At 34.2% G+C, this 65,026-nt stretch overlaps 5 protein-coding genes and 1 pseudogene across 5 annotated transcripts; 5 read left to right on the top strand and 1 right to left on the bottom strand.

The window, feature by feature from the left end:
- Nucleotides 1–11,181: 11,181 nt before the first annotated feature.
- LOC146944325 (uncharacterized) lies at nt 11,182–11,643 on the top strand. Its single transcript, XM_085747936.1, has 2 exons — nt 11,182–11,260; nt 11,345–11,643. The coding sequence occupies exons 1-2, from the start codon at nt 11,182–11,184 to the stop codon at nt 11,641–11,643; spliced, it is 378 nt and encodes a 125-aa protein (XP_085604062.1).
- Nucleotides 11,644–12,818: 1,175 nt separating this feature from the next.
- On the top strand, nt 12,819–13,592 carry LOC146944326 (uncharacterized). The gene has a single exon (XM_085747938.1). It carries the CDS (start codon nt 12,819–12,821, stop codon nt 13,590–13,592), a length of 774 nt encoding a protein of 257 aa, XP_085604064.1.
- A 4-nt stretch (nt 13,593–13,596) lies between these two features.
- On the top strand, nt 13,597–14,427 carry LOC146944327 (uncharacterized). The gene is made up of 2 exons (XM_085747939.1): nt 13,597–14,049; nt 14,416–14,427. The coding sequence occupies exons 1-2, from the start codon at nt 13,597–13,599 to the stop codon at nt 14,425–14,427; spliced, it is 465 nt and encodes a 154-aa protein (XP_085604065.1).
- A 3-nt stretch (nt 14,428–14,430) lies between these two features.
- On the top strand, nt 14,431–14,763 carry LOC146944328 (uncharacterized). The gene has a single exon (XM_085747940.1). The coding sequence runs from the start codon at nt 14,431–14,433 to the stop codon at nt 14,761–14,763; it is 333 nt and encodes a 110-aa protein (XP_085604066.1).
- Nucleotides 14,764–26,675: 11,912 nt separating this feature from the next.
- LOC146944329 (uncharacterized) lies at nt 26,676–29,585 on the bottom strand (annotated as a pseudogene).
- Nucleotides 29,586–44,660: 15,075 nt separating this feature from the next.
- LOC146944330 (choice-of-anchor C domain protein, putative (Protein of unknown function, DUF642)) lies at nt 44,661–51,019 on the top strand. Its single transcript, XM_085742721.1, has 3 exons — nt 44,661–44,844; nt 48,816–49,313; nt 50,243–51,019. The coding sequence occupies exons 1-3, from the start codon at nt 44,754–44,756 to the stop codon at nt 50,833–50,835; spliced, it is 1,182 nt and encodes a 393-aa protein (XP_085598847.1). The 5' UTR covers nt 44,661–44,753; the 3' UTR covers nt 50,836–51,019.
- Nucleotides 51,020–65,026: the final 14,007 nt, after the last annotated feature.

Here is a 65,026-nt window from a genome sequence, read left to right on the forward strand (position 1 = left end):
TGTGAAGGATGGCGGTAGAGATGGGTGAGCTTGGTGGAGGGAGTTGGTCCGCATTCGGGATGGGGTTGAGATGGAGATGGGGTGTTGGTTTGAGGATAATATTTGGAGGAAAGGTGGAAAACGGGGTTGATTCCTTTTTCTGGACCGATCCTTGGTTGGGGGAGATTCCTTTGAGCATTAGATTTCTGAGACTGTTTAAGTTGTCAGTGAATCGGTGGATGACGGTTGCTGACATGTTTTCTTTAGGTTGGGGAGAGGGATGGAAGTTTGTTGTTGGCGTGGGAGGAGGAGCTGGTAGAGGAGTGTAAGGTGATTCATCTGATCAGTGGTTGTGGCATATTGATCTGTAAAAGAAAAAGGCACGTATCAACTGTTGACTTCTACGACTCAACACATCAATACTTATAGATCAGAGATGCTTTGGCATAAGGAAGTTCCGGTGAAAGTTTCTTTATTAGCTTGACGTCTCTTCCAAAATAGGTTACCTACGAAGGATAATCTATTTAGAAGGGGAGTCATTCCTCAAGAGTCTCAGCTTTACGTGAGTGGTTGTGGGGAGATAGAAACAACAAATCATTTGTTTTCCAAGTGCAATTATTTTAATTCTATTTGGCATCTTGTCCTTAATTGGATTGGTATTTCTATTGTGGAACCGTATGATATCTTGGATGATTTTGTTTAGTGTTTAGTTTTGTTATTTATCAGATAATACTAGGAGACGACGATCCATTTTGCAGTTAATTTGGTTTTTGAGTATCTGGATTTTTTATTTTTTTTTGAAGGAAGCATTTAGGTTATTTCGAAGGAAAGAGATAGTAAAATATTCATAAATTAGGTGGATAGTATACATAATCTCATTAGATAAAATCAAGGTGTTGTCATTTTGATGGTTGAATGCAAGATTAGTTAATATTGGTTTCAACCACCCGTTATGATAGCCACGAGTTATAATATAGGTTTTTTTTTTTTTCTCTTAAAAAAAACATTGGTTTTAGTTATCGTACGTTTTACTTGTCGATATAACTTGTTTACCGTTAATCTACGAGCGATTCTTTATCCACCCCTTTCTGGAACGAGTTACACATTTGTAAAAATATATTTTTTTCTGAAAAAAGTTACACATTTGCAAAAAGAAAACTTTGATCTGATGTCACTTCTAAATTTCGATGTAATATGTAACCAAAAAAATAAATTTCGATGTAATATTAACTACTCATTTTATCCTTAATTATAAAACTACATTTTCATATTTGTCTGCCCTTTTTTATATATGTGTAACTAAGAGATATAATACTCCCTCCGTTTTAAAATGAGTGTCGTTTTAGATGTTTACACACATATTAAGAAATGTAATGATTAAAAGAAAGAGAATGATTATTTTACCAAATTATCCTTATTAACCATTGGTTGGTTTTAAAAGTAATACTTTGGAAGTAGTGTGCTGAGTATTAATTGGAGGGTACAATTGAAAAGAAAAAGTTATTATTGCATTGGAAACTGAAAGTGACATTTATTTTGAAACGAATTTTTTTGGCTAAAGCGACACTCATTTTGAAACGGATGGAGTATTAACTAAGTGGTTTAGGTAGAGAAGTTAAGGAATTGAGTGACAATAAGAAGGTGATGATTCTACACCGACCTCCTAACATATTAACATTGCCATTCAAAGCAATAAGTGTGTGATAACAATGGATAGTTAGCTTGAATTAGATTAAATATATCAAATTTAAGACAATTGAACTTTTTATAAATGATGGGGATTTTTCTCATCTCCATTTTCCCCAACCAAACACTAAATAAGTTATGGATGATTGAACTTTTTACCTATTTATTTTTACAATAACATTTTACTAATTGATCAAACAGAAAATTAAAGGTGAATATATATATATAATTATTTGATGCTATTCGAAAACTTAATATTAAAGGTCAACTACTAACCTTGGGTAGTAAAGTTAAACTCAACCCAATTCCTTGATACACCCCCCGGGAGAAAGAAAAAAAATCGACCCATCAAATTATTGGACTAGTAGTCTAGTACACGCCCTACTTCTTCCTGTTGGAACAAATTTGAAAGCAATGTTGCCATCATGTAAGGCTATTCTTGACGCATTAGAGTTGTCTGTTTCCATTGTTGTGATTTCAGTGGAGATATTAGAGTTTTTGGTGGACAATGTGTTAGATTTAATTGGATATGTTAATTAGAATCATTTTACTGTTGTTTAAGGTGGTTATAAGTTAGTTATCATTAATTAGAAGTTAGTTATATTTGTTATCTTATATCACTATATAATTAAGGTGAACTTTACACTTATTAACTTCTTCCTACTATCAATTCCAAAATCATTTTTTCTTTTTATTGGGCTATATTCTCAACAGAATGCAACCCCATTTGAGGTTGTGTTGGCGGACGATTCTCTATAACATCAAATATTGCAACCGATATTTAAAACTCGAACCAAAAATTTCATCAATCGTCTTCAATAGATAGTGATCTTAAAGAAGGATTAAATTGCTAGGATGAATAATCTCCCATGCCACTTGAAGTGGACAGGGTTCATCTTGCCTTTCTTCTTCATATTAATGATGGCTAGAGGCAATAGCCACTATTCCAATTTTAGCACAGCATATATTGTTGCTCGATCAACATAATCTCTTATCATGATTCGTGACTGATACATTATGATAATCAACTCTAACCAGATCTCATCATAATGGAAGAGTTGAAAAACATGATTTCTTCCACTCTGCACAATGAGGAATCACCCTGTCCTCATTCAGTCCGGTAAATCAATCACAAAAATATTTGAAAGTAAGTATTCATCATGTGCACCTAGCCAACCAATCCACTTGGTATTTTTGATAGTGGTACGTAATAAACTAGTGGCTACTGGCTATTACCATGTCAGTACAATATTCGACCTGAGCTAGGATCAATTCATTCTTGTCAAGCATGCGTGTTTAACTTTGTTGATCAATCAACCAACATGAGTGTGCTATTAAAGTTTTGTTTTCCCGCACGGAATGACCTTTAAAAGCATATTATTTCAGCATGTGTTACTCAGTTTTTATACCATGTCTAACTCATCTTTACAAAATTGACACGAGGAGTGACGGATCTAGGAATACATTTCAAGTGTGGCTAAATAAGTAACAACCGAAATAATGATCGACTTTTAATATTTTATACTTTAGCCACTGAATTTTCAGTCACTATTTATGTCGCTAAATATATTAGAGACTGATTTTTACTTTAGCGACTGAATTTTTAGTCGATCAATTTTCATATCTTAGCGACTGAAAATTTGGTCGCTAAAAAAATACACATGGCCATGAGCTAAATTTGGTTGTTTTTTCAATACAACCCTTCACATCCAACACTTTTAGGTTTGGTATGTTACTCTATTGATAGACTTTAATACCATATATATTAAAATTTTATATTAGATTTAACTCATTATTACAAAACCGACTTTTTAGATTAGGGGTTAGGGTGCATCTCTTTGTAAACTCTAGTTAGACCTTTTTTCTTTTGTACAAAATCTCTAGCTAGATGCCTAGATCTTATCTTTAATATATGTAAGGCTTAGTTTTTCTTATATTTAATTTGGGCATTTTTCATACGAAATGCTTCAGACCTTGCATTTTTTCTTCTTAAACTTTTGTCTTTCTCATTAATTTATTAACTTCTAGAATCATTGTCCAACCAGAAATATATTTTTTTAGTGGCATCAAACTAAAGCTTTTCATGTTATAATTTGTTTTCTACGTCCTTCCCCACGAATCAGAAAGGGACTCATTCACATCATGGCCATGATCTTGAAGTGGACTGCAAAATGACTAATTGTGCATGAGAAATTGGTACGTACGAGGAAAAATCAAAAGACAAAGACACCACTCACTTGAGGAGATAGCACTAATATCAATATGTTACTTAGAGATTTGTTAAATTGGTTTAAGCTAGTTAGAAGTTAGTTATGATTACTGGAAGTTTTTTATGTTAACTATCATGGCATCACTAGATAAGAGTAGTGCCGGCAATACTCTATTTTCAACACTCGCTACCTTATTGGTTTAAATTAAGGTGGGTCTTATACTTTGGAAATGAGTTCCACTTAAAGTGGTGGGACGTATATTAATTTCATCAAATAAGAGAGTGAGTGTTAGAGATAATGTTTAAAAGAGAGTATTCATAGCATTCCTCCACTAGATAAAGGTGTATCATATTCTTCATTCTATTATATCTAAATAATTTATCTTTCTCTCAATTTATTTTCTATTAGTTGAATTGAACCATGTTTCTCAACATAATCCATTCGGTCTTATATATAAGCTCTCTTTACTTTTTTTTTTTCCACATTTTTTAAGAAAAGTTGTTAGTGCAATTAATGTGTCTATTTTGTATGTTGATATTATCAAATTGTTCTTTGTTTGTATGCACATTAAATTTAACTTTTCATATTTCAAGACAAGTTAGTAGTATTAATTAGAGGTATGTTTAGGGGAAAAAATGCTTATTAATTAGAGGTATGTTTAGGGGGAAAAAATGCATCTAGTGATTTGAAAAAGATTTTATATTTAAGGACAAATTTTTAGTCAAATGGATATTGATATATAGAGACGGAGGGAGTACACAAGAACTTTTAAGCCGGTTTCAAAGGATCTTTTAAGTCAGCTTTAGATGTAATCTAAACCGTCTTGACTCCTAACATTGAATGTGAGAACCATCTCAGTTGGTTTTACGCCCGGTCTTAAAAGGCTTAAATATGGTTTTGGTCCCTGCAAAATAGGTCAGTTTTGGTTTTAGTCCCTGCAAATTTTTTTTATAGCTTTTGGTCCCTGTAAAAATAGGTCAGTTTTGGTTTTAGTCCCTGCAAATTTTTTTTATAGCTTTTGGTCACTGCAAAAATAGACCAGTTTTAGTTTTAGTCCCTGCAAATTTTTTTTATAGTTTTTGGTCCATGCAAATCTTTTATAATTTTTTTTTTTGTATTAAAAAATTCTGGAAAATTGAAAAATTAATATAAAAATTAAAAAAATTCTGGAAAAATTAAAAATTATTAAAAAATTGAAAAAAATATTAAAAAATTCTGGAAAATCGAAAAATTAATAAAAAAATTTTAAAAAATTAAAAATTAATAAAAAAATTTAAAAAATATTAAAAAATTCTGGAAAATTGAAAAAATAATAAAAATGAAAAAATTGAAAAAACGGAAAAAATTTAAAAAATCTGGAAAAATTAATAAAAATAAAAAATGATTAAAAAAATAAAATAATCTAATAAAATGAAAAATAATGAAAAATTCTGGAAAATAAAAAATATTCTGATTAGTATATATGTCGAAATTTCAAAATTCTGGAAAAAATGTATTTTTCGAAATTTTGATTAGTATATATGTCGAGCTTAGGTTTTTTTAGTGTATTTTTTCCCTTATTCTCGGTTTATAAATACACAAAAATTCCCGAAATTTTTTTGAGAAATACTAATGAAAATTTCAAAAACTTCGAAAAATTTTCATTAAAATTTCATTTTTCCAGAATTTCATTTTTATTTTTGAAAATTTAAAATTTCAAAAATTTCATTTTCCAGAATTTTAATTTTTTTAGAAAATTTTCGAAATTTTGTTTTTTTCAGAATTTTTTATTTTTTCCAGATTTTTTCCGTTTTTTTCAATTTTTTTCATTTTTCAATTTTTCAGAATTTTTTTATATTTTTTATTTTTTTTCAGATTATTTTTATTGATTTTTCATTTTTCCAGAATTTTTAAATATTTTTCATTAATTTTTAATTTTTCCAGAATTTTTAATTTTTTTTATTAATTTTTCGATTTTCCAGAATTTTTTTAATTTTTTTTTCAATTTTTTATTAATTTTAAATTTTTCCAGAATTTTTTAATTTTTTTATTAATTTTTCAATTTTCCAGAATTTTTTAAATTTTTTTATTAATTTTTCGATTTTCCAGAATTTTTTAATATTTTTTCAATTTTTTATTAATTTTTAATTTTTCCAGAATTTTTTTATTAACTTTTTTAATTTTTTTTTTAAAAAAAACTATTAAAAAAATTATAAAAGATTTGCAGGGACTAAAACCAAAACTGGCCTATTTTTGCAGGGACCAAAAGCTATAAAAAAATTTTGCAGGGACTAAAACCAAAACTGACCTATTTTTGCAGGGACCAAAAGCTATAAAAAAATTTTGCAGGGACTAAAACCAAAACTGGCCTATTTTGCAGGGACCAAAACCATATTTAAGCCGTCTTAAAAATGTAATGTTTAAGTAGGTTGTTTCCTAACCTATGAGCAAAATTAAATTAAAAACATTCACAAAATTACATCATCAATCGTTTAACTCTTATTTCAGTTTGATGTCGGTTGATAAAAATGTTGGTAAAAATATCTTATTTTCCTCTCATCTGATAATCATCCATTGACAAAAATCTCTAGTTGATTGATCTCAACTATTTCTTAAATAAAGTTGATAGATGCTTCTCGGTTATTCTTAACTACTTCACCATATACACATATACTGCATCGATATCACATTACAGATATGTTTCTCTTATAGCTATTGACCATGTTACTAAATAGGTTGATATGACCTATTATTAATAAATTGATTATAGCTCCTTAATAAATTGTAAAGGAGAACAAATATATTTGGAAGTTTCAAACCGATCTAACATGAGCAGGGTTGTCCCTGTGAAACTGGAGGCTCGGCTCTCATAGTAAAAATAGGTCCCTAATAAAAAAAACACACACACAATTTTTTCGAAAGATTAATCTTCTATTTAAATTGAAAATAAGACTCGTATAATGATTATTAGCCACCGAAATCAAAATTAGCAATTATTTTTACAAAAGACGTGTTTTTTAACTTAGAAATAGAAACATAAAGCATGTTTATTTTTCTTTTTTGAGTGGGGTGGGGATATTGAGCAATAATCTTTTTCTTGAGGCCCATCATCACTTTGGAAGGCCTAACTCGGTAGAGCTCTTTGCACTCTCTAAGGAACGGCCCTGAACATGAGTGGCACAAACAAAACCCGTAGTGTCTATCGTAAGACATGAACACTTTGAACCGAAAATGTACATATATGCATGAATCTGTGAAAATATTTAAGACAAACATAAAAAATAAAAAAATAAAAAAAAAACGTTTGGACTTGTACCATGATTCATACTACCTCCGTCCCTAATTATAAGACCCTTTTGAGATTTTTTTTTGTCCCTTTTTATAAGACCCCTTTGATATTTCCAACTACATTAATTATTTCTTTACATACATGCCCCTCTTTATTATACATCTTTTTTTTCAATCAGCAATAAATAACATGTTGAAAACATAAACCAACCTTCTCTCTTCAAGGATAAAATTGTAAAAACAATAGTAATTACAAACATATTTAATACAAATATCCACTATCTTAATTCCCGTTATTTTTTCAAAAGGGCCCTATAATTAGGGACGGAGGTAGTAAGACATTCCCCACTGACAAGTTACATAAACATGCAGATATACACATTTAACCCATGAACAATAAATACATGCTTGAACAACCAATAAATACATGCTTGAACAACGAGAGATGTATATGACCATTTCATATACTGACTATAAACGTGTTCAACGGAAGAAAAAAAAAAGGAAAAAAAAAAAGAGGAAGAGAAAACAATAGAGTGAAAACATACATACACACTACTGCTACTGAGCGTCGTATACTGGGTGAAGTCGAGAAACATGGGAGAAAGGATAAATATACATAAAAGTATCAATAGTTTTTAAAACATATGTAACACCTTTTAAGACGATTCTTTCTAAGAACCGGTTTAAAAAATATTTTTAAATTGGTTATTCAAACAGCCAGAATAAAGTGTATGTTTGAAATCAGATTTATAAACGTTCAACTTAAAATGTTGAGTGCTTTCAACCTTATTGCAAAATTGTTACCGCGTGCTTTACAAGAATGAGTTACGTTCAGTACAAAATTCAATTGGTATTAAAGTCTATCTATATGTTAGATTGCGTATAATATGCACAAAGCCTAATAGTATGAGTGTAACGGTGTTTATTGAAAAAAATTCATAATCTAATATTGAAAAGAGACAAGATTAAAGTCGTCTATAAAGAAATACATCCCCACAACTTAGAAGTCAATTTTATGTTAGAGGAAGTCTTACATGGTCACAAGCATTTCGGCACATCACTTAGGTATACACACACAAAAATGCATATCAGACTACTAAAAAAATCAAAAATTAGCGAGTGAAAATTTAGAGAGGAGAAACATAAAATTACTCTTTAATTCGGTCACTTAATTCTGCGACAAGGAAATTAGTGACGAATTTCACTTTTTTATCACTAATTTCTCTCTCTAATTTTGCTTTTTCTAGGAGTATCAATTAATTATTTAAAAATACGTATTATTTAATTATTTTCTCTTTCTACATTTTCTCAAATGTGTGTATCTAAATAGAGTTTCAAAATAGTTTTGACAAACCAAGTATTTCTTTCTTTGTGCTAATGAGTTATACTCAAATCTAAAGCGAAGAATTAGGCTTATGTAGGAAATCACTAACATCAATTAGTAGCCACTTTTTTGGATATGCAAGATCCAATGATATTTACAACTCCCATCTATCTCACAATCTCTTTAATTTATGTGCTCATGTGTTAATCCTTTCCCTAGAGGCTATAATTCAATCTTTCACTCAAGTGTCTCAAAATGTTGGTATCAAGTACGACCAGCAATAAACGTGCACAATATGCTTAAAAAGTATACGACTTGTTCATAAGATAATGGTCATTATAATTCAGTTTTTGCTCAATTCAACAAATCCTCCTATAGTGCTGCATTAGACAAATTCCGGTTTATTAGCTTCTGAAATTTGTGGCAATTGCGCATGATATGATCATGCATATATTTTTAATGCTTTCATGAGTTTATATTTGAATTATAAAAGCAAGGATATCAATATGTCCAAAGACGTGCATGCAGTATATGTTATCTTTAGTGGAAGCAGTTACAAATGCAAATTAAACCTTTTGATGGAATGGAAGTAAAGTAACCCCGTGTCATTATTTCATTATCGACTGAGATGTATGATATTAACATGGTGTTTTTTTAAGCAATCTTAATAGAATACATATAGTATTAAGTGATATTTTCTTTAGTTTTTTGGTAGAGCATTAAGTGATGAGTTGTTTGGTCCATTAAAGAAAATACTCGTGTATGTTTAGAGGATTTTCATTCATCATTTATTTTCAAAGCTTTCCACCAGCACTATATTTCCCTTGCTCTAGCGTATGGGTGGCTCGAGGGTTAGAGGAGAGCCAACTGCATCTTATGTTGAAGATACCACCTGTGTGTGTATATAGAGAGAGATCAGTGTGTATATAGAGAGAGATCAATTTCACAATTTCTCATATAAATTTAAAACTATTCGATACTAATAAACTTTTGACTTAAATGCAATTTTGATATATTTATTTTGGGCAAACCGCAATTATAGTATCTCTTTTTAAATTGCGCAATTTTAGTCCGGCGTTTTGAAAAATTTGACAAATTCATGATTCTGACCATCTAATTTGATGTTGTAGCAATAACAGCGTTGCTATTCATCCTGAGCACAATTATCCCGATATCATCCCAATAACAGTTATAGCCAATTAAATTGCTCCAAGCCCGGAAAACAAGGGAAATCATGAGGTGTAATCAAGGCCATTCCTACGAATCCGGATGCTAGGCTCTATAAGTGAAAAGAGGCCCGTAATAAAATAAAAATATATTTTTTTAAAGAACAATGTTCTATTTAAATTTTTTTAAAAGATAAATACAAGTCCCTATTGAATCTGTGTTGAGAATCTGTAGTAGCCTGGTCGGAAATTGAATCGGGGAAAAAGAAAAGGGAAGTCCGATGGAAGAGTGGTGGTGATGTAATGCGTCGTATGAGTATCAGAAGAGAGAAAGAGAATAAGGAGAATAAGGAAAGAAACACGGTGGTATCAAGAGTTCTCATAAGCAATTTTTTTAGTGGGGTAGTGCTTAGTAGTACTACTGGAATTTTGCTCTCCACCCAGCACATTTTGCTCGCACCCTGCAGCCATGCCAAAATTGCCCTTGCGCATGTTAAGTAACGATGCGCAAGTTAACTCACGCACAGGGGCGGACCTGGACTCCCAATATTGGTGAGGCACAACTTTTTATCAAATAATTAAATATCGAGCATGGGTTAACTACCGCTTGCAACCAGCATCAGATAACTTGAATCAGGGTTATTAGAGTAAATTTTGGGTGTAAATGAGCAATTTTCAAAGTGAGAAGATAAATTTTCAATAACATATGCAAATATGAGGCCCAAGCCCATAACAACAAACAATAACAGAGTGGTTGTGCTGCTGGAACCTCCCATACAACAAGAAAAGGAACTAAAACACCAGAACCAGCAATAACAGCCGCAGCTGGTCATACACCAAAAGCCACAGCACCCAAGCTGCCAACACACACCATACACACCTGCTGCAATAACAGCTTTCTTACTTGAAGGTTCCATGATTTCTGCAAGTGATTTCTTCTTCTTTTCTACTAGTACTTTGCTTGTGATTGAGGGATTTAGTTTCAGTTTATTGTTTCAATTCATTGTCTACATATATTAAAAAAAAAATCAGCTTGGTTTGGTGTAGCACTTGCCACACCAGGACCTGTTCAGGTCCGCCCCTGCTCACGCAGTGTTCCTGTTTTCGTACAAAACCCATCAGTCCGAACTCCAACCACCATTTTCTTTCCCTCCACCTTCAGAAACCCAAAAAGTGTGATTTTTTAGGTCAAAATCATCATCCCAAATCATTGCAAATCGTCAGGAAGCAAGTTTCTACGCTCATCAAGCACCAAATATCACGTATTGTATCATCAAAACTCATCTTATTTTGCTGGTTTTTGTGCTTGGTTCGTCTGGTTTTCGTATGCTATAGGGCAAGGTGCGCAAGTTAACTTGCGCAAGTTAACTTGGCTGCGCGACTTAACTGTCGCAAGTGTTAAAGTGTTGCGTGACTTAAGTCACGTCACTGTGCAGTCATGTTTTTTGAATTTTTTGCGCCACTTTTGTTCTTGGTTAGCTTGTTCCGCAAGTAATTTATTTATTCTTCCTTTGTAATTTTTTTTATTCAATAGATATATAGGGAGATGGTTGACAAAGTCGCGGATGCTGAAGTTGAACCGAAACGGGCCAAAAAAGAAGGTTCCGGTGAAGGTTCCGGCGAAGGTTCCAGTGATGTCAAACCAACCTTTAATTTGAAACCATTTAAAGTCCAAATTCCAATTCAAGCTTGAATTGGTAAAATTGAAGAACCTAAACCGGTACCTACCGGTGTTATTTGTGAAGCTCGTGACACCGCCTCATTTTTTACAACAAATGCAAGATGGAGAGAGCAAGAAGAGTTACTTACTTGGGTTCGCGGACAAGGGGTAAAGGCCGGATTTGGTGTTTGTATAGATAAATCCGTTATAAAAAGGTCGTACTTGACGATGCAATGTGAAAGGAGTGGGGTATACAAGCCACCTAAGACAAGGAAGAAACCGAACCTTGAAGGCATTGACTCAAGGAAATGTAATTGTCCGTTTAGGTTGAAAGGTTTCTTTGATTAAGATACAAATGATTGGTGGCTTGCAATGCTTTGTGGAATGCACAACCATGACTTGGAGGAGGGAAAGTTACAAGGACACCTAATTGCGGGTAGACTTCGTGCGAAGGAGAAGAAAAAAGTTATCAAAATGACAAAGAGCTTGACGGTGCCTCTGAATATTCTCACCAATTTGAAGGAAAATAACAACGAAAGTGTGACAAAAATCAAGCAAGTGTACAATGTGCGAACAAGATGGCGCAAGGGGGAAAGAGGTGACATGACGGAGTTGCAATTCTTGATTTCGAAGTTGGTGGAGCATAAATACGTCTATTACACAAGATGCAATAGTGAGGAAACCACTCTTGAAGACATCTTTTTTGCTCATCCGGAGTCAATTAAATTGTTCAACACCTTTCCGACCGTTTTGGTCATGGACTCTACATACAAAACCAACAACTACTGAATGCTGTTGTTTAAGATAGTTGGTTGCACCTCTACAAAAATGACGTATTCCGTTCGTTTCGCCTTTCTTCACTTTGAACTAGAGGATAACTTTGCTTGGGCACTTACGATGTTGAAAGGTCTCTTGTACTCAAAAGACAACATGCCTAAGGTGATTGTCACCGATAGGGATGGTGCTTTGATGAAGGCCGTTGGCACAGTTTTCCCTGAAACATACACCATGCTTTGTTATTTTCATATTGGGAAGAATGTAAGGTCCAAGTGCATCACGGATTGTAAAGTTCACCCAAAGCCTCCTAAGGGTGCAAAAGTTGACAAGAAAGAATTGAAGAAGAACAAGGTGACGAATAGCGATGTTGTTGAGAAAGTGGTGAATGCTTGGAGAGAGTTGGTTGAATCTCCTACGGAGGAATCATATGCAAGTAATTTACTGAAATTCAAAGATGTATGCATGTCATTTCCAGAATTCATTAAATATGTCGAAGAAACGGTTTTGAACCTTAAGGAAATATTTGTGAGGGCATGGACGGATAAAGTCTTGCATCTAGGGAGTAGAACCACCAACATTGTTGAATCCGCTCATGGAGTTTTGAAAAAATATTTGAGGAGTAGCGTGGGTGATTTGGCATCATGTTGGGATAAAATTCAAAAGATGTTGGCCGTGCAATTTGGTGAGATACAAGGAAGTTTTGGGAGGAACAAAACGGTGTTTGAGCACAAATACAAAAAATCAAGATGATGAAAGAGTTGGAGGGTTATGTTTCTAGAAAAGCATTGAGATTTTTCTATGATGAATTGAAACGCTCCAAGACATTCGGATTTGGTGAGGAAGATTGTGGTTGTGTGCAAAAGACATCCTACGGGTTACCTTGTGCGTGTATTATTGCCATGAAGAGCAAGCAAAAATTGCCTCTTGTCTTGGATGATATATACCCTCATTGGAAAAGGTTGTGTGTACAAGGAGAGAAGATTGATGATGATTTTTCCGTGATGGAGGAGTGGAATGGCATTCAAGAACTTCTCAAGAAAAGCCCTTACAATATGAAGCTCCACATCAAAGAGATGATGCGTCAAATTGCATTTCCGGAAACCACAATTTTGTCTCCGCCTTTGAAAAAGGTGGTAACCAAGGGAGCACCTAAAAGGAAGAGGACTACACTCAAAGTGTCATCAACGGGTCGAATCCTCTATAGGTGGGAGACCATTGATTCTCAAAATCTGGATAGTCAACCTTCACAACCAAAGAGGTCACTTCCAAAGAGGAAAGATGCACGCCTTGGCACTTACTCCCGCTCGCAAGTTTCATCCTCTACTTCAAAACCGTTTTGGAATATCCCATACATTTCACAAATTCCAAATATCATGAGGTCTTTTGTTGAACAAATTGTGAATGTTAAAGGGGATGGTCATTGTGGATTCCGGGTGATAGCTAGGCACTTGGGGAAGGATGAGGAATATCATATTTTGGTTCGGTATGCACTTATTAATGAGTTGAAAAATCACAAGTGACTAAATGCCGATATATGACACGGAGGAGCGTTATAACAAAATCTTGAATGGTTTATACCCTCCAAAACGTACAATTGGTGTTGCGTCGGTAGATAAGTGGATGACCACTCCGGATATGGGTCACATTATTGCTTCTTGCTACAAAAGACCCGTTGTTCTATTGACTTTGCCCGAAACGGGTGGTGTATGTGAGACATATTTCCCAATCCGAAGTGCTCCTCCACTTAATCCACATTCCAACATCATGTGTCTTTGCTTAATTCCCGACCACTATCTTCATGTGATTTTGAAGGAAGGTTGTTCGTTACCACCAAGTTGTAAGGAGTGGATGAACAACAAGATTGGTGAGACGGAGAATTGGCATTTTGCGTTTTTGGATAGACAAAACGCTTTCAATGAACTCATGTCTAAGGAGCCGAAGCCGCCAAAGAAACCAACAAATGAGCACAATCCAATTGTTTGTGATGATACTCCCCCCCCCCCCCCCCCCGGCAAAAAAAGGAACAAGAATTTGAATGGACGGAAGACATGGAAGAAGACGACAATTTAGGAATGTCACGACAGTTATAGGTCGGTCAGTGTTCGTCCTATTTTTTGGTGGTATTACACCCAGACGTATTTTTTGGTGGCCGGTTATGTAATTTGGATATTTATGGCCAATATGTAACTAATATTATATATATTAAATGAAATGAATTATTTTTTTGGTGGCTGGTTATGTCACACCAATTATTGCTTGCATTACTTACTTTGTCTCTAATTATTCAACTATTTATTTTATCTCATTTATCTCATATTTGTTTTTCATTATATTTTTGTGAAGTTTGTGAGGTGAAACATGTCTGAAGATGCACAAGATCCGGTTAAACTTGAAGTCCATTATGTAGATGTGAAAAAGAGGACTTGGTTCACTGTAAACCACACCGACAAGTTGGATGAGTTGAAGGCAAAGCTTGATGACTTCTTTATCCATATTGGTTCAAATCATAGAACACGTGATGTGATAGTAAATGTGTCAGGCCTGGACTTGGGGGAGGATAAGGAAGAGGACTTCTGGAAGACCGTGTATTATCTACAACTTCTCAAAGATGATAGCGACGTTGATTTCATGTTTAGGGTAATGGTTGAGAATAATACTTTGTATCTTTTTGTCCGATCCGTTGAAGTGTAATCATTATTTAAGTGTAATAGTGTAATGTTTGACCGTTTATGTGAGATTATGTAATTTTATAAATTTATGGACAAATTTGTGTAATTTGGATCGTTTATGTGTTATTAAGTGTGTTTAAATGATTACGGGTCATTACCGGCGAATTTGTGTAATTTGGACCGTTTGGATCGTTATGTGTGATTATGTGATTGTGAAAAAAACGATGTTTTAGTGTAATTTTGATCGATTGTGTCGTATTATCCAATAATATTGTTAAACTGACGTAACTAGGTTCAATTACGAGCATCTTAAGGTCACGGGTCTTTGATGACACAATATTGCATTTAATGCATATCAGACAGCATTTAATGCTTACTGATATAACAGTAGTGCGTGAGTTAACTCGCGCAAGTGTAAAACATTGCGTGAGTTAACTCACGTAGCGTTTTATACTATACGTGACTATGCGTTAGTTAACTCACGCAGTGTTTTACACTTGTGCATCTTAATTGACACAGCGTTACTTAACTAACGCATAGTATTACACTTGCGTTAGTTAACTTACGCAAGGGTAAATTTGGAAAGGTTGCAGGGCGCGAGCAAAATGTGCAGGGTGGAGAGCAAAATTCGTACTACTGGACTATATAAAATAAATAAATAAAATGAGGCCCATACTTTGGGGAGGCCCAGCTCCATTGAGCACTTTGCACACCCCAAGGTCCGACCCTGGGTGTAATCAAAGAGGGATATTTAGCAATACAATGACGTGAATTGTTCGGGATTAGTTTTTTTCGCTACAAGGAGCATTTTCCTAGCAATAAACTAGGTTACTTGACATGAAAGTTAATCAATTGATCACTAAGAGTCTTAAATATATGGTGTTAAATTAACGTCAAAAATATGGTGTTAAATTGAATTGTGACCAAACATACAAAGTCAAAATAAGATCAACTGAAATAATAAGAGAGCTTAAAGTAGACAATTTATCATCATGTCATCAAATTAGATTACAAAATCTTACATCGGTCAAAATTTCTAAAATAGAGGACCCAAATTGTGTGTTAGGTCTTCAATATAATACTAAAATGTTTGGGTTAAGGTGAACTCGTAAGAGTACTTTTTCTCAAAGTGCTGGAGTAACTTCATCCCTTAGTACCTCCTACTTCTTTTCTTTTTTTAGAAGAATATACCTCCTACTCTTTTTTTTTTAATAAAGGAATATACCTCCTACTTGGAAAGTTATTATACAGCTTTGTCCTCGTGAGTTTAACTCAGTTGATATGGACAATGCATAAAAATATGCAAAGTCCGGGGTTCAAACCCCAGCCACCACCAAAAAAAAGTATTATACAGCTTTATATCATCATAACCATATGTAAACTAATTAATCGTAGATACGTGCTTCAATTTCCCGTTCTGTTGCAACAAAAAACCAAGAAAAATGAAAATAAAATATTTATATTAGTTAACAGTGAAATAAAAACATTTTTCTGCACCTTGGTTTCAAGTTTGTAATTGGATTCGCTGAATTGTGCTCGGATGTACGTTATTTTGCTAATTGGTTATGCTATTATCCTCCATGGTAGGGCTGGCAATGAACCGAACCAACTCGACAATAGTTCGGAACTCGATTCGACAATTAACTCGTTAAACTTGGTTCATGAACCAAATGAGCTGAACTTGAGCTAAAAATTAAGTTCGTTAAATAAATGAGCCGAACTTAAACTATATATAGTCCGACTCGGTTGGTTCATGAGCTGACTCGATAATATATACACATATATATTTAATTAATTACAAGATACTAAAATTATATGTATACTAATTATAAGTAAAGAGGTCCTTAAAAAATAAAAAATAAGAAAAGCGAGAGAAAAAAGAAGAAGCTAATAATAAACTAGTGCAAGCTTAGGCTTATAACCACACATATGTATACTGTAATTTGTCCCACATCGGTAAATTTACACAAACTAGCGAGGACGAGTAGTTATAAATAGAAGCACATTAGTGTAGGCGGCACAACAGTGGTAACTATAAGGTGTGTGCATGCTCTTTTACTTCTGCGCATGCTCTTTTCCTTCTGGTAAATAGTTTAATACTATTTTGTTTTTATAAAAAAATTAAATTAAAAGGTTAAGATATACATTTTGACAAAAACAAAAAAAAAAACTTTTGAATTATGTTACTCGGGAAAACGAACCTAACGAGCCGAACCGAGTTGTTCGTGAACTTTAAAAGAGCCGAACTCGAGCTAAAAAAAAGGTTCGCATCGAACTCGAGCCGAGTTTCGAGCCGAGTCCATTCTTATCGAGTCGAGTCGAGCTCAGACGAGTTCGACTCGACTCGGCTCATTTCCAGCCCTACTCCATGGTATGTCCTTTAATATCTATTTTACTTGTATCATCCTTTAGGCATTGTTTGGTTCCATGGAAGGTGAATGGAAAGAAAGCAGGAAGGAAAGAAAGTTCATCAAAATTCGTGTTTCCATTGTTTGGTTGCACTGTCAGAGAGGAAAGAAAGTTTTCTTTGGGTGGGTCCCACATAAAAAAACTTTCCCCTCTAAGATGCGCAGAATGCTTGAGCTGCCATCCATTTTTGTGTAATTTACTAAACATCCCTCACTTTTGAAAACTTTCTTTTACACAGTTTTTTTACTACCAATTAATTTGATTTTGACATCGCAAGGATTCCAACTTTGTTATCCTATCCATCCTGATAATAAAAATTAGGCTACGCTATTGTTTTATTTCTATTTTATATCGTCAATTTTTTTGTGCATATTATATACATGTATGCATTCATTCTAAAAATATATATATGCATATTCATTTTAATATAAAACCCACCCATCATCTTGTTTATAATATATTAATTGAGTTTTGATATATAATTATTATTTTTTTACTAATAATAGCTATATATCTTTCGGTACCTAAAAGTATTAAGTGGCAGATGATTTATATTTATATATATATATATATATATATATATATATATATATATATATATATATATATGGGTTATGATAGAAGACACCTTTTATGAATGTGTCTTTTATCAAGTTACTCTATGAGCATTTGCGAAAAGACACCAACTTACTTTTATGAAGGTGTCTTTTAGCAAAGTTATAGCTAAAAAGTGAAAATCACACATTAAGGTGTGACTTGTTAAAAGACACCACCAAAGGGTGGCTTGTAACAAAACCCTATATATATATATATATATATATATATATATAGACACACATTATTGGTACATATGTTATTAAAATAATTTGTTATATTAAATTAAAATTGTATAATACATGTGTGTATATATCATTTTTATAAAAGGGTATACATGTCATTTACAAAATATAGTTTATTCTTTCCTTCCACTTTCTATTCACTTTCACTATAATCAAACAACCTAACAAATCATCTCACTTTCCATTCACTTTCCTCATACTTTCTTTCCTTTAACAATCTTTCCTCTTACAATCTTTCCTTTCACTTTCTTTGGTAAACTAATTAATCATCATAACCATATGTAAACTAATTAATCGTAGATACGTGCTTCAATTTCCCGTTCTGTTGCAACAAAAAACCAAGAAAAATGAAAATAAAATATTTATATTAGTTAACAGTGAAATAAAAACATTTTTCTGCACCTTGGTTTCACGTTTGTAATTGGATTCGCTGAATTGTGCTCGGATGTACGTTATTTTGCTAATTGGTTATGCTATTATCCTCCATGGTATGTCCTTTAATATCTATTTTACTTGTATCATCCTTTAGGGTTGCTCTTTTTTGTTTACTGGGTCAGATTTTTGTCTCTCAGTTTTATGTATTTCCATTTTTAATTTAATGTATTTTCTTTAGATTAAAAAATTTGAAATTATGTTTCATTTTCGACATCATCAAAATTAAAATAATTTTCTCTGACCAAATAATCATTTTGACAATTCATCTCTCCTTTTAATACAAAAACAATTCATCTGTTAGAATTACACATTAGCATATTTGATTGTTCACAAATTTAATTGTAAAAACTTTTTACAATCAATGATCCGGAAGGTATAATATATGTGGTTGAGGATTGAGATGCTGCTGTGTGTTTTTTCCTTTCAAAAACTAGGTTTCCTCAAGACATAACATAAATGTGAATGGAAAGAGAGTACAAGCATAATGTGAATGTTAGGGTAGAAACGATTTGGATCAGAACCTTTTTCCTCCTTCAAATCTTCATCGCTGTCCAACCTTTGTTTTCAATCACAGATGAGTTTTTCCCCAGTTTTTTGTAGTTGTCTCCCTTGTGGATGAGCTTTGATTTTCTCTATAATTTCTTTTCTTTTCTTTTCTTCTCTCCCACCTAACCCCCTCCCAAACCCCTATCTTCATCTACTGTGTTTTCTTGATCACCCACTATGAAACCCTCCCAATCTATCGATTCTATGATTCCTCATCATCCAAATCAAAAGGAACCTCTCACCTGCACCAATAATTGTCCCCAAACACTAACTGTGAATACCCATATGGTCAATCAATCAGCAAAATCCCCAATCAGCTATGGGGTTCAACCGATTCTGTTTACCCCACCAAGAATCATTCCCCCAACAAGAGAAGATTCAGCTTCAGGCTCAAGAAGTGCTGGACCTGCTACACCTATGAATCAGCAAACTCATAATCCTACCAGCCCTACTCTGATACCCGGTTTCTTCATCTATCCTGAAAATCTTGTCCAAGAAGGTTTGAATCTCTGCAACAATAGCATTCTGGGAAAGCTTATTTCGGAAAAAACGATCCATGTGAGTACTATTCAGAATGGATTGGACAGTATTTGGGGCGCTCCAGCAAGGCTACGCATTCAAGAAATTGAGGGGAAAATTCTCCAATTCTTTGTGGACAAGAAGATCGATCATGACAGGATCTTACAAGGTAATCCCTGGACTTTCAGAAACTCTTGGTTGGTAGTGAAGCCTTGGGATAGGAAAGTGGATCCTCTGTCTCTTGATTTCGAAAGTGTTCCAGTCTGGGTTCAGCTATGGGGTTTACCTGCGCATTGCAAGACGAAACTTATGGGAGAGAGCCTAGGAGCCCTAATGGGAAAGGTTGTTGCATCAGAATTGTACGAGTACCCTGGTAAGAACGTCATTGTTAAAATAAGAGTGGAACTTAATGTCAATAACCCTTTGTCAACTGGAATTCACGTGGGAAATCCCATTGATGGTAATACGTGGGTGGACTTCCGATACGAAAACCTTCCTTTGTTCTGTTTTCAATGTGGCCTCATTGGTCATGGAGAGAAATTATGTCAAAACCCTCCGCTGAACAGGGGTGATGCTGCACCATTGGGACCGTGGATGAGGTCCTCCCAATATGGAAGAAGGATAATGGATCCAAAGGATAGAAAGTTTTACAGCAACCCATCTCAGTCTAAGAATTTTGGTCAGTATAGTCCCCCAGTCCCAGAAGAAATGCTACGCCAACTAGCTGATCTGAAATTGCAAAACACCAACACAAACCAGGAAGAAAACCTACTGAAGAGACCCTATGCAAAATCTTCTATTGAGACACCAGCCGGCCAGATCACGGAGAACATTAGGAAAGAAGAGAATGTAACAATGGTGGAATTTACAGCAGGTATGGCAGCAAATACAACCATGGTTCGAACAGGGTACTACACCGAAGCAAAGAAGCAGAAACTTGAAGTCCTCTCAATGGAAGAGGCAGCTAGGGCAGGCCAGGAAAATCTGGCTGGCCGGAGCCCATGAAGGTCATCTCGTGGAACTGTCGAGGGGTAGGTAACCCTGAGACAGTTAGGGCCTTCCATAGGCTGATCTCTGATAATAATCCGGATCTTGTGTTCTTAATGGAAACTAGGAAAAATAGGAAGAATTTTAGTTTGCTTTCAAAGTGTAGGGATCTTAGTGAGTCAATAATCATTGATTGTTCCACCTCTGGTGGAGGTAAGTCTGGTGGCCCCGCTCTTTGTTGGAATCCTAACACTATTACTGTTGAAATAAAAGGTTTTGATTTTAACTATATCGATGCTGTAATTACTGATATTGCTACTCAATCCCTTTGGAGGGCTACTGGTATTTATGGTTACCCTCAACATCATAACAAGTTTCTTACTTGTGATCTTATTTCTAATCTTGCTGATTATAATCATCATTCTAATTGGTTGCTTTTTGGAGACTTTAACATCATTTTAAATCACAATGAAAAGGCAGGTGGGAACCCCCTGAATCATAATATTACTGCTAGCTTTAGGGACACTATTAATACTTGTGACTTAACTGATCTTGGTTTTGTGGGGGACCCTTTCACTTGGGCTAATAACCAGGAGGATCAGCACCATATCAAATCTAGGATTGATAGGTTCCTTGCTAATAGTGATTGGATTAACTCCTTTCCAAATTACAAAAACTATCACCTTCTTAGATATGGTTCTGATCATTGCCCTATAATGCTTGTTTTTTCTACTAACACTTTATGCAGGAGGTACCCGAAGAAAACTAAGAAATTTGAACAATTTTGGCTTACGGATGACGCAAACAAGCTGGTAACTAAGAATGCTTGGGCCGCTAGCTCTGGTAACATTGACACCAAACTCCAACTCACACTGAGCAAGCTCCATGAATGGGGAAGCAAAAGATTTGGAATCATTCCTAAAAGGATTAAGCAGGTTCAAACCGACCTCCAAGAGTTGATCAAAGATAGCGGTACAATTAATGGGATGAATAAAATTAAATCTAAGACTAAGGAATTGGATGAACTGTTGGAGAATGAGGAATTGTGGTGGCAGCAACGCTCTAGAGCTCTATGGATGCAGCATGGAGACAGAAACACGAAGTTTTTTCATCAAAAGGCTACCCAACGAAAGCGGAAGAATCACATTGAGTCCATTCATAATGGGGAAGGTGTACTTGTTAGTGATCATGATCAAATTGAGGACTGTTTCATCTCTTATTTTACAGATTTATTTACTAGTCAACCTTGTGATAGAATGAAGGAAGCTGTGGAGGTTGTCCAGGATAGAGTTACAGAAGAGATGTTTGAATTTTTAAACAAGCCTTTCACCGGTGAAGAAGTCTATGAAGCTGTACGAAGCATGAAGAGCCTGGCGGCACCCGGCCCTGATGGCCTACCTGCCCTATTCTATCAAAAAAACTGGGACATCGTTGGAAAAGATGTTATATCGGCAGCTTTGGAAATTCTTAACAACAATGGTGACCCCACCCCTCTTAATGCTACCAACATTTGTCTGATCCCCAAAAGCAATAACCCCTCCTCTCCTAATCAGTTTCGCCCCATATCCTTATGTAATGTAACCCTGAAGATTATCACAAAAACTATATCCAATAGGCTGAAACCTATCCTCGCCGATATTATTAGTGTCAACCAAAGTGCCTTTTTACCAGGCAGACTCATCACTGATAACTCCTTAGTAGCTTTTGATGTCTTCCATTACCTCTCTACTACATCCAGAAACAAAGGCTTTATGGGAATAAAAACCGACATGGCCAAGGCTTACGATAGGGTAGAATGGAAGTTCCTTGAGGAAACTATGAAGGCTATGGGCTTCCCCTCCAAGATCATCAACACTATTATGCGGTGTGTATCTACTGTGAGGTTCTCAATTTTAATAAATGGGAATCCTTCTAAGGATTTTTTCCCTCAACGGGGCCTCCGGCAAGGAGACCCCCTCTCCCCTTACCTCTTCATTATCTGTGCTGATGTCCTTTCAGGGTTGATCACTAAAGCCTCTCAGAACAACTTGATTCATGGGGTAAAAATTGCAAATTCTGCCCCTGAAATTACGCACCTGCTCTTCGCAGATGATAGTCTCTTCTTTTGTAAAGCCAATATAGAAGAAGCTCTTAATATTCAGAACATCATAAACTTATATCAAAGCGCGTCTGGGCAGAAAGTTAATTTGGATAAATCTGAGGTTATTTTTAGCAATAAAACTCCCTCGAATACCAGAACCGCCATCAGCCATATCCTTCAAATGGTTACTGTGGAGCGTTTTTCTAAGTACTTGGGCCTACCTACCTACGTCGGAAACAATAAACGGCAGGTGTTTGAATTTATCCAAGACAGAATCATGAAGAAGCTAAAAGGGTGGAAAGAGAAAAACTTATCTTTTGCTGGTAGAAGTACTCTTATAAAAGCAGTCGCGCAAGCAATTCCAACCTATGTTATGAGTGGTTTTCTCCTACCAAAGGGATTTTGCAGACAGCTGGAAAAGATGGTTTGTCGGTTCTGGTGGGGAAGTAACACAGATAAAGGTAAAATCCACTGGGTAAAGTGGAGCACACTCTGTAAAAATAAAGTGAATGGAGGAATGGGCTTTAAAGATCTTAGAGATTTCAATCTGGCATTGTTGGCAAAGCAAGGATGGAGAATTGTCACCAACCCAAACTCCTTGATTGCTAGAGTGTTTAAAGCGAAATACTTTCCCAAAACGTCTTTCTTCGAAGCAAAAGCAACTAGTAGGATGAGCTTTACATGGCGTAGTATTCTCCAAAGTAGATGGGTCCTAACTAAAGGCTGCTTCTGGACAATTGGTAATGGGGAAAATACCAGAATTTGGGATGATAACTGGATTGAACACCAAAATGGTATGCGACTTTGGAGCACTAAGCCTGCTGATTCGAACCTAGCTGTGGTTAAGGATCTCATGACTGACGACCGCAGAGCTTGGAATGTCAATTTAATTCAACATATTATGCTACCCTTTGAAGCAGATCAGATCATGTCTATTCCCCTCACTCACCCGAATGCTACAGACGAGCTCACGTGGAAGGGAACTAGCAATGGAATCTATACTGTCAAATCTGGATATCAATCTATTCAAGAATGGAAAGCCCAATCAGCTGCTATTTCAACCTGTAGTCAAATTGCTAAAGATGAAACTTGGCACAAGCTTTGGAACCTCGATACCCTACCTAAACATGCAGTTCTGGTTTGGCGAATTCTTCACCAGGGAATCCCTGTGAGGGAGAATTTGTTTAAGAAAGGTGTTTTATGTGACCCTTTATGTCCCAGATGTCAAAACCACAATGAAACTATTGACCATGTCTTCATGAACTGTGTTTGGGCACAACAGGTATGGTTCTGCTCTTGTCTCACCATAAAGCCCCATGATGGAAGCTCTAAAAGTTTCACTGAATGGCTGCGGCACATGATTAATAGGAACGACAACGAAACTACTCAACGTATTACGTCCATCATATACTCTATCTGGCATGCTAGGAATGCCTTGGTGTTTCAAAACCGAAACATATCCGTCCTTGAAGCACTTCAGAAGGCCGATAATATTATCTTAGAGTCACAGCTCAGCAGCAAAACTCACTTTGAAAGGGTTCCTCCTAATCATCTGGTCTTAAACCGTCGCAACATTGGCTGGAGTCCCCCGGGGAAGGATGAACTAAAACTCAACGTGGATGCTCACCTACTCGGTGATGGCCGTTGGGGGATAGGTTTTGTCCTTCGTCGGGACGATGGAAGCCCCGTTGTGATGGGGACCAGAACTGCTGATCAATTAAGGAACGCTCAGGAAGCTGAAGCCTGGGGTATTTTAGTTGCGCTGCAATGGGTCCACTCGAAACAGTTGTCCAAAGTTATTATTGAGTCTGACTCTCAGATGATTGTAAACACCATTTGTAATAGGAGGAATACTAGGGGCTACTGGGGTAGGATAACACACAATTGTATAGCTCTTTTAGAGGAGATGAACTCTGTTTCACTCCAGTGGGTTAGGAGAACAGGCAATGAAGTGGCCCACCATGCTGCTAGATGGGCGGCTATTGAGCCTAACAAAGATTGGGACCATTATTTCCCTCCTAACATTGTTACCTATATCCAAAAAGATATAGGCATGAGTTCCGTTTAATATAATGTTTCTGTTATTCAAAAAAAAAAAAAACATAAATGTGAATGTCTCAACCGTTTATACATTTAAATATTAGAATGTTTGAACAATAAAAAATAATATTTATCATACTGGTTTAATGATAAACCACTTTAATAAATGGTCTATGGTAGATTAACATTTGAAAATCACTCAAAATACTAATGTCGCTTTTTTGGATGAAGAAACTAATGATCATCTTTGCTCTCATGAATGAGAAGAGAACCTAGCTGATGTTGGTTTGACAAAAGTAAAGGAAAACAGATGCGAGTTCACTTTTGAGGCACATATCATTATTGTCTTTCTCTTCTTTTTTTAATGGTATGGATCAAGTCATTGTCTCATTGGTTAGAATGAGAAGAAATGTAAACTTCGACTTTCAATAGGTATTGAGACTTGTTATTGGAGTTTTGAGTGATTTTAAAATTAAAATATTTTGGGATCTGAGATTGTGTTCCTCTCTTCAAGGTCTCGGGTTCGATTTTCCCCGATGTCGATTTGGGTGGGCTAGTTTATCTTCTTCAACAAAAAAAAAACTATAGAAATATTTTACCTTATAATTTGTTTATTTTGGAGACCTAATTTTTAGCGAATCGCATGGTCTAAAAAGATACAGGAATATAACTATGTTTTTTAACATAAGAACTTTTTATGAAAACACGGAGTTGGTGGAAATATCAAAAATAGGGGTGGGAGTAACAAAGCTTTACCAAAATAAAACGCCAAGACCTACCAAACACTTAAATGGGTCATTATCCATCTCAAATCAAAGACCAAAACACCACAATACAATTTTTTGTGACTATTACTTTTCTCACCCCATGTGTTTCTCGTGCACCCTATATTTTTTCAAAAATACTCTTTGCTCGGATTATATAATCTGACATGTTGATTTTTTCATTTTCTCTAAACAGGCAAACCCATGTATTGGAAATATCACAGTTCGAATTATATAATCAAAAAAATTCTTGAAGGTGGGAGACATTTCGAATTATATAATCTGAAATCTCCATATATATTGGTTTGCCAAGAATCTAACAAAAGTTCGCCACTTTTTTCATCAAACACTATATGGGCCTCCAAAAACACCTCATATTTGACAAAAACGTGATTTGGAGTAGCAATCTGGTCATCAAGGGACGTCATAAACACCATTTTCGTCGGAATACAAAAGGTAATGTGACTGTAAAACATTCTTCATTCGATTTCTATGTGTTTTCCTTTCAAACATGTCAACTAATTTGTACTGGTTGAGTTCGGATTATACAATGTAGGCTTGGTTCAGAGATGTTGATTACTACATAAAGGTGCATATTAAACGGTAGTTTGGCAAGTTTGTTTTACTGTAGATAACCTTTATGTGTCCACCTCCAATAAAATTCAATACAAAAGGTGCATCGAAGAATGATAAACATATTGTACTACATCCAACAAAACGATCACCTCCACTCTAGGAAGATGTTGACTCTCACGATCCAGATACATAGGCTTCACAGACCAAGTCAATAGGCTCAGATAGGAAAAGTGTGCGTAAAAATAATACGTCTTTTAATCCTAACCCACCTTCGGTTAAAGTCAACACCACAAACAAAGACAAAATATTAGACCATTTACAATGGTTATAAACATTCAACAACCCTCAACACCCACTTTATCAATTCCCAACACTCCACATCATTTTCTCTCTCTTAATTCAACACACATTCAACTTTTACCCTCTCCAATGATTTTTTCATTCAACACTCCACCCCACCACCTTTTATTTTTTATTCTTATTTAATTTTATATTTTTGTTTTTATAATTACATAAAATTACAATTATCGATTATAATTAAATTAAAATAAAAAAACACTTAACAATTTTTTTTTGTTTTTTGTAAAAACAAAATTTATTTAAATAATTTATTTTTATTTTCTTAACTTAAAATGCAATACAACAAACTAAGCACGTGACACACAAATAGCTTAAAATGCAAGACAACAAACAAGCACACAACACACAAGTAATTTATTTAGTACGATATAAATCATCTTCAATCACGAAACATTCCAAACTTTGTCCATACGTGCTTCACTAGATCTGCTTGCAATTCGTGATGAACATTTGAATCACGCAACTCGGATCTAGCACGCACATGATTTGCAAAAGTGGGTAACACCTCGGTCGAGTATGGTTGCGCTGTACTAGATCCACTTCCCTCATATTGCTCAAAATCGGTCAAACGTTGAGCATATGTATCTCGTTCATCCTCAACAATCATATTATGTAATATGATGCATGACCTCATGATGATACCCAAATCGGCTATGTCCCACAAGCGAGCTGGTTCACGGATGATTTTAAATTGAGCTTGAAGCACTCCAAATGCACGTTCGATGTCCTTCCGACATGCCTCCTGATGTTTTGCAAATAACTTATCGGGTTCACTTTGAGGAAGTCTAATCGATTTGACAAAAGTTGGATAAGAAGGGTAGATACCATCAGCTAGATAGTATGCCATATCATAAGGACGTTGATTCACAAAGAAATTCACCCTTGGAGCCTTTCCCTGTTCCATATCATCAAACACCGGTGACCGGTCTAGAACGTTTATATCGTTCAACGTTCCTGGACATCCAAAAAAGGTATGTCAGATCCATAGATCATGATATGCAACTGCTTCAAGAATAACTGTGGTGGTTCCCTTATCCCCCAGGTAAATTGACCTTCCCATGCTTTAGGACAATTTTTTCACTCCCAATGCATGCAGTCAATACTCTCGATCATCCCTGGGAACCCCCGCATTTCACTAACATGTAGTATTCTTTGAAAGTCATCTTGGGTTGGTGCTCTCAGGTACACTTGCTCATACAATCGTATGATTCCTTTACATAATCTACATAAGCACTCCAATGTTGTAGTACCTCCTATTTTGATGTATTCATCGACCGCATCTACCGTCACACCATATGCTAACATTCGCATTGTTGTGGTACATTTTGCTAAGGGTGATATACCTTCTTTGTTGGCGGCATCAACTCGCTGGGTGAAGTAGTTATCACTACTTGAAAGGTCGCCAACGATTCGAAGGAAAACGTGTTTTTGCATCCGGTACCGACGACGAAACATTGCATCGTCATATGTAGGCTCATTGGAAAAGTAGTCGTCAATTAGTCTTTGGTTTGCCGCTGCATGATCTCTATTTAAATATTTTCTACTACGAGATCCACCACCTTCCTCTATTTTTTTTCGATGCTGAATAAATCGGTTGACGATATAAGTGTCTTCAATATCACGTTTTTGTTTGTAGGCTTCGATATCAAAAGGATCCATTGATAGTTTTTGGTGATATTGGAAGTAGATATGAATGAGATTTGTGATATTGGAAGTAGATATGAGTCCCTACATATAAGTACATTGTGTGGTGGACACTGACGGATTCGAAATAAGTTATTGTATTGTATTAAAGCAAACAGTGGGCAATAATTATTAAAGTCACGGGTAGTATAATTTTATTAAACAGTGGGCACACATTCCAACGAATGGAGGAAGACCTTCAAATAGTATATGAAATAAAAGTCACTGATAATTATTAAAGCAAACACTAGGGACTAGACAACACAAACAATTATTAAAGCAAACACTGAGGACTAGACAACACTGATAATTATTAAAGCAAACACTGGGGACTAGACAACACTGATAATTTTGATTGAATACAAACAAATATTTGATTGAAATTAATTTTCAAACAGCTCACGCTCCAACTTTCCCAACAGCTCTTTCTTCCGGTCATCAAGATGCTCTTCGGAACTTAACTTTAGATACATTTTCATTTTCTTAGCTTCAGTCTTTTCTTTCATCAACTTGTTTTTTTGTTGTTTCACCAAGGTTAACTCTTTCAATTGTTCAATCTCTTGCTCCTTTAATTCTTTGATTTGAACGCACTCCTTTTCCACCTTCTCCAAGGTATCGTCCTTGCTTTTCTTTTTACCTTTTTTTTAGCTGCCTCGCTACCCATTGGATGAGCACTAGATCCTACAGAGTCCTCGTGAGATCTCTTAGATCCACTACTTCCTGAGCCAACATTTCCTCCTACTTGACTACCATAATGTGGTTGATCACGGAGAGTGTGCCATTCTTCCTTTAAAGTAAATTGAACATACTTCCCACATGCATATAATTCATGCGCTTTTACTAAAACATCATCTTCTCACCAACCGCTTCCTTGCAAACGCTTAGCGCCTTCATAAGCACCAACCCATTTATTTATTAATTTGCTCATATAATTAAAACGGTTTTGGCATGCAACTACATCGCACGGGGAATCGAATGAGCAATGCTCATTACAATACTCAGCAATTTTACCCCAATATGCTTCACTTGTCTGGTTTCTCCCGACAACACTGCATGTTCCATATTTTATCCACCCACTAGTTAACACCAAATTTTGTTCAGTGTTCCATGATGGTTGCTGGTTTTTCTTGCTCTGAGGAGGTTATCCTCTGGAATTGGAGTGACTTCATTAGCTCTTGTCATTCCATCACGATTTATTTGTGATGAAAATTCAGGATATTCACCAACACTCTGAAAATTTTCGTTCACCATTGGCATATAACCATTAAATGGGGGTGTTTGAGATGGATATCCCATCATAGATCTATAATATGGATTAAAGTTGTTTGGAACAGAGGATGGGTGATTGAAATTTGAGGCAAAACCAAAATTAGGCATGTTTTGAGGATGTTGGTTGGGAAATTGATTTGGGTTTTGAGGATGTTGGTTGGGAAATTGATTTGGGTGTTGATAATTGTTGGGATTTTGGTAGCTAAATGGGTAATCAGAAGAATTTTGGGTGTTGAATTGATTGTTATTGGGATCCATTTCACTAAATAAAGACTAAAACTTCAAAAGAAAAGCTAATAATAAGATTAAGAGAGTGAAAAACTTGGTTTTTTTTTATGTGTCCAAATCAAATGATCCAAGTCTCTATTTATAGAGGAAAAAAATCACGAATTTTGATAAAAAAAAAATATTTGCAATGAAATAATTGAGTCCAAAATATTAAGATGATAAAAATTCAAGCAGCCAATCGAAACGCGCCACGTGTCTTGTCTCTATCCATTTCTCTTTCTCTCTCCGCGTTGAAGGTGAGAAAAACACAAGAAGGGGGGTTGAATTGTGTTTTGAAAAATTCTTCGTTTCTCTAAATAACTGAATACACTGATCAGAAGCTAAGTGAGACAGCTTCTAAAGTGATGATCAGAATCTAAATGCAGCGGAATAAAACAGAGAGAGAGAAGAAGAACGACACAAAGCAATTATACTGGTTCCTTCCACAATCCGGAAGTAGTCCAGTCCCCCTTGCACTTCCAAGGAGATTTCACTATGAGTAATATCTGATTACAAATGCTCAAGCACACAAGCAAGAGACTTCCAATGCTCAAGCACACAAGCAAGAGACTTCCAATGCTCAAGCACACAAGCAAGAGACTTCCTTTGCTCAAGAACACAATCAAGAGACTTCCTGCTCAAGCACAACTGCAAGAGACTTCCTAACTAAACAAAATTACACAGAAAATTGTTTAAGGTTGAACACTTGATATACAATCAGAGGTGCTCACAATACAAATCAGATACAGACTCAATGGACTTAAGAATTTCTAAGATATGACTTTGAGACACAGAAATTCTAAGTGAATGCAGAACAATTTCAGCAGAGGTTTGGTACTTGTGAAAATCTTGTGAGTCTTTCGTTCAGCGTTCTTGCATTACCAATTCTCTAGGTCTTCACTCCTTTATATAGAGGTGTGAAAGAGACGTTGTGAAATTGCCAGCACACCAAAGAGTCGTTGTTGAAGCTTGATCTTTCACCAATGATCTTTTGCCTGATTTGGTTGTTGTCCTATGAAGAACAAATTTGAAATCCATTCCTTATCCAAAGGAACATCTATGCAGGCGAGACCGTATTCTGGAGCTGTTTTCTTGTCTTGAAGTGCAGACACAAAACAGAGTAGTGGAGAACGTGGTTGTACAATTCGTACAAAGTACAATGTCAACGCTTTCGTCCAAATTGCAAACACGCACCTTCAAACACCTTTGAAATGACCGTTGCAAGCTCCACTAATCCTTTGTTTGTGTTTTCGAATCCAATAGACAGCTTTTGCATTGATGATTCTTCAATACTTGATTCTTTGCAAATCCAGTTGATATTCAGCTTCTGGTGAAATGGCTTCTGATGAGGCAGCTTCTGATGATGCAGCTTCTGATGAGATGACTTCTGCAGCTTTCTGATGATGCAGCTTCTGATGATGTGACTTCTGGACCTCTTGTCTTCAGGAGCACTATTCTTCAGGAGCGCTATTTCTTCAGGAGCAGCTTGACTTCAGGAGCGCTTTTTCTTCAGGAGCAAGTTGCCTTCAGGAGCGTCCAAGCTTCAAATCTTTGTTGTTTCCATAGCTCTTTATTTGCTCATTCAGAACCAATGATGATGTAACTTTATAATTATGGTCCTGTACACTTGAACAAATATTAGCTAATCCAATTTACAATTTTTAATACCTTGTTATCATCAAAACTCTTTAAGGTTTATTGTTAAACACATTTTGTTCCAACAATCTCCCCCTTTTTGATGATGACAAACAAAAGTATTTAAAATTGATCAATTGTTGTTAATCTAATTAACAAGTTGACTTTGGGGTTCTGAGGTTTGTAAGCTCAGAATCTGAGGTTTGTAAGCTCAAACTCCCCCTGAGTCTGATAGTCTTTAAGGTGAGGTTTGTAAGCTCCCCCTAAGTTCTATCCAGGTTAATTAAATTCATTTTGCGCGCAATAATTATTATCAGAGCTTAAAAGCAAAATTGAATCATTGAAAGAATTTACTTATAGATAAGAAGAATGGTTCAATTAACTTTACTTGAATTTTGATACTCCTTCGTTCATTCATAGCTTATACCAATAAGGTAAAAAGATAGAAGTTTTTCAAAAATTTCAAATGCCATTAATGGGGCTCAGAGCCTTTAAATACTTGTCACATATACTCCCCCTTTTGTCATTATCAAAAAAAAAATTAAAATAAATCTAAGCACAAAAGACAAAAAGATATGAGAAAAACTCAAACGTGAGAGAGTATACTAAGCAATGAACTAAATAAATCAGAGCAAAAATCATGTATATTCAATTGTCAGAAGCAGCTAAACAGTCAGAATCAGTAAGCATTCAGAAGCAAAGAGAATTAAAACAGAATGGTTTCAGAAGCAAGGACTAGGAATTCAAAACAAACAACAAACAAAAAGAAAAACACAAGGGTGTGCAACTAAGTGTTGGTTTGATGTTGTTTCTTCATCTCCTCCATTTCTTCAATCTTCTTCTGCAACAGTTCTTCAAGCTGTTGTTGCCTCTGGAGAAGAGCCTGTTCCCTTTCCTTAGCTTCTTGCTGCTGCTGTGCCATCTGTTTCTTCAGAAGCTTACACAACCTTGCTTCTCTGGTCAAGTAATCCGTTTCTAAGAAGAAAGGCTGGTTTGCCAGGAGCAGTGTAGAACTTCTTACTCTGAGACTCTGATTCAGATGCTCCATTAACTTCCTGACAGAAGCTTCCTTGCTTCTGATGCACTTAGCCCTTAAGCTTTCAATTAGCTCAGTTGCCCGGTTCTGAAGTGATGCCCAGGAGTCTTCATATGCACTTGTGAGATCAATTGTCCTTCGTTGATCCACAAGATTAAGCAATTTACTAAGGATTGTCAGAAGCTCAGAATTGATATATCCAGATTCCAGGATGTTTGTGGGTGGATGTTCAAGGATTTCAAGATCAGAATCACTGATTTCTAAGTCTTGAATAGGGTTAGGAACTGGAATGGTAAGGTGTGTTTGTGTGTTAGAAGATGAGGGCTGGTCAGAATCAATGTGTGTGGTGGAGGTTGAGGCTTGAACATTGACTAGGGAGATGTCAACATCCATGGGAGTTGGTTCAGGAGAGTGTTCAGGTAAAGGTTGAAATTCAGTTTCAGATGGTGGTTGTTGTGGTGAAGTTGATGTTTGAGTGTTGAGTTGGGGGTCAGTGATGGCTATTGGTGATTGTGGGGGTGTTGTGGGTTTTTGTGGTTCAGGTGTTTGTTGATGAGGGTTTTCTGAAACAACATTTTCAGAAGCAGCTGCTTCTGGAGTTGCTTCAGAGGCTTTTTCTGAGGCTTTGTCTATGGGTAACTCACCTGAGTAGTGGAGAGCAAGATTGTCTAAGACAGAAGTGTCTTCTATTGGTTCAGGTGCTAATGGTGAAGAGGGTGAAGTGGGGATGGAGGTGACTGGAATCTGGATTACCTGATCTGCAGGGCCAGCTTCAGAAGTGATAGTACTAGGTGCTTTCAGAACCGCTTCTGAAGCTTTAACAGCCACTTTCTTGAAAAATTCATCACAATTCTCCAGTCCTGAAGCCTTGAGCCTTTGATCCCTCTCCAAATTGTATTGAGCTTCTTTCCTTTTTAATTCAGCTAGCATCTGAACAGCTTGCCCATCAGCTTCTTTCTCCATATCAGAAGTTACTTCAACCATTGGAGTGAAGGTTAGTTCAGATGCCTTCTTCTTGTGCTCATTTGCCTTTATCCCATCAAGAGCTTTATTCAGATGCTCTTCTGTGATGACTGACTCTGATCTGTCCTTGCTTCTTTTTATGGGAATAGAAGCAGCCCTAATTCTCTTCTTCTCCTGTAACTCTGATAACTTAAAAGCAGCAAATTCCTTAGCCATTCTGGCCTTGGCAGGAGTCAGCTCAACCATAGAGCTTTTTATATCAACAGGTGCCTTTTTCTTCTTCAGCTTGGGCTCAACTTCCTCCTTTTCTATTTCATCCAAAGCTTCATCCAGTTTTTCCTTGTGATAAACTGTTTCAGCTTTCCCCCTCTTTCTTTTGACATCCTTCTTTTGCTTGCCCTTATCAGTAATTGCTTCTGATGCAGTGGCACTCTTTACCTTCTTTACTTTAGCAGGAACAGCTTCCTCCTGAGTGCTTGCATCTTCTTCCAGGACATACTCAGCTACTGATTGAACTAGGAAATCAGAGTCACTTTCCTTAACGATGGGAGGAAAGTCCCTGATTATCTCAGTTTCAGCAGTTGTCATCTCTAACCACTTTTCATCTTTAGGGGCTTCTTTGATGAACTTCATAGAGCATAAGCTCCTGCTACTGATAGTCCTTTCAGCAGTAGAGACTTCGAAACATCTATCAGAAGCACTCCTTGTCCTTTTTAAGAACTCCAGCACCCTTCCTTGATAAAAGATTTCAGACAGTAATCTTCCATAGGGTACTTGTTTTCTTCCTCTGATAGTGCTTTCATTTATGGCCCAGCAGAGATGATCCATTACATATCTTGGGAAGTTTATCTTTTCCAAAATAGCCATGAAGTAGATTGCTAGCTTCTGTTGATTGTTGGGTTGGTCAGATCCTCCTGCTCTTTGAAAGAAGCAATCATTACTGAATTTCACCAACATCCTGTTGTGAATCTCCATTTCAGAAGGCTTTGCATCCTTCTTCCCACCCAAAAGAGTGTTGTAGTAACCTTGTAGCAGGACATCTTCCTTCCTGACTATTTCTTGGAATCTTCCTTCTGCATGCCTTCTACAAGCTTTAGCTATAACTTCCTCAGTGATGGTTATAGGAATGCCCATCACTTCAGACCTTATTTCTAAGTTGTCAAATGATGTAGGATTCATATCCATGACCATTTTCCCTTTCTTTGACCCAGCTTGTTTGCTTACAACTTTTGCAGGCTTTTCATTGTACACTTCAGCTTTTAACCAAAAGTCCTTGACCAAATTCACATATGTTGGCCCATTTAGCATTCTGAAATACTCAGACAGCTCCTGTGTTTCTATTAAGCCTTCCATGTTTACTTCGTACTTCTTGAGTGAAGTAAAATCCACTGATGACTCTATTTGGACTATCAAGGATTCCCATGGAATATCCATAGTCTTTTCTTTGTAGATGGACCCAGATTCTGATACGCTTTGCTTGTTTGAAGTAGATTCTGAAACTTTTGAGCTTGATGATGCCATTTGATGATTGACGAAGATTTGAAGAAGATGAAGATTTTAGGGTTCTAAGGTTGAGAGAATGCGCTTACTTCGCAAACGGTTTGAGAGCAAATGTGTTTGTTGTGAGTGAGTAGTGTGTGAATTGACAAAGTGTTAGAAGTAAAACGATTGCAATTCAAAAGAGACAAACAAACATAACATTAATGACAAAATTGGGGGCGCGTGAAAAGTACTTTCAAAGCTTTTAAATCATCATTGCCCTTTTTAGTTATACACCAACACATACAGGCCACGTAAGAAGTTCACAGAGTAACTACCAAGTTAGTGGGCCAGAAGTTACTTTAACAAGTAACTCCCAACGTTTCCACTTATTCAACTATTCAGAAGCAACAAATCCAGCTTCTGGACTTCAGATGCTGATGTCATCATCAGAAGCGAGTTTTCCTCAGAACCTCAATAAAGAGCTTCTGATGGACTACTGCTTCTGAACTAACTTCAGAACCTAAAATCCTATTCAGGAGCAAGCAAACATTTAATCAGACACGAAGTGCATGTTCAAATTTTTCTTTATAAAATCAAATCTTTCAACAGTTAAAGGCTTAGTAAATATATCAGCCCATTGATTTTCAGTATCAATGAATTGTATATCTAAAATTCCTTTTTGAACATAATCTCTGATAAAATGGTGTTTGATTTCAATGTGCTTAGCTCTTGAATGCAAAATTGGATTTTTAGACAAACAAATAGCAGCAGTATTATCACAATAAATGGGAATACTGTTAGCAGTTATCTGATAATCTTCCAACTGATGTTTCATCCAAAGTAGTTGTGTACAACAACTTGCAGCTGAAATGTATTCTGCTTCTGCTGTAGACATAGCAATAGTTGTTTGTCTTTTGCTAGCCCAGGATATAAGATTATCACCCAGAAATTGACAATTGCCACTGGTTGATTTTCTTTCAATCCTATCACCAGCATAATCAGCATCACAGAATCCAATTAGCTTATAATCTAAGGATTTCCTATAAAGGAGTCCAAGATTAGTTGTTCCCTTCAAATACCTGAAGATTCTCTTGACAGCAGTCATATGAGATTCTCTAGGATCTGATTGGAATCTTGCACACAAGCATACACTGAATAAAATATCTGGCCTAGATGCAGTGAGGTATAACAAAGAACCAATCATACCTCTATACAGCTTCTGATCTACTTTAGCTCCTTCATCTTCTTTGCTCAGGTTGCACGTAGGATGCATTGGAGTGTTCATCACTTTACAATCTTCAAGTTTGAACTTCTTCAGAAGCTCCTTTGTGTACTTTGATTGATGAACATAGACTCCATCTTTGCATTGATTGATTTGAATGCCAAGGAAGAACTTCAGCTCTCCCATCATGCTCATTTCAAATTCATCCTGCATTAACTCAGAAAATTCCTTGCAAAGAGATGCATTAGTAGAACCAAATATTATATCATCAACATATATTTGCACAACAAGAATATCTTTCCCAAGGGTCCTTCTGAAGAGTGTAGTGTCAACCTGTCCTCTCTTAAAATCATTTTTGATTAAGAAATTACTTAGTCTATCATACCAAGCTCTGGGAGCTTGTTTCAAGCCATATAGTGATTTCTTCAGTTTAAAAACATGGTCAGGATATTTAATATCCTCAAATCCAGGAGGTTGCTTAACATACACTTCTTCTTCTATGACACCATTGAGAAATGCACTCTTGACATCCATCTGATATAATATTATGCCATGATTAACTGCATAGGAAAGAAGTAACCTGATTGCTTCCAATCTTGCAACTGGAGCAAACGTTTCAGTGTAATCAATGCCTTCTTGTTGACTATACCCTTGTGCAACAAGTCTGGCTTTGTTTCTTGTTACTTCACCTTGCTCATTCAGCTTGTTTCTGAATACCCATTTTGTTCCAATAATGTTCTTGTGCTGAGGTTTGGGTACCAGATCCCACACATCATTTCTTTGAAATTGATTCAACTCTTCTTGCATAGCTAGGATCCATCCATCATCTGAAAGTGCTTCATCAACTGTTGTAGGTTCAATCATTGAGATTAGTCCAATCATTGACTCTTCTTGTCTGAAATGTGATCTTGTTCTTCTTGGACTATCTTTGTTTCCAATGATTAGCTCCTCAGGATGTGAAGACTTGTGTTTGAATGTGTTTCTGGGAGGATCTTCTTGATGTGAGCCATCTTGTGCTTCATCAGAAGCAGTTTCATCTTGCGCTTCTGATGTGGGTTCAGCTTCTGGACTATCTTCAGACTCAGCTATCTGATCAGGTTCTGGAGTAGCTTCAGGAACCTGTATCTCTGCAAAACTTTCACCCTGCTTTGAAGTTTTATCTTCAAGCTCCTTGTCATCAAATTTAACGTGCATAGATTCTTCAACACAGAGTGTTTCTGAATTATACACTCTGTATGCCTTTGACCTTTCAGAGTAACCTAAAAAGATTCCTCTTTGGGCCTTGGCATCAAATTTCTTTAGGTAGAGCTTGTTGTTCAGAATGTAACAAGTACACCCAAATTGATGAAAGTAAGAGATACTGGGTTTTCTTCCTTTAAAGAGTTCATATGCTGTTTTCTCCAAAATAGGTCTAATATAGATCCTGTTTTGAACATAGCATGCTGTATTCACTGCTTCTGCCCAAAAATGTTTTGGTAAATTATTTTCATGAATCATGGTTCTGGCCATTTCTTGTAAAGTTCTATTCTTTCTCTCTACAACTCCATTTTGTTGTGGTGTTCTAGGAGAAGAGAATTCATGGAAAATTCCATGTTTTTCACAAAAAGCTTCAAATGGCTCATTTTCAAATTCTCCACCATGATCACTTCTGACTTTCAAAATTTTTGATTCTTTTTCAGATTGAATTTGAGTGCAGAAGCTACTGAATACATCACACGCAACATCTTTACTCTTTATGAATTTCACCCAAGTCCATCTGCTGTAATCATCAACAATGACTAATCCATATCTACTTCCATATAAGGATGCAGTACTCACTGGTCCAAATAAATCAATATGGAGTAATTCTAAAGGTCTTGAGGTTGAGACAATGTCTTTGGTTTTAAAAGATGATTTCACAATTTTCCCTCTCTGACATGCACCACAAAGTGCATCTGAATGATAGTCAATGTCTGGTAGCCCTTTCACAAGTTGTAACTTACTAAGCTTAGAGATTAACCTCCAGTTAGCATGTCCCAACCTTCTGTGCCACATCCATTTCTTATCATTCACTGATAGTAGGCAGATCACCTTCTGATCAGCCAGTTCAGAAAAATTGATTTTATAGACATTGTCAACTCTCTTTCCCTTGAACACAATGGATTTGTCTTTCTTGTTGATTACTGTACAGTTGGGTTTTTCAAAAAGCACATCATAACCATTATCACAAAATTGACTTATGCTCAAAAGGTTATGTTCAAGACCATCTACCAACCATACATTATTAATTGAGGTAGAGGAATTACCAATAGTTCCTGTACCTATGATCCTGCCTGACTGGTTGCCTCCAAATTTCACATTTCCTCCCTCTTTCATTGTTAGGCTGAGGAACATGGACTTGTCTCCTGTCATGTGTCTTGAGCAACCGCTGTCTAGGTACCATGATCTTTGCTTTGGCACTGCTCTTAGACATACCTGCATTATTGACATTTTTAGATTTAGGTACCCATTGTTCTATGGGTCCTGGAAGGTTAGTACTTAAGGCTTTACTCTTCACTTCTTGTACCTTGTGCTGTGAGTTGGGTTGCTTCTGATTAGCCATCACCTTAGGTTTTGGTACTTCAGAAGCAGTAACTGTCTTCTTCTGAAACTTAGACTTCAGAACCCCAGATTTTGGTTTCACCAGACTCTGAGGAATAGGTTCTGATCTTTTCAGGATCCTAACCTTTGAAGTTTTGGAATCAGATTTGATCATAGCCTTTGACTTAGAGTTCTTTGGCTTTGAAGTAATCTTAGCCTTAGAACTAGAAGCTTCAGGTTCTGATTGAACAACAGTTTCCAACTCAGCCCCTTCTGGTACAAAGAATGTTTTCAGACCTTCCTTGATGCATTCACAACAAGACTTTAGATTGGTTTTCTCCAGTTTCACTTCTGGAAAGCCAATTCCTCTGCCATTGTTCTTGTAAATGCTATAAATCATAGAAGCCACTCTGCTTCTGTCAATGCCAGATATAATGAAGTCTTCAAGAGCAATTTCATGATTACTTAAAGGTTTTTCATTACACTTTTCTTGTAGCTTCTGACATAAGAACCTGAGCTGGTCTTCATATGTTTTACACATGAAGTCAAAGCCCCTAAGTCCCTGTTCAGAAGCTTTCAGATCCAATAGAGTTGATTTTTGCTGTTGTACCAAATCAGCATATTTTTCTTTTAAATCCTTCAACTCATTGGTTCTTACTTCAAAATGTGTAAGAAGTTCTTTAAGTGACTCAACAAGTTCATCTCTGGGAATTTTGGAATATACCTCATTTTCATCTTCTGAGTCTGAATCTGATCCAGCTTCTGAAGTTGCTGTTGCTACCAACCCAACAGCTACCTTTGCATCTTCATCAGCTTCCTCTTTATCAGATCCAGATTCACTACCCAAATCATCCCAGGTTGCCATTAAACTCTGCTTAATCTGCTTCTTGAGTTTGCTTGGTTTGAAGGTAGACCTTTTTGACTTGTCCTTTGACTTTTCTCTTTGAAGATCAGGGCATTCAGCAATGAAGTGACCTGGCTTCTTACAGTTGAAGCATCCCTTCTGATCTTCTTTCCTTGAGCTTCTGGAGTTACCCCTTCTGGAGAGAAACTTTCTGTTCTTCTTGGCCAGATATTGAAGTCTGTTTGAGAGCATGGCCATTTCAGCAGCATCTGGTTCAGAGTCTGAACTTGACTGTTCTTCCTCTTCAGATTCAACCACTTTGAGAGCTTTTGATGACTTGCCTTTGGATGGAAGAGCTATTGATTTACTCTTCTTAGTAGACTCATGTTCATTAAGACTTAACTCATGAACTTTGAGAGAACTAACAAGATCTTCGACACTTAAAGTGTTTAAATCTTTAGCTTCCTCAATGGCAGTCACTTTTGGTCTCCATCTGGCAGGTAAGCTTCTGAGTATCTTGCTTACATGATCAGAAGCAACATAGCTCTTCTTTAGAATCTGTAGACCAGAAACTAAGGTTTGAAACCTTGAGTACATCTCCTCAATAGTTTCATCATCCTTCATTTTGAATAACTCATACTGATGTACAAGCAGGAGAGCCTTTGCTTCTTTGACCTTCTTGCTCCCTTCATAATTTGAACAGAGAGAAGCAAACATAGCTTTAGCAGTGGATTTGTCACTCATCTTCATGTATTCTGCTTTGGGTATGGCAGTGACAAGAGCTCCTCTGATAATATGATGCTTCTTGTAAAGTTTCCTCAGTTCTGGAGCATGTTTCTTTCTATCCACAGCAGCTCCTTCTTCATCAAGGACTAAACCACCAACGCCGTCTTCCAGAATATCCCACAATTCTTCATCTAGGCTCATGATGTAACTGTAAAAATTGGTCTTCCACCAAGAGAACTCTTCAGCATCTCCATTGAACTTTGGAACTTTTCCAACACTGGTTTTCTTACTATCACTATAATCATGTGAGACATTTTTATAGCTAGTATCACCATCAGGAGGAGGAGTAGTCATGTTTTTCTCAGATCTTTGACTGTTGCACGGTTAAGTGATACACAACAGACCAAGGCTCTAGATACCAATTGAAGGTGAGAAAAACACAAGAAGGGGGGTTGAATTGTGTTTTGAAAAATTCTTCGTTTCTCTAAATAACTGAATACACTGATCAGAAGCTAAGTGAGACAGCTTCTGAAGTGATGATCAGAATCTAAATGCAGCGGAATAAAACAGAGAGAGAGAAGAAGAACGACACAAAGCAATTATACTGGTTCCTTCCACAATCCGGAAGTAGTCCAGTCCCCCTTGCACTTCCAAGGAGATTTCACTATGAGTAATATCTGATTACAAATGCTCAAGCACACAAGCAAGAGACTTCCAATGCTCAAGCACACAAGCAAGAGACTTCCAATGCTCAAGCACACAAGCAAGAGACTTCCTTTGCTCAAGAACACAATCAAGAGACTTCCTGCTCAAGCACAACTGCAAGAGACTTCCTAACTAAACAAAATTACACAGAAAATTGTTTAAGGTTGAACACTTGATATACAATCAGAGGTGCTCACAATACAAATCAGATACAGACTCAATGGACTTAAGAATTTCTAAGATATGACTTTGAGACACAGAAATTCTAAGTGAATGCAGAACAATTTCAGCAGAGGTTTGGTACTTGTGAAAATCTTGTGAGTCTTTCGTTCAGCGTTCTTGCATTACCAATTCTCTAGGTCTTCACTCCTTTATATAGAGGTGTGAAAGAGACGTTGTGAAATTGCCAGCACACCAAAGAGTCGTTGTTGAAGCTTGATCTTTCACCAATGATCTTTTGCCTGATTTGGTTGTTGTCCTATGAAGAACAAATTTGAAATCCATTCCTTATCCAAAGGAACATCTATGCAGGCGAGACCGTATTCTGGAGCTGTTTTCTTGTCTTGAAGTGCAGACACAAAACAGAGTAGTGGAGAACGTGGTTGTACAATTCGTACAAAGTACAATGTCAACGCTTTCGTCCAAATTGCAAACACGCACCTTCAAACACCTTTGAAATGACCGTTGCAAGCTCCACTAATCCTTTGTTTGTGTTTTCGAATCCAATAGACAGCTTTTGCATTGATGATTCTTCAATACTTGATTCTTTGCAAATCCAGTTGATATTCAGCTTCTGGTGAAATGGCTTCTGATGAGGCAGCTTCTGATGATGCAGCTTCTGATGAGATGACTTCTGCAGCTTTCTGATGATGCAGCTTCTGATGATGTGACTTCTGGACCTCTTGTCTTCAGGAGCACTATTCTTCAGGAGCGCTATTTCTTCAGGAGCAGCTTGACTTCAGGAGCGCTTTTTCTTCAGGAGCAAGTTGCCTTCAGGAGCGTCCAAGCTTCAAATCTTTGTTGTTTCCATAGCTCTTTATTTGCTCATTCAGAACCAATGATGATGTAACTTTATAATTATGGTCCTGTACACTTGAACAAATATTAGCTAATCCAATTTACAATTTTTAATACCTTGTTATCATCAAAACTCTTTAAGGTTTATTGTTAAACACATTTTGTTCCAACACGCGTACACAGTTCCCACACGCGCCCTATCGGCGCATGCATCTCACGCACCACTTTTGTCCAACCGTTTTACGCCACGTGGCCTGTCGGGACAGAGTTCAACTAGTTTAATGGATTCATCACCTCTTTCATCCACATCATCTTTCCACTCACTTTCAACACCCACATGCAATGGTTCCAACATGTTGAAGCTTCCATTCAACTACCCATTGCACTTGGTCTTATCGTTCATGCATGAATTTATTGAAAAGGTGACAAATGTAGGTAGTGGTGGTTATTGTTAATTTCATGCAGTTCCAGGCCTACGTGATATGTCTATTAATAATTATCAGGTTATCTGTTATCAAATTCTAAAAGAGTTGACCGATGATGATAGTGGACATTATCTCCAATTGACTGGGTCGGAGAAACGATTCAACAAGGCCGGGCACGTTTTAATCGGTGATGGTACTGGCCCTAATTCATCCTGCAAATGGATGATGATGTCGGTAAGGGTGTTCAAATCGAACCAACCCAAAAATCGCATTTGATTCAGATGTATTCAAGTCATTTTTTTACTCATCCGCTTTTGGAGGTTTTGACTAAATAATGGCCGCCCCTCGACACAAAACAGAAGAACTTCTATGAATTTTGGGGAAGATTAATTTTGTGTTGTTAAAAGGGGATTTGATGAGGATGATTGAATTTGGAGATGTTGAAAATATCGAAGTCAAGAAAAGTTGTTGATGATAAGAAGGTTGGAGATGAAGTCATGATTAAAGACGAAAGTCATGGACTTGATGGTTGTAGCTTAGACCTTGAGTCAGATTAGTCATTTTTCAACAATTGCTCATATATTTAATTACAACTTAATTGTTTATCACTATAAATAGTGTTGGATATTTTTTCAATTCTTTTTAAATGAAAATTGTCAAAGTATGTAACTGGGCCTCCAAATTGTTGAGAACGGCCTTGCTAATTGATATACTATTATTACCGGTATCAATCACTATAATTCTCACATAGAAAATTAAATGTAACTTGTCATGTTTCCTTAATGGAACTTTGAGTTACGTATTTTCTTGAAAAACACCGAACCAACCAAATCAATTAAAATTGCATGAGTTCAGTTTGATTTTTTAGTTTTTAAAAGCCATCCAAACCAACTGAATCCAGTCATTTTTCTCTTATAACTTTTAATCTCAAAATCGAATGTAATCACATCACAAACACCCCTATTTATAATTGACCACAAAACCCCATACTTTTTTTTAAGGAAAAACCCCATACTTATAATTGATAAACCTTATTGTAAATCTACTAATATAATCAATCAAACCACTTATTTTACTTCTATTTACTTATTCTATCTTCCTTTAACTTCTCTACACTTATACTTGTAATTGCATTTTAGTTCTCAAAAATCTATTGCCACACGTAACATTTTTTTTTGAAGGAGTTTAAGGAATCACATTTGAAAGACAGTTTTTCCTATGCAGGACCAAAAACTATAAAAAAAATATGCAGGGACTAAAACCAAAACTGACCTATTTTGCATGGACCAATACCATATTTTAGCCTTATTAATATTCTATAATAATGTGAAAACTGTACTAAATGGTGTCTTCATACGGCGGTGGAGTGGGCCTGCCGTGAGACCGGGGTCACAAACCCGTAAAATAATGATTTGCCCCTTAAATAAACATTATTGTTTGTACTATAATGTACACAAATAAATAATTATTTTTTGAGGAAATAAATAAATAATTGAATAGTAGGTTTTATATCATTTATAAATTCCACGCAAAAAAAATAATAATCATATTTTAGTTTTTTACTTATTTTCAAGTAACATTTTAATCTTTTATCTATGATTTTATTTTCTTGCAACATCTCAATCTTTAAATTTATGGTCTTTTATTTATATTTACATATGAATATTAGACTTACTTGAAAATACATATTTAGATAGACGAAAAGAATAAAAATGAAATAATTTTTTTTATTTTCTTGCAACATCTCAATCCTTAAATTTATGGTCTTTTATTTTTACATATGAATATTAGACTTACTTGAAATACATATTTAGATAGACCAAAAGAATAAAAATGAAATAAAAAAATATCAAACCTTTATTTGAAGTTAAGTTAACGGGAAAAAATTTGTAGTTTAGCAACAAAAAAAAAGATAGTTTTCTGGTGGTGGTCGGGATTTGAACCTTGCATATTTTATGCATTGTTCATACCAACTGAACTAAGCTCACGAGGACAAAAAAAATGAAATACATATTTAGATAGACCAAAAGAATAAAAATGAAATAAAAAAATATCAAACCTTTATTTGAAGTTAAGTTAACGGGAAAAAATGTGTAGTTTAGCAAAAAAAAAAATAGTTTTTTTTGTGGTGGCCGGAGTTTAAACCTTGCATATTTTTATGCATTGTCCATACCAACTGAGTTAAGCTCACGAGAACGAAAAAAAAGATACTTATACCATTGAAAAAGTTTACAATATGTATATACAACAAATTTTTTATGCCAACATCACACTTTCTTTTATATTAAAGAATCAAAATTATTCACAAAGAATATTGATTTACACTCTTTTCTAAAATAATAACAAAAAAATGTGTCCCCACACTGTACATCGCAACAAACTTTAGACAAATATCAAAGAATTTTAAAACCAAACTTTATTTTAATAAAGTGATTTTAATCTAAGCTAAAGAGGAAAAAGACCATAGTAATAGTACTGCTACTGCTGAGAATCTTAGATAAAAGGACATACTCACTCTCCCAACTCTCTTTACCTTTGTGCTCCTCAAAAACACAGTACACACTTCACGTATCACAAAACTTTACTAAGAGAAAAAAATAAAAGAGTATTTTTTTAGCGTGAAAATGGCTTGGAGCTCCACAAGAGTGAAATGGGTCTTCAAGTTGGTGCCTCTAATCCTACTCCATTTGGTTCTCACAACCGCTGCAGAAGATGGTAATGTCCTTCTTCTTTCTTTCTTTGTTTTCTTGAGATCTGACATCTAAATTGCTTATTTTTCATATGTTATATGATTTGTGTATTATTCAATGATTTTGGTGGGTTTTCAGTTACATTTCTATTGTGTGGTCTAGTTTCATAGTACAAAGATGAAATGCTAGTAATTTTCGTAGCTATAGTTTTAATTGGTTTCTGGATATGGGGTGGGGTAACATATCTAAGAGTTTAATTTAAGGATATACCAATTATAGAAAGAAGAGAGTGATTTTTGAGGTTCAAGCTTAGAATTTTGTTTTAATATTATTGAAGCCTTCTTGTTCAAAAAAAATATTATTGAAGCCTTAAAATCATTATAAATGTTGTGTTCCATAGGAAGTGAGAAATTAATTAACACATAATTTTGAACACTACTTTGTGTTGTTTTTGTCATCCCATTGTGTTGTTTTGTTTTCAACCGACTTATGTTTCAATTAATTTCTCCATAATCCAAAGTATCAGGAGTGGAGTTAAAAACTGTACCTAGGAAAGGAGTGAAAGTAAAAATTAGGAATACTTCGATGACAAAATAATTGAGAAGTTGGTACTGGTTGTAGTGTTTTACATATCGTACTTCTAAGTACTGCTTGAAAAATGTCTTGGATGTTTTATATCTATTTTTAGTTGATGCTCTTTAAATGATTTTTTATTTAGTTATTAAAATATTGTTTGTTTATTTAATCATTTTTTTTGCTCAATTTATTTGATGTTGGAATCGGTTAAAATAGTTTTGTATATTATGCAACTAACCTTCTTAATATGACCAAATTTATAGTCCTAATTGTATATATGACCCACCTTGATTTTGGGTACAAAAATTGCATTTGACAGTGATATATGATATATCTATCCATTTACTCAAATATAAGACAAAAATAAGTCCATATTTAATGTTATTTAAAACCACATTTTAATTTTGTTAAAAGAAAATATATTTTGATTTATTGTTATCAAATATATTCTCATAAAAAATCAAATTAATAGAAAGGGTAGTTCGGGGGATATAGTTATGATTTTATTTTTTTTAAATAATTAAACGAACTAACTAACTTTTTTAATTAAGTGTATAAGTATATGTTTACTTTTACTTAAATATGATTACAAATGTTCCCGTGAGCTTAGCTCAGATGGTAAGAACAATGCATAATTTTTGCAAGGTTCGGGGTTCGAACTCCGAAAAAAAAAATATGAGTACAAATGGTTAACATTTTCCTTTAACTATTTAATCTAAATCTAAATTTTATAAAAGAAATGACAAAAATGCTAATAAGTGTCTTAAGAAACTAAAAAAAAAGTAACTTTTGTATAGAAAGAACTCATTTGGGTTGGTCCTAGAGTGTGCTCCTCCTGAAAGTCTCAAGTTCGATTTTCTCTAGTGTAAATTTTTATAGACTAATGTACGTAGCTTCTTAAAAAAAATTGTATAGAAAGTGATGGAATTATGACTTTAATCGGAATTTGACTTTATTTGCAAGACCGATTTTCCTGTGTTTTTTAAACAATGTGTTAGCATGGTTCAAGAAATAAATACCACTACTATAATCACCGCAAAACATCGCCATCTTGCAATTATTGATAAAGTGTAAGAACCAAAAACTTTACCCTAAAAACATGCAGATCAAAATAGCTTGTAGCTTCTTATAGGATGGCCATAGTAGTAGGACTAATAAGAGAGGAAAATCATGCCTAGAGACTGGAGATGTATGAAAGAAAGCATATTTGGTTGGTAAGCCGTAAGCATATGGGTCCCAAACCAAAGACTTTTTTCACATCCAAGTCCTAGGGATATGAAATGATAAAATTACCTTATTAACACAGTGTTCCCGCCTCTAAACACTTGCCTTTTTCCCTCCATTCTTGAGCAAAGTGCAAGGACCTTTCCGTAAAGAAACACAAAGCTCCACACACTTTTACCATTATTGTCCTTTATGTGAAATAATGGTCATTAAACCCTAAACTCTATTCCCATACCCAAGCCATACTCTATTACTAATGGAGTATTAAGTTAACGAAAATATTAACTTGTGCCCTTGGAGCATAAGTTAAGAGAGTAAATGTAGAAATTTTTTCTTGGAACTTGTGCATTCAATGTCTTGAAAGTTGTAAAAATTATATTTTCAATTATTTTTAATTTCCATTTTAAGTTTCTTAACTTGTGCCTATGACCCTTAAGTTAAATAAAAGAAAAACAACGGTAAGAATAAGTACTCCCTCCGTCCCGGAATATCTGACCCATTTACTAAAAAAAAGTGTCCCAAAATAACTGACCCATTTCAATTTTCAATATAACTTTCATCATTTCCAATACAATATAACTCTAATTAATACTACTTTCATCATTCCCAATACAATATACTCCACTTTCCCTTTTATTTATACATTTTTCTTAATCTGTGTGAAAAACCAAATTGGGCCAGATATTCTGGGAGGGAGAGAGTACTAGTTTTTATCTAATTGACTTTTGGTCAAAGAAAAAAAAAATTAGAAGATGGGGGGGCATGTGTTGGGACCCACGTGCTCAACGCGGATTCTGGTTCATAGTGGATCGTACAAAGACCACAATTTGTTCCCCATCAACATCATTTTTGTCGTATTTTCTTCATTGGAATCTCTTCACCATGTCTCTCTTGGTTTCTTCCCATAATACATTGAGATGTCATTTTTCAATGCTAGCTTTTTTTGTTTATTTTGTTCCTATTTTTTGTTTACTACTTATGCCAGTGTGGCATGTATTGAGACATTTTTGAAATGTTGCTTATTTTGTTTCAAATTTATTACTCCAATGTGGGCTTTGAAGCCCATTCTTTGGATAAGGTAATCTAAATTACACTATTGGTAGACTATTATTGGCATGTTGCGTCAATATTGCTTTCAAAGAGGGGGCAGATATATAATAAACTAAAAAGAAATAGTTATGGCCTTATAAACAAAGATGATATTTAGTTCAACATAAATGTTGATTGTTATAACAATTGGCTTGAATTGCATAATTTGTATTTGGTTTGGATTGTGGTATGTGTTTGTGAACAAAACCTTACAATGATTTTGCTGCTGGCTCGTACTCATTGAAAATCTTTTCAGCAGAAAATGTGGTCCCTTTACACGTCACAATTGCTTTATTGTCATGTTATGCTTGATGCTTTTTTTACCTTGTGTGATATGCTACTTCAACTTGCGTGAATCAATAATTGCTATTGAGTTATTGTTTTGGATGCTCATGATTTATACAATTTTCACTTAAACATTTGCCACCTTTTTTTGGGTATAAACTTTGCACCTTCTTAATATTTTTTTGTCTGCCTTCTTATTGGAATCTGAATAATTCCGTTTTTAGGGATAGTCTAAATGTAGCACTAATTGGGCCATTTTGTTGACATTAGTGTATTGAGGGGTCAGAGTTCGAGTCACTAATTTTCCACTCTTTTATACATATAATGTGTTAGTTTAACCATTAAACTCCTTGACAAAAAAAATTAAGAATTGACCAGGCTTAGTTCCAAATTTTGCTTATCCAACAAAAAAAAAAAGTTCCAAATTCAATGACACACCTAGGAGATAGTTGAATTTGAAGGGTAAGTATAAGTATTTAACAAGACTCAGCGTATATCGGGCTGAGTTTGGGGTGGGGTGGGGTGGGGTGGGGTATAGTACATAATTGTATATTGTCCTTTTCACTTGTTCTATTTACCTTTTCAACTAAGTTTTATCCTTACTGCATGTTACTTTCTTATTTTGGAATTGAACCATAGTTGACTAGTACTAGTAGTAGTGGGTCATCGAATCACCTTAATTATTGCCAAAGATTACGGTACATTTTTCATTTTTCATACGTATATAAAATAAATAACACCCTAACATAATCATTTTAAAATTGAAAAATACCATTTTACATAACTATAATAAGATAACATTTTCATTATTTAATTTTACAGGGTTAGTAGCAAATGGAGATTTTGAGGTAAGTCCATCAAATGGTTTCCCTAATGAAGCAATAATAGAAGGACCAAGTGAAGTTCCAAACTGGAAATCAAACGGCACAGTTGAGCTAGTAGAATCAGGGCAAAAACAAGGTGGAATGATCCTCATAGTACCACAAGGTAGACATGCAATAAGATTAGGTAACGATGCTGAAATAAGCCAAGAAATACCAGTAGAAAAAGGTTCAATTTATTCTGTAACATTTTGCGCGGCTCGCACGTGTGCTCAACTTGAACAACTTAATGTGTCCGTGGCATCTGCATCACAGACAATAGATTTGCAGACATTGTATAATGTTCAAGGTTGGAACCCTTACGCGGTTTCTTTTAATGCTGATGAGGATGTGTTTAGGTTGGTGTTTAAGAACCCTGGTATGGAGGATGACCCTACTTGTGGACCCATTATTGATAACATTGCTATTAAGAAGCTTTTCACTCCTGATAAGCCCAAAGGTATATACTATCAACTTAATGCACATGGAGTATTGTTTATCTATGTATCTATCCATGCATTTATACTTTGCTGATAATACTTGTGAGCCCTTTTAATGTTTTCCTGCAAGGTCATTTAAACTTTTAATGCACTAAGATATGCTATAATATTTTTTGGGTAAACTACAATTTTGGTATTTTAATTGAATGTGTGACTCATTGTAACTATAGTCTTTAAATGTGTCAAAATTGCAAAATGTCATTTTTGTTAGTAATTTTATTTTATTGACAAATTGATCAATAAAAATACAATTGATTACTAAATTGACTATATAAAAACAAATTTATGGACCAAAATGAGTGTTTGCAAGTTTAATAACCAAAATGGTGGTTTGCCCAATATTTTTTGGATTTAATTGATATGCATAACATTGTATTCAGGAAAAATATAGGATCAATTGCAAAATTTGTAAAATATAGGGACTAATTTGCAAAATCTAAACATAAATAGGGACTAATGTGTAAATTTTGTTGACATAGAAAGACAAATTTGAGATTCACATGTATAAAGTAAAGAAGGAATTTCAAATTCTTACCTTTTAGGTGGTATTTGAAATACTAAAAAATTTGTTTTGACAATACTTAATAAAATTCCTTCATTTTGAAAATTCTTAAAATAACAATGAAACTTACATAGGAATATTTGAATTACCCTTTTCAAATAAAAGAATCATGATACAAACACAGTCTTAGAAAATTGTGAGGGACAAATTGAGTGTCATTCTACAAGATAACAATTGTTTTCCACTCATCAACTAATAACTATGAGAGTCACTGATATTAAAAGGAATTTCATGTTTTGTAAGCACCACTTTTGTACTCCAAACCATACTGAATTTATTAGAGCTTTACTGAATGGTAATTAATCTTGGCTATGTTGAGATTTGCAGACAATGCAGTAATCAATGGTGATTTTGAAGAAGGTCCATGGTTGTTTCGTAATACTTCAATGGGTGTCCTACTTCCAACTAACCTAGACGGAGAAACTTCATCGCTACCCGGTTGGATAGTCGAATCAAACCGAGCTGTCCGCTTCATTGATTCCGATCATTATGCAGTTCCAGGAGGAAGGAGAGCCATTGAGCTTCTTTCAGGAAAAGAAGGCATCATATCTCAAATGGTTGAAACCAAAGCTGAGAAACCATATACCTTAACATTTTCATTAGGTCACGCTGATGATAAATGCAAGGAACCTCTTGCTGTTATGGCCTTTGCTGGTGACCAAACTCAAAACATTCATTACATACCAAATTCAAATTCTACATTCCAAATTTCTAACCTCAATTTCACTGCCAAGGCTGATATGACTAGAATTGCATTCTATAGTGTTTACTACAATACTAGAAGTGATGATATGAGTTCTCTATGTGGGCCTGTTGTGGATGATGTCAGGGTTTGGTTTGCTGGGTCCAATCGGCTTCGTGGGCTGGGCTTTGTAAGACTTGGACTTGGGATTTTGGGTCTAGTTTTGTTTCTTGTTTAAAGGGGTTTTATTATGTTTTAATTTACTTAAATGTTATTAGTAAGCTTAATAGGTTCTTTTCAATTGGGGGGTGTAGGTGAAGCCACATTCTCCAAAATTGTTGTATTGTGAACTCCCTTTAAGTTTATATAGTTATGATGATGTATTAAAAATGAAAATGAAAATGTGTAGTTGTAATGTGTCATTCATGCTTCTAAGTGGGTAAAGACTCTTTCTTCTCTTTCACTATGTGGCAGACAATACGACTAAAAATGTAGAATTTTATGCACAAAAAGTGAATCTTCATTGTGCAAAGTGTATCAGTTTTCATTATTTCACTCAAGATTGAATCAAACTTCTAAAGAGGAATGTGGTGGCTGATGTGCATATCAAATTTCCAAAGTGAAATGAATATGGATTGAATTTGCTTTTCATGAATGTGCTGCACAAAATCAGTAGTACAAATCTATAGTAGCTTTAGTGATAAGATTATAATTTATATTTACAACAAATCCAACTTACTATACTTTGAGTGACCTCCAAGTAAGATTTTGTGAATTTATATTTTTGTGTCACTATAATTGACTTTCCTTCAACTTTTATATTTTGATCATTATTTCAGATATATGACCTACTTGGCATAATTGTTAATTTCCACCAATTTGATAGCATTAAAAATGAATAGTGATTCCACACGATTTTCACTTGTAATTAATTTTAGACTCTTTCTAGTTTCACCCTATATAATCATAGTTACACCTAAATTTATGAAATTTTTTACAATAATACCAAAATTGCCCTCTTCATCTAAATTTCTAAAAAACCCTTTTTTTTATTATCATTCTAAACCCTCACCCCTTTTTCACCCACAAACCACCATGAATATGCAATCAATACCTACTAAAATCGTCAATTGAATCAACATCTCTTCCATTGATATGTACTCGATTAATACAAGTAAGTGAATTTCATAAATTTCTTCGAGTTTCTATTTATCGTTTGCTCTATGATTTATTCGATGTTGTTAATTTTACCATGGATGTTTATAGTTGTTGTTAATTTCACGTTTGTCTATCGACATCGATTTGTTTGATTTAAGTTTTACGTAGAAGGGTAACGTAATTTAAGTTTACATATAAATCTCACGTGAATTTAGTTTACGTACATATTCTAAAAAGAAGCAATAACATACACCTAAACTCAGTTTACTTGGTGTATGTAAACTCAGTTTACATGAACTACGTAAACTCAGTTTACATGAACTAAAACTCAGTCTTAACTTACTTATATAAAATCAGTTTACGTAGTGTATGTAAACTCAGTTTACTTAACTCATGTAAAATGAATTTACGTATACATAATTAATGTGCAGTGAACATGAATAAAGGGTATATTAGTAACTTTGGGGTGTAACTTGGATTATTTGGGGTGTGGTAGTATCTGTCTTAATTTCATTTGTAGTGACATAGATTGGAATCCTAAATTCACTATCATTAAAAGTATATTATCTAGTTACCAACATGGTGGCACATTTGATAGAAAACTGAATCCAATGATTCCATGAACATTTTGCTAAGATAAAAGTAGAATATCTAGTTAGTAGTGTGATTCTTGTATTGTCATGGGTAATGGTGTTGGCCTTGTTAGGTTGTTGAAAACGGCCTTAGAAAGTTGGCCTTGTTAGGTTGTTGAAAACGGCCTTAGAAAGTAGAAATAAGAAACTACGTGCCCTATAATGGTTGAGTAATTTGTCTAATCTGATATATGCTATGAAAAACTAAATGCCCTATAATCGTGTGATTTCTACAAATTCACTATCCTGATTGGTATTTTAAACTCAATTGGAAAGAAGGGTTCGCACCTAATAGTTCACCAAAGTGTTTTTTTTTTTTATAGTTTGCAAACTGAAACTCTTAGTTATCTAAGATTTTCTGGACACAAACTCATCCACTGTCACATATACTGTCATGAACCATCTAAAACTTATATTCTACATAAAAAATCGTATATTGCTTCGGTTACTTAATAGTTACCTTTTTTTTTGGTAGTGTTAAGGTAACGACGTAAAAAGAAAAATAAAAAAGAGGGAGAGTCAAAATTAAGTTCCAAGTTTATCTCTCAGAATGAGAGATTCCATGTCAGGCGGAGGGCAGTTCTAGCGAGCAGAGCACCTTGCATGTGATCCATCCTTAGCTATAAAATCTGCACACATATTTTGTTCCCTAAGAACATATGCACCAATGTTATATTACCCATTTCCATGTAAAACATCTCTAATATGAAGGATGTCAGTAGCATAAGTGTGCAAGGTATGATAACGACCATCAGTAAGCAGGTCAACTGCTTCCAAACAATCATTCTCACAAATAATGTTGACATAGCCTTTTAGACTACAAAAATCAAGATCTATCTGGATAGCACGTAACTCAGCTAATAACGCATCACCTCCAGCTTCATAGTGAGAAAAATCAGCTATCCAATCTCCATCGTTAGGGTTGGGAATAGGCCAGGCCGGCCTACAGGGGCCTACGGCCTGGCCTGTTTTGGCCTGGCCTGGCCTGGCCTGTTTAGTAGATAGGCCTAGGCTTAGGCTTTTTAAAAAGTCTGTTTAGTTAAATAGGCCAGGCTTAGGCTTCCAGAAAAGCCTGTTAAGCCTAATAGGCTGGCCTATTAATACTATTTATTAAAAAATGTTTTTTTATATTAAAATAATTGCATATATTAAAAATATAAATATCTTTTTCTCTATCTAGTAGTCCCATAATAGGCTTTGTTGTTATAGACTTTTAAGTAGGCTTTAATCTAGTTAAAATTTACTTGTAGTTAAATAGGCTTTTAAGTAGGCTTTAAGGCTTGTTTAGCTTATTTAGTAGGCTAAATGAACTATTTGATGGCCTTAATATAAAGTAGGCCTGTAAGTAGGCTTTCAGGCCAGTCCAGGCTTTTAAATAGGCCAGGCCAGGCCAAGAAAAACGGCCTATGATAGGCCATAGGCCAGGCTTAGGCCTGTAAATTTTTTCGTAGGCCAAGCTCAGGCCTGTCAAAGCCTGGCCTGGCCTATTCCCATCCCTATCCATCGTGGTTGCGAACAACACCACCACCAGCACCTAAACAACCAAAATCTTCTAGAAAGCTACCATCAATATTGAGTTTAAGTGTACCTACCGGAGGGGGGATCCAATGAGCTAATAGGCGTGATGAGTGTGGGTCCAAACCAAGATTGAGATAGTTAGAAATGCATTCATCATGTAACAAAAAGGTCTTTCGCACCACATCTTGAATACGTCAATGTTGATCCTCAAAAATAGTATTATTTCATAGTATTATTTCTCCAACACCAAGCATACCATACTCCTGTAATAAACAAAATAGCAGAAGTACCCTTTGTCATCTCATGAAGACAAACCTTGACATCAAATTCAGAGAAAAATTATTATAGTGCCCCATATTCAAGCGGAGCCAAAACTCTCTAGAGTGCGGACAATCACGTAAACAGTGAAAAATATCCTCTATGGGTGAAGAGCAACGGGTGCAGCTTGGAGAAGCTATCATGTTGCAATGATGCCGGCAGGCATTAATAGGGAGAGCATTATGAAAGCAAAGCCATAGAAATTGCTGGTACTTTAAGGCGCCAAAGTCAATTCATGTTACAATTCACATGTCAACTTTAGGGCTTGAAAGAGGCCATTTTATGGCTTGGTGAATTGGGACTTTCGAATGTGCATATTGAGCTAGATTGTAAACTAGTGACGGATGGCATAATGGATAGAACCAACAACCGGGCTGAATTTGGCAACATCATGTCAACTTGTAGATCACTTTTAACTCATTTTCCAAACATTAAGATTAGTTTTGTCTGGAGACAAGCAAATTTTGTTGCCCATACACTAGCTAGGGCGTCAAAGTTGTATGCTAGTCGCCAAGTTTTTGATTTGATTTCATCTTATATTACAACTATTGTTATGAATGAAATAATATAAGTTTATTTTGGTACAAAAAAATAAAAGACATTTTACACAAGCCACATTTCACATAAATTACATTTTACACAAGTCACACTTCACATAAATCATATTTCAAATAATCATATTTTGAGAAGTCACATTTTACACATGAATCATAGTTCACATATATCATATGTCGCCTAAGTTACATCTCACATAAATAACATGATCATGTCATCAAGATTGATTATAACATGTAATTAAGATTGATTTAAATATGATTTAGTCCCTAAAATTATAGTGGTGTTTAATTTTAGTCCTTGTAAGATTTTTGTTCGACTTCTGTCGGTGCAAATTAAAAATATGTTCTTTTTTGTCTTTGTCGTCATATGTGGCTAATAAACTGATTGCGGGGACTAAAAGCATCAAATTTTGAATTGCAAAGACTAAAGTCAAACAAAAAAGAAACTCACAGGGACTAAAACAAAAAATTACTATAATTGTATGGACTAAAATTACATGTAAATAATATTCAAAAGAATGAAAAAGACATTGGTATAAACCATGATTTCATGTCCTAAAAGTCACACCTTAACACTAACGTAAGACTATTAATACTTAATTTCAAGAATTATACAACATCTCTCTAAAGAATATATATGTTAAGGCAAAACTAAGAAAAATATGTTGTTACACAAGTGGTATTATGTAATATTTAAACCTTAAAGAAATCAAAAGTGAAAATATCAATCATACAAATAATCTAAAGTTCTTAACCAATACAAGATGAGTAGTAATATTCATATTGAGTTTAAATAGGTTGATTTATAATATAGTATAATACTTTCGTTCATAGTATGAACTTTATAACATGACCCAACTCATATCTAATATATTAATTTTAAATAGAGAGAAATAATAATAACAATGGTTCACTAAGTAAACGGTCCTTATAAATATTTAGAATTTTGTTTTTACTTCCTACAAAATAAAATCACACTTTTTAGTCCTTGTGACATTTTCCTTTAGCATTTTAGGGACCGGAAATGCTGACGTAAATTTTTTACAGGGACTAAAAATGTTGATGGAAAATTTTACAGGGACTAAAAATGCTGACAAATTTTTTTACAGTGACTAAAAAATGCGATTTTATTTTGTAGGGACTAAAAATGAAATTCTGAATATTTATAGTGACCATTTACTTAATTAACCCTAATAATAATAATAATAATAATAATAATAATCTACTCTCAATATAACAAAACAAAATACTAGCAAAATTATTTAACTGTCCCTAACTCTATTAATTTTCACAGTTGCTTTTTACTACTAATTAAGGGTACTTTTGGAATTTCATTGCCCTTTGAAAGGAAGAAGTGCCACGTGTCGCGTTGTGATTCGAGCAAAAATGGCAAGTGTATCACAATCGCCGACAGCGCAAGTGGGGAGCAGAGGCCGGAGAGAGAAAGCAAAAAAGCTGGACAGCATGGACGCGTGTTGGGTTTCGATTGGTTGGTTGGTTTTTAATTTTTTTTAATAATTGTAAATCAATTATTTTGTCGAAAAATAATTTTTAAAAAAAAAATTATGTCAAAATTCATGATTTTTTTTCTCTACAAATAGAGACTTGGTTCATTTCATTTGGACACAGAAAAAAATACCAAGTTTTTCACTATCTTCTTCTTATTATATCTTTCTATTAGCAAACTAAGTGAAGTTTTAATCTTCTTTTTAGTGAAATGGATCCCAATAAATTATTTTAATAAATTTTTTAAATATTTTTTTCAGTTTTTCTTTATTTTAATTTAATTATAATCGATAATTGTAATTTTATGTAATTATAAAACCAAAAATATAAAATTAGAGAAGGGTTATTTCAGATATTTTACATGAAAAAAGCAACTATTCCCAATCCTTGGAAGTGGGCACGTGAGAAGCAAATTTTGAATAGTGGCTTTTGTTTTGTTAAAGGATTGTTGGAGTTTGTAGAAAATAAAGAGAGAAGATGGCATGATGGTGGTTTCTGTGGGAAAGAAAAACGTGAGAACAAGGGAGAGAGAAAGGAGAGTTGTTGTGTGGAGATAGAAAGAGAAAAGGCAGGTTAAAGAGAGAAATTAGAAACCTGAACAATGTAATCACTAACTTCCTTTTCTGTTCTCTCAAAAAAAAAACTTCCTTTTCTGTTTTGCTCTAAAAAAAATTCCTTTTCTGAAGATATAATAAATTGTTTTGAATGTGATGATGACAAAAACTTGATATTTTATAGTGGATGGTGATTTCACAAGATAGAAATAGTAGATAAGAAAAATTGGTAGATGTACTATCAGCTTAAATATTTATTTATATTTGTTGTGTTTCACGCTGCCATTTGTTGAAAATGTTGTTCATGCAAGTCAATGATCAGTTTTAATTGCACGCTACCATAAAAGTACGATTAATCGTACTTCAATTTTTTATGTTGTTTTTTTAAATTTTCTCAAAAAAATTGTTGTTTTTTTAAACTCATTTTAGTAACTACAACGAATGGGAATATATTAATATATTCTTATTTCTGAAATTTAATGGGAACTATATATTGATAGAATAAAAATGAGTATATGCACTATATATTAACAAAAATATATCTCACTATATTTATTTACGGGAATATGTTAGTATATATTTATTTATAAATTCAAATAGAGTGTACAATTGTAATACGAGACTCATTTTAACAGCTACAACGAGTGATCAGTTTTAATTAGTATTTTTTTAATATCTCTATTTAAACATCGTGACTGCCTAAGTTTTATTAATATATTAAAAAAATATATGTGGGTTTATGAACTATATATTAATAAAACTATATATGTGAGTATATGTTTGTTTTACGGGAATATATTATTATATTCTTATTTCTAAAATCTAATGAGAAGTATATATTGATAAATATATGTGAGTGTATGAACTATATATTAATAAAAATATATCTCATTATATGTTTTTATACGGGAATACGTTAGTACATGTTTATTGTGAAATGTATTTTCATTTTTTTTAATATCGTCAATACTAAAACAAACAAATAAATTCTAATATAGTATGATTAATCATACTTCAATTTTTTCCATTTTTTAAAATGTATCAATAAAAAACCCATTCGAGTGTACAATTGTAACACGGGACCCATTTTAGTAACTATAACGAGTTATCAGTTGTAATTAGTATTTTTAATTTTTTTGAAGGAACTGCCTAAGTTTTATTAATATATTAATAAAGTATATGTTGATGTATTGACTATATATTAATAAAAATATATATGACAATATGTTTGTTTTACGGGAATATATTAGTATATTCTTATTTATAAAATCTAATGAGAACTATATATATATATATATATATATATATATATATATATATATATATATATCGATAAAATATATATGAGTGTATTGACTATATATTAACAATGACACATTCCACTCTATTTTTTTTACGAGAATATGTTACAATATGCTTATTTATGAAATATATTTTACTATAACAATATTATATAATACATTAGTTATGATTTTTCACGGGATGCTTATTAGTATTTTTCACATTAAAACATATTAGTAAAATAAAAACTATGATTTTTTTTTATTTATTAGTTTTTTTAATATCGTCAATACTAAAATTTAATATATATTTGTTCATATTAAAATTTAATTATTTTACAATTTTTCATTACTACCGATCAATATATACATTATTATGTTTTAAATATTTTACATATTTTCACTATGAACAAAAACAAATACTATATCAAGCACAGTCGAGACGCGACACGCGGCGGACCCGCGGCCATACAGCGCGGCGAAGCCGCGCTACCCGTGCTATAGCACGGGTATCTCGACTAGTAATAATAATAATAATAATAATAATAATAATAATAATATCCTTATTATCTAATCCTAATGTACAATGTAAACAACTAATGCAAAACCCTAATCCTAGATTATGGGCGGGAAAATTTTGCTATAACTGCACTTAATGTCAATTTCAAATTTCAAATCCCTTACTATAAGCTAGGGCGGTAGACCATTCTTCAAGCCTATTAAATGTTATGCTTCAGCTCTCTTAACTAGGTACTATACCCACCCATCACGTTTTGCTATGCATATTAAAGTTGCTTATTTCAAATTTGAATTCCCTCCCACAACTTTTGTCATTACCAAGTGTATTTGAGGCTATACATATTCCAAGGACAATCAATGTATGTATATTTCCTATGCACCAAACTCTAGAAGTTAAACAACTCTTTCACTATAAATACGAGTGGCATGAAACTCTATTGTCTTGCATACAGTTCTCATCTCACAAACAAATCAATGGCTCACTACAATGTCTAAGATCTGTTGTTGTACCACTGTTTGACGGGTTTTCTATTTAACGACCTGTTTGTTGTTTATATTTGATCTGAATGTTATTAATAATTCATGTTGACTGATATTTTTGTTTTTTTGATTTGTGATACATTGAGAGCTCAAAAACAATAATTGAATTTCACTTCTCGCATCGTTGCACTCTTTCTTCTCTCTGCCTTCTCTCCCTTGCCGCCTTCTCTGTTTTCGTGGTCGCGTCATTCCGACATCGGTGAAAAGATTTTTGTTTTGGGTTTATCGTTAACACCACACCAGCAACTTCTCCTAATTGTCAAACAGCCAAAATTCTAATAAAGCATCACCAAATACATACGCCAGCTATGGTTTGTTGTTATTTTTTTAATGGTTTGTATTGATCTTTAACTTTATTTGAAAATAACAATTTGTTTCGGCCTTGCAATTTCAATTGTTTTTGTGTCCCAATTTTTCTTATAATCATTCCTTTGAGTTCTTATAATCATTCCTTTTCAATGGTTTTTGTGTCCCAATTTGTTCTTATAATCAATGTTTGTGTCTTTCCAAAGTATTGAGTACCAATAGATTGTGTTATCACTATATATATATATATATATATATATATATATATATATATATATATATATATATATATATATATATATACACACACACACACACACCATCATTCCTTTGGTGTTTTTGCGCATCTGTTCTGTAATGTTTTGCCTTCGAATTCTTATGCGTTATGCAACGTTGTTCATATGAATTCTTTTACTGTGGGTTGAATTTTTCTGTTGAACATATGTTGTATGCCTTCTACACTGATACTACTATACCAGTAAAGACATGTAGTAATTTTTGTTGTTATTTTTCTGTTTCAAACGAATTATTTATATGCCTTATATATTGTCTTTGTTCTAATGGGTTGTTTTTCTAATTTGCAAATATATACTAATATCATTTTTTGTATATAGAATTCTATACTGAACTTGCCTTCATAATTTTCCTGCTGTTATAATTTAGTGTTATAATTGTTTTTCTTCAGCGTTTTTGCTATTCTGCTTTTAAGAGCTTCTGTGGTTATTTATTTTTCTATATTTCTGTTCATGTTATTCTTATTCTGCAACTTTAATTTTTTTTTTTAATTCATTATACTGCTATCATTCAAATACATCTGCTTAAACTATCATCATATTTCCTTTAAGTTCGTTTGCCTTTTCAATTTGGCTGAGTTTTTTTTTAAAAAAAAAAAATCAATAAAAACCACACATTCCATCGTCTGTTTGATAGTCCTTTTATTTTTGTGCTACCATTATAGAACAATAAAAAGATTTGCAGAATTAAGTGTTTTTTTTCATTCATATTTGTTAATGTGCAGCAGGAACTGATCGATGTCTCTGATTTCTAATGAGGAATGTTTAGATGTCATGCGATTGAAGTACCATATATAAATTGTTTCTCTGTTAGCTGCTGTTTGGCCTGTGAACAGCTGTTATTGTTTCTGTCGTTAGGCTGCAAATGGGTTATGGTTTGATTCCATGACTTTTTTGTGTCCTGTTGGCCAGGCTAGGCAGTTTTTTTGGGTCTGTTTCTTTAGCAGCTTGGTGTCACACCCTTTAGCCTTGCGCTGGGGTTTGTGTAATTTGTTCTTTGGCAACAACTCCCTTTTCTCACGGGGTTGGATGCTTTAATATATTGGCTATTCAAAAAAAGAAATATATCATTATACGTTTACATTTGTCCAAGACCGGTGTTCCATCTGAGGGAAACAATTAAGTTCTCTTTATCACATTGAAATATTAGGGATTGCGTTGATTGAAAATTGATGTAGTAGTCAAATCATTTCTTTTTGCACTCATTTTTTTTTTATTAATGCTTTGTATATTGATGTATGTTTTGAACCTTTGGTATAATATCGATGGTACGTACTGGCGAATGGTTTTGTGTTATGATTAACTGATAAAGAGTTCATCAATCCGACTAATTGAATTACAATGTGTTTTTACTACTGTAAATATAGCTATTATTTAGGAAGCTCAATGAGTAGGTGTCAATAGCATGCCGTGACACTCATGTAACTAATTGAATTACAATTTTTTTTTAGCTACTACTATAACTATAGCTATGATTAAGGAAAGTCATTAACTTGGTGTCAATAGCATGCAGTTATAAAATAATAGTGGTAGTTTTTAAAATGATATTGGTGCTCTTAACATCTAGAAAAAGAAAAACGTGTATAAAACAAAAAGTGGCAACTAGAATCTCTAATTAAAGAAACAAGTATATTAAGTTGTCTAAAATCTGCCCCAATGTGTACCTCTGATACAAGATTATCTTTCAAGTTTCAGCGTAGTTAGTTTCATTTGCAATGACAATTAATAAAAGTACAAGTTAGGGTTAAGCACTTAAACATATAGTATTCTCACATGGTCAATTGTATGTTGATGTATTGAAAGGCACTTTTAGAGATGGTTTGAAATTTTTGTTAGGTGACGATGAAGATTTGTATTGAATATGCTAATTTGCATTATGATAATTTGTTTTAATACCTATCATCACAACATCACTATACGGTGGTATCACTGTTGACGAGTGTTCAACTTGCACCATACATCCCAAAACTAATCTAGCTGAACTGATTGATAATACAAAGCTTATCATATGGGACGAAGCTCCTATGATACACCGACACAATTTCGAGGCCCTTGATTGAGCAGTGGTCTGAAGATTCTGATGATAATGGTGTTAGCATGGATAGCACTTCCAATATTGTTTACAAAGAAATTTTTCGTAATATACCAACATGAACTTCTTTTTAATTGCAATTTTATTATTAACATTGTAATTGCACAAAAAGCACATCATTTTCTATATATTTGAATTTTTTTTTGCCGTCAATATGACCCGTGCGGCAGCACGGGTGGATGGTCTAGTTCATAATAAGATAAAGTTAATGTGTAACATATCATATCCTCCTCACTCATTAAACACTAAACTGATACATGATATGATAGTTTGTCATATTTTATATCTCTTATCATAAGTATCAAACTAGCCCTTCAATTTTATTTTTTTAAAATTTTATTTATTTTAATTGATAACAAGGAGATGAAAGAATCATGCAGTAACAATTGTGATAGAGACGATGTGCAAAACAAGGCTGAGAGAATTCATTTTCATAAATGATTAAATTTATTTTTGACATTTTAATTTTGTTTTAAAATACTAGATTTATTTTCAAAAAATGTATAAGAAAATGGTGAGAAATATACGAGTGTTTTTGTTATTTGAGTTTATTTTTTTGGGTGATAAGCGATGTTATAGTTAAAAGGGAATGATAAAAATCTATTTTAAAATACTTGAATAAAATTCAGAGGAGTCTGGTCTTGTATCATGCCCCGCAGAGAGCTAAAGACGCAATTAGATCTTGATGTCTTCATAAAAAATGTATCTATGGATGTTAGAATTAATTTAATTACTTTAAGTTTTGATAAGCTCCAATTTTACTTAAAATCTAATATATTTTCACATATTAAATCGCCCCAAATTATTGCACATATTATATAGTCAGGTTTTATACATGATCATAGTCATTTTGACCTATTTTCCATCTTTTATTGTAGGCAAAGAGATCAAATGATGAAACGATGAATTTTACTTAGTTAGTTAGTAAGTTTAATTATGTAAAAATATACTTAGTCATCAAGATAGCAAACTTTGTCATCAAGGAAGCTTAACTAAGAAGCATTATGAACCATGAAAAAAACTTAGCTAATGTTAATGAAAGTTGAAATTAGCCAAGGTCGGTTGAATTTCTCCAATTGTGATTCCCTTTGCTTTAAACGATTGACACAGAGGGGAGAACTTTGTCCCTGAAATGTGAGTTTTCTAACTTCTCTAGTAAAGCGTTATGTATAATTGTTTTTGGGTGTTTTAAGCAACACCGAGAAATGCATTAAAAAAATAGGCTAAAATATGCAATTGGTCCCTTCAAATATGTCTCGTTTGATTTTGGTCCCTGCAAAAAAAAAAATTGAAATCCATCCTTGCAAATTTTTTTGTTTTTTAAAATAGTCCCTAGCCCCACTTTCTTGATGATTTGACACCATTGGTCCTATGTGTCACCTGCTAACTATGTATAAGTAGTACACGTGGCAATTAATTGAAATAAAGTTAAATTAAATTTTTAAATCAAAAAATAGGTTTTTTATTTTAATTGTGATTTTTTATTTTTAATTAGCCTTTTATTTTTATTTTTTTGACAAATGCAATTACCTTCTCCAAATCCAGCAACATACAAGGAAAAATCCTAAAACAAACACGCATCACTGAAAAAATAAAACACAAATTCAAATTCATTCATCTTCTCTAAATTCAATGAAACCCAAATTCATCAATCTTAGTGAAAGACTCATCAACTCAAACATTTCTCAAACCCAGATCAATTCAAAAAGAAATTCAAATATGCATCTTCAGTCTCAGTGAGAAATTTTTCAATCTAGTGAAAAATTCCCTCCTTCAAAATGCATGTTTAAGTTTCAATGGTATTACCACTTTAGTATTACCACTTCGTCTACGTATAAAAACATGATTGACTAAAATAATCTTCATAAAGATTGACGAAAACACTCACTTGATTATTGGCTTAAATTAAGGTGGGTCCCACTAAAAGTGGTGGAACATACATTAGTTTCATCAAATAAAAGAGTGAATATTAGAGAAAGTGTTGAAAATAGAGTGTCTCTGACATTACTCTCGGTCCCACTTATTTATTTATTTATTTATTTTTTGCAGACCATAGTTATTTAATGAGAGAAACTCCGTCTTCTCTCTAAGTTCTCTTTCTTTTTCACTCATCAAAGAGAGGTGATTTTAGGTTTTTTTTTTTTTTTTTTACCTAGAATCATCTATCTGCATCTTTTTTTTCTCATTTCTTTCGATCTAAATAAGTGATTTCCACACATACAAAGTATTTTTTTGTTTTTCGGATTTGTTCGTCTGAGTGCGGCGTTGTGTTGTTTTTCGTCTTGTGCGACATTGTTTGATTTTGTGTCTTGTTACAATGTTCGTTTGGTTCATAATGAAAGATCGACTTCAGTCAATAACATAAGCATTTGTATTTTCGTGATTTAGATTTTCATATTATTTGTAGCCATTTTAATGTTGTATGCTTTTAACTTTGGTGCTGTTAGTTTTTTTTTGCAGATTCATCTTTTATGTTTTTAGCGATGTTAATCATGTTATTGTATTTGATGTATTATATCAATTTGAATGAATGAATATCGTTTTGTTTTCGTAAAAAAAATCATTATTTCTGTTTTTATAAAATATTTGTTTGTTTTCTTTTTTGATGAAAGTATTTATTTATTTTGAAAAACATAAACAAAAAATTCGCCGCACAAACAGTAAAACTTATATACACTCGATTTGTTTTAAGATTTTATCGTATCGAATCATATCTTTTATTTATTTAATATTTATTATATTTTTCTATAATTATATCATCAACTTTTTTATTTTCATTAAAATTATTTTTCTCTTTGTTCTTACCTCTTAAACAATGCTTCCTTAAAAAAAACAAATTTATATAACTATTTTGGAATTATTTTTGAAACAATTCTCATTCATAGTCACATTGTGTTTTTCCTTTGTATCCCTCTTTCAATTTTTAAGGGTGCATTTGATTTGCTAAACAAGAAATACGAAACATAACAACATAAGACAAAAAAACGCATGACAAACTTTTACGGTATTGAATAATATTTGATGGACAAAAGATTGTTTTGATATTTTATACAACTTATACGTGAGACAAAAAATTCTATTGTGGTTTAGTGAAAGACAGAAATTTCAATTTTTGTCACTGAATCAGTTTTACAAATCAAAATCTGCACAACTTAG

The sequence above is a fragment of the Medicago sativa genome, chromosome 2 (genome assembly GCF_051527215.1).
Source record: "Medicago sativa cultivar Bolivia chromosome 2, Bolivia_mono, whole genome shotgun sequence".
Taxonomy (NCBI): domain Eukaryota; kingdom Viridiplantae; phylum Streptophyta; class Magnoliopsida; order Fabales; family Fabaceae; genus Medicago; species Medicago sativa.

Coding starts and splice junctions, on each gene's coding strand:
- LOC146944325 (XM_085747936.1), top strand. CDS start 11,182: ATGGTTGACAAAGTCGCGGATGCTGAAGTTGAACCGAAACGGGCCAAA. Junction 11,261..11,344: donor CGGTGAAGGTTCCGGCGAAG/GTTCCAGTGATG, acceptor GTAAAATTGAAG/AACCTAAACCGGTACCTACC.
- LOC146944326 (XM_085747938.1), top strand. CDS start 12,819: ATGATGAAAGAGTTGGAGGGTTATGTTTCTAGAAAAGCATTGAGATTT.
- LOC146944327 (XM_085747939.1), top strand. CDS start 13,597: ATGCCGATATATGACACGGAGGAGCGTTATAACAAAATCTTGAATGGT.
- LOC146944328 (XM_085747940.1), top strand. CDS start 14,431: ATGTCTGAAGATGCACAAGATCCGGTTAAACTTGAAGTCCATTATGTA.
- LOC146944330 (XM_085742721.1), top strand. CDS start 44,754: ATGGCTTGGAGCTCCACAAGAGTGAAATGGGTCTTCAAGTTGGTGCCT. Junction 44,845..48,815: donor CACAACCGCTGCAGAAGATG/GTAATGTCCTTC, acceptor TTAATTTTACAG/GGTTAGTAGCAAATGGAGAT. Junction 49,314..50,242: donor CACTCCTGATAAGCCCAAAG/GTATATACTATC, acceptor TGAGATTTGCAG/ACAATGCAGTAATCAATGGT.